Raw genomic sequence first — 60948 nt, 5'->3', positions numbered from 1 at the left:
TCGGGTCACCTGGGTGGCTCCGTTGGTTAAGTGTCAGACTTCGGCTCAGGTCATGATCTCACCATTGGTGAGTTCGAGCCCCACGTGGGAGCCTAGAGCCTGCTTCAGATTCTGTCTCCCTCTCCACCCCTCCCCTGCTTGCTCTCTCTCTCTCTCTCTCTCTCTCAAATATAAATAAAAACATTAAAAAATGTTCAAAAACCAAACATTCATATTTTACGATGTTAATATTCTGGGTATCTTATTTTAAATAATTTGATTGTATCATTTAGTGAATACCTGAGAGTGTCTCCTCTCCAAAAGAAGTATGTTCAATGTTGTGGAATTTTAGGTGATTTGCAGTTAAAGGCCTTCTTTGGTTGCATATTCTAAATGACGATAGCATTAAATACTCTTTTTTATTTTAAACAATTTTAGACCTAGGGACACCTCTGTGGCTCAGTCGGTTAAACATCCCAATCTTGACTTCGGCTCGGGTCATTATGTCACAGTGAGTTCGAGCCCCGAGTCAGGCTCTATGAGCTGATAGCGTGGAGCCTGCTTGGGATTCTCTCTCTCTTCTCTCTCAACCCCTCCTCTGCTCGTGTGCTCTCTCTCAAAATAAATAAACATTTTTTAAAAATTTTAGGTCCATAGAAAAGTTGCAAAAATAGTACAGAGAATTGAATATACCCTTTTATCCAGCTTTTCCAAATCACAGCCTATTACTGTTTATATATTTTTTTCTGAATCATTTGAGAGTAAATTGTAGATATGGAGCCTCTTGACCTCTATATACTTCAGTGTTTATTTCTTTTTTTTTTTTTTATTTCTTAATTAAGTGGAGTTTTTTTTTTTTGAGAGAGAGAGAGAGAGAGAGAAAAAACATGAGTGGGGGAGGGGCAGAGAGAGAGAGAGAGAATCCCAAGTAGGCTCTTCACCCTCAGCACAGAGCCCAATGGAGGGCTTGAACGCACAAACCGTGAGATCACGACCTGAGTTGAAACCAAGAGTTGGACGCTTAACTGCCTGAGCCACCCGGCCACCGCTGTAGTGTTTATTTCTTAAAAACAAGATAGTTTCATATAAAACCATACACAGTAAAACCTTGGTTTGTGAGCATACTGTGTTTCAGAAACATGCTTGGAATCCAAAGCATTTGTATCTCAAAGCGAATTTCAAGAACCATTGGCTCAGTTGTGACCATGTGACGTTCGGTGTCACGTGCTTTCTACTCATATGGCAAGACATCACTCGTTTATCAAGTTACAAATTAATAGAAAGGTTTGCTTGTCTTGCAGAACGCTCGCAAAACGAGCTACTCGCAATCCAAGGTTTTACTATAATTATAAAAACCAGAAAATTTACACTGATGTGATGCTAACATCTGATCTACAGATCTTACTCAAACCTGCAGTTGTCCTACTAATGTCCTTTGTGGCTGAAGAAAGAAAACTCTCCCTGGGTCTACTAAGGTCCAGTCCAAGATCTTCAGTTGTATATAGTTGCTAGGTCTCTTTTGCCTCCACTGATCTGGAACAATTTCTCAGTTTTGTCTTTCATGACCAAATAATTTGTAGGATGGCCTTCTTTTTTGTCGTTGTGTTGGTTTATCCCGATGTTTTTCCATTAGTTTCAGGCTATGCACTTTGCTTCAGGAATCTTACTGAGGTGCTTCCGGGTCCTTAGGGCGATGTAACAGGAGGCACATGATCTCCTTGTCCCATTACCGATGCGACTAAAGAAAAAGAGCTTCTCAGGTTAAGAAAATGGAGAACACTATTTATTCGACAGTTTCATCGGTTTAAAATTATACAAGTAAAAGAAACTGCGAACTCGCTAAACCCTTGTTAACAGGAGACCATTTCTGCCAGCAGCAATTATTCCTGATGGTAGGAATTCCTGATGGCAATAACTGTCCTTAACTGTCCTCAGCTAGAACCTGCATGTACCAGAGGATCCCAGGAGGAAGTGTATACTGCCTATCAGGGGAGGCATTCTGGAAGCCCTCCAGCCAAGTCCTCTACCTAATATAGCCTGCAAGCGAAGCTTCTAGAGGGCAGCAACTATGTCCTGTTGATCATTGTGTTCTCGGCACTCGGCACAGAAGCTGGCACAGAATAGATACTTAGCAAAAGATACAGAATAGATACTTAACCCCCCTTCTGACCTCTGTGCTAAGAAAAAAGGTTTCCCTTTTTTAAATTGGTAAATAGCTAACATAGTGACGTACTCCCAATAGGTGCTAAAAAACTGTTGGGTTGGAGAAAATGACTCTCGTGTGGTAATCTTCTCCTAAGACCTTATTTCCAGAATAAAGTTTGTTTTGGACTTCATAGATGCCTGGTTTTTAATACAAAAAAAAAAAAAAAAAAAAAAAAAGCATCATAGGGATATTGGTAACAGAAGTATCCCTTTGAGTTATCGGTTAATTTGGAAAAGACTTTAAAGAAATGCACTTGGCTTCTAGCCCAAGGTCAGCTTTATTACAATAACCATCCTCTGCATTGGTGGGGCTCTTATTCACAGGGAGGCACAGAACTGTGGCCTTTTCTGTTCCCTAACCTCCACGGATCTGTTTTTTGCTCTTTTTAACCTACAACCAGCATGTTGTATCTGCCCTCACATACCTGAAATTCTGGTGGTCGTTTGTGGTCCCCGGATTCTGTTGTGACTTGAGTCCTCTTTGAGCATGTAGAGCTCATCTGTCTGACGTTTAGGTATGACCTGGTCAGGCTGGGACGAGAGCCACATTTACCTGGTGACGTGCAGTGGCACGAACGAAACTTCTAGGGCCCAAGCGTATGTGAGACAGAGACAGAAGGAGATATTAGACCCAGTGCAAATTTGCCAGCTCTGATTCGGAAAAAGCAGTTTCGGATGTGGGGGGGGGGGGGGGGGGGGAAGCCATGTTCCATGCTGACAATGAGCCTCAAGAAATAAAAACTCTAGAATGATGGTTCCTAAACACTGCCCATTAGAATCGCCCCAACAGCACTCAAGACCTACTGCGTATCAGTATCTGGGGTAGGATCCAGGAATTCTTTTAAGCTCTCATTTGTCTAATTATAAGGGACCAAAACAGCCTTTGAAAAGCATTTATCTGGTGTTCAGCATCCATCACGGGCCCCTGGGGGAGTCAGGGCTCAGCCCCGCCTTCCACGGCTGGTTTGTGAGTTTTGCGCCAGTGACAACTTTCTTGCTTCTGAGCTCAGTTTCCTCATCCGTTAAAAGGATTCAAACGCTGGGCCTTGGGATCAGACATCCCCCCAGAAAAGGAAAGGGGTTTGCAAGAAGCTGGGATTCCACAGGTAGGGCTGGGGGTCTCAGGCAAGTAACGGCTTTCGCTATTGCTGCTTTGAGCCTCTGTTGTCCTTCAGGTGGACAAGCTGGAGATCTAAATAAAAGGAGAGGGAAGAAGTCATTGCTTATTCATGTTCTCTCTCTAGAACTTCAGAATGCAGTATTTTCCACATCAAAGACTCCCTGCCTGGAAGGAAGAAAAAACAATCCGCTGTGGGTTTAGCCACCAAAGTCCAGAGGAACTATTATTAGGTTTTCATGACAAAAATGGAACAGAGAACAAGTACCGAAGACTGTCCTGCCCTTCTCGAGTTTAACCCGCCTGCCTCACGAGAAAGTGACGCGGCTCGTTTAACACAGGCGCACCTTTACAGAGCTAGCAATCCGAGAATAAAATTCCTTCTAAAACATCACGACAGACTTTAAACCTCAAGATTCCCTCTGTGCCTGTGTTTGCTGCTCCTTTCACATCAGTATTCTGGTAACCCTTGACATTTGTGTGATGCTTTGAAATTTTAAACCATTTTTAGAGTTGGGAACTGGAAAACCAACTTTATGAGGTTAACAGGGCTGGTATCAGTTGCTGCATCTTGACATTGAAGAAGCCGTTTAGAGGAATTAACTGACCTTCCCCACATCAGACATCCCGGCTGGCCGAGCGGAGCTGGAGCCCAGATTTGAAGGGGGAGAGTAGGCCGGGTGAAGGGAAAAGCATGAACAGACAGTCGGGGAGCGGCATGTGGAAGGCATGTCTGGAGAAACCAAGGTCTGTGCGTGGAGGCAGAGGGCAAGCGATGGGCACGGAGACGCAGGAACAGACGCCTGAAGACGCGCAGGGCATTGGGTATTCCGGGGGGGCATCACAAATACCCTCAAGCTCCAGGGAGGGCAGGGCCCCGTGTTCTGCAGCATCAAGGGATAGACACAGCTGTTTACTGCGGGCACCTCTTGCTGTGGTTCCTTCCTTTAGGGCCGGGAGGTGTGAGCGGCTTCCATGTGCCAACTGAGAAGACCGAGGACACCTGTGTCCCCAGACTTCTAGGCACTGTCATAGAGAACTCCTGAAATTAGACTGCCCTTCAAGACACAAAGGAATTCTTTTTTTTTTCAATGTTTATTAATTAATTAATTTTTTTTTTCCAGAGAGGGAGAGAGGGAGAGCATACACACAAGTGGGGGAGGGGCAGAGAAAGAGGGAGACACAGAATCCCAAGCAGCTCCCAAGCTGTCAGCACAGAGCCCAACGCGGGGTTTGAACTCCTGAACCCTGAGATCGTGACCTGAGCTGAAGTCGGACGCCTAACCTACTGAGCCACCCAGGTGCCCCAAGACACAAAGGAATTATTAATGCACCCCAAAGGTGCATTAGGCAGTGGTGGAGGAGGTATTTGGGGACCTCCCTAGCGTCTCACAAATCATGAGTGATTTTCTACTGCCCTTGTTGTTGTGAGAGGTCTTCGAGAAGACATGACCTCCAGTTAACCCGGGAGCTGGACCCTGGCCATCAGGGGCTCCTCACTCCCTCCCCTGTCGCTGGAATGCGGGCTCCTCTTGCCTTTATCCACTCCCAGAGGATGCTCCAAGGACATAGCCTTGAGATAGTGCTGTGATATTGAGAACGCCTGCAGGTGTACGCGACTGAACCTAGTTAAAGCTTCTATATAAACTTGGAAACTTAGGTGGCAGGTGTGGGAATCTACTCTTCAGGCTGCTACCCAAGACACTCCTTAAATGTAAGTTCCCTTTGCTTATTAATGCTGCCAGCCACCAACCTGCAGTGGCCTGCCTCTGTCTTCTCTCTGTGTCCTTTGTTTGTTCTTTCGTTGGTGCGTTGGTGCGTCGGGCCAGTCTCAGATCACACGGGGGGAAGCTCTCTTTGCTATTTAGTTGCGGGGTCCCCACAGGACATACATTTTGCTGGGTTGGGGAAGGCATATCCAGTTTGGTTTCCCCTCGTTGATTTATCTAAAAGGAACATCCACAGATTAATCCCTTGTCTTAATCTAAGGCTCCAGTAACTTTTACCTACAGAAATCGAGACTTAGTTACAGCTCCTTAAGTGAGCCATCAGTATGAAGTTTCTCTTTTCGTTGTTATAGTCTGGCTTCTAATTTCCTTCACGTCTCCTGGGGATCCTCCGAAGGGAATTAACTTCCTTTATCTCCTATTGCTTAAGATTAACTATAGAACTCCACAAAGCAAGAGACCCCCCACTCCCACCCCACAAAATACACTTTTAGGCCAAAGAGGAAGATAATTGGCTGCACGAGGACCTCAAATCCTACATGTCTTACCTCTTGTCCCCCAACAACCTGCCCAAAGGAAGCAGCCACTTCTTCGTTAAGCAGACAGCTCCAGATCTGGTTGCCAGCCTCTCAACACCACACATGATAGAGACTGTGGAATGCAAACCTAAGAACAGGAAAAAGACTCTCAAAAGTACCTGAAAACGTCCAACAGCCGCCTTCCCCACAATGTGCTACCCGAGTACATTTCAGAGAATGATGGCCCGTCAATGGACGGAAGGGACCTCAGAGATCTTCAAGTTCAACCCCTTCGTTCTACAAATGAGGAAACTGAGAACCAGAGAATGGAGGCGATTTGCTCAGGGCCATGCCGCTGATGGACAGAGTGGGAGAAAGTATCCAAAGGTGAGATGAGAATTCTCTGAGGACTGGAATATAGTTTCAGGTATATTCCCGCTCCCCCTAGGCCTATGTTGTCTTTGTGAAGACAACTGCCTTCCAGCTCACACATGAACCCTAGATGTCTTGAGCTGCCTTCATTTCCTGGTCATATTCCTTTACTTCTAAGGAGAGAGTCACAACCTCTCTGTTGTGTTTAATATGTTTAATATTAATATCACAACTGTTTAATACAGCAGCCACTCGCCACGAGTGACTTCTAGAACTTGAAATGTAGCTGGTCCAAACTGAGACGTGCTAGATTTTTGGAGAATGCAAAAAGAATGTAAAACATTTCATTCATAATGTTTTAATTTTGATTACATGTAGAAATGATAATATTTGGGGCATTATCAAGATAGACAACATACACTTTTAAAATTAATTTCACTTACAAAAACTCAAAAAAACATTTAAGTAGGCTCCACACCCAACATGGGGCTCAAACTCACAACCCTGAGATCAAGTCACATGCCTTACCCACTGAGCCAGCCAGGCACCCGTAATTTTACATTTTAATGTGACTCCTAGAAAAGTTTAAGTTACATGTGTAGCTTGCATTCTGTTTCTATTGATGCTGTTCTAAAAGGTAAAAATCACAAATCTCAGATACATGGAAAGCGAACATGTATCAAGAAGTTTTGAAGACTCGATTAATGAAGGAACCAGTAAGATATTATGACCGGTACAAGGAACATGTGAGAAGCTAAGATATTTAGAGGCAAATTAACAACAATATATTCAAATACATTTGCTTGGTTAGATATGAAACTGATTAGTCCTACAGGCAAGCCACACTGGAATGTTAGATTTTCTAATAGCCACATTTTAAAAAAGAAATAAAAAGAAACAGGTGAAATTAATTTTTTTATCCTTTTTAAAACAATTTTTATACATTTTTTAAAATTTACGTCCAAGTTAGTTAGCATATAGTGCAACAATGATTTCAGGAGGAGATTCCTTAGTGCCCCTTCCCCATTTAGCCCATCCCCCCTCCCCAACCCCCTGCAGTAACCCTGTTTGTTCTCCATATTTCAAAGTCTCTTCTGCTTTGTCTCCCTCCCTGTTTTTATATTATTTTTGCTTCCCTTCCCTTGTGTTCATCTGTTCTGTGTCTTAAAGTCCTCATATGAGTGAAGTCATAGGATTTTTGTCTTTCTCAGACTAATTTCACTTAGCATAATACCCTCCAGTTCCATCCACGTAGTTGCAAATGGCAAGATTTCATTCTTTTTGATTGCCGAGTAATACTCCATTGTGTGTGTGTGTGTGTGTGTGTGTGTGTGTGTGTATCACATTGTCTTTATCCATTCATCCATCGATGGACATTTGGGCTCTTTCCATCCTTTGGCTATCGTTGATAGTGCTGCTATAAACATGGGGGTGCATGTGTCCCTTTGAAACAGCACACCTGTATCCTGTGGATAAATGCCTACTAGTGCAATTGCTTGGTCGTAAGGTAGTTCGATTTTTAGTTTTTCGAGGAAACTCCATACTGTTTTCCAGAGTGGCTGCACCGGCTGGCATTGCCACCCACAATGCAAAAGAGATCCTCTTACCCCGCATCCTCGCCAACATCTGTTGTTGCCTGAGTTGTTCATGTTAGCCGTTCTGAGAAACAGGTGAAATTAATTTTAATAATGTATCTTATCTCGCCCAATATACTCAAAATATTATCGCTTCAACATGTCATCAGCATAACATTCTTACTCAGATATGTTACAATTTTTTTTTCCATTCTAAGTCTCTGAAATCCAGTGTAGAGTTTTCACTAACAGCACATCTCAATTCAGACCAGCCACATTTTAGGAGCTCGATAGCCACACAGGGTTATTGTACAGGACGGCACAGTTCTAGATAATCCTCCGATGGTCTTCTACCCGCTATGATATGGAAAGGATGTGCCGTCCGCCTTTTCTGCCTCATTTCCAGGCGTTGGATGTTTTTTCTGACAGTCCCCAGGGCCTCCTGTGAATTAGGTGGGCTCTGGGGATGTTAGGAATGGAAGAGTTCGTGTCGTGGATCCGAATGTGGGCTGTGGGGCCAGAGCATCGGACCCGAGTCCTCACTGGGTGTTTGGTCGAATAAGCTGATGCACTTTGCAGCTCACACAGTGTCTGGAGCATAGGAAATGCCCCGCGGGTACCCTTTGCCTCTCCCCTCGCCCCCACCCCTCTTCACACCGCTGCAGAGAGGCAGGCTTCCCCACCCCCCCCAACCCCCTACCCCGCCCCAGGAGGCAGGGAGGAGCTCCGATGAGTCATCTGTACACACAGAATGGCAGTGACTCACCCCCAGGCGGGGCTAGACGCCGAGAAGCCTCATCAGAATCTTCCCACGCGTGTGGTCCTTCCTCACGCACAACGCACAACTCCCTGCAGCCTCCAGTGTGGCTCCGACACCAGCTTCCTCCTCCTCTTTCTTCCCGGAAAGGCTGAGAACGGGAAGAGCGGCTTCTGAACTCCCGGGGACAGACCCCGGCAGCAGCCAGAAGGCACAGCCGCGCCGACCGCTCCACGGGCGACCTGGAGGTGACACAGGGCCCTGGCCGAGCCCCGCAGAGCTCTCGCTTGGCCCCGTCGTAGAGCCGTGCGTTGGGTAAAGGAGGAAGTGAGGCCGCAGCCTCCAGTAAAAACACACGCGAGGAGGTTTTATCGTCAAGGCAGGCCTGACCTTCAGGCATTTCTGTCACCCCAGATGTTCACAGCCGGTGCCCGTTGGGCTCGGCGGGCGCCCCTGCTGGACCAGTTCAGGCGTATGCTGCTGGTTGGGATCGCACCCCGGGATGAAGGCGCCCCCGTTGGAGCCTCTCCAGGCACCTCCAGGTGCCATGAACTCTCCCTCCTCTTCTAGGCTTTCCCGCCTGCTACTTTCTCGCCAGGCATGCCTCCCTCCCTTTCCGACTCTCTTCTTGTCCCTGGTGGAGAACCAGATTAAGTGACAGACCAGCCGTGCACGCCTCTGTAGCCCGCCTGGCTCACGGCCCTTGGAAGCAGGAGCCCCCAAGACGACGTCACTCGGCCAGTGGGACTCCAGGGGGTGACTGAGCCCCCAAATGTGAGCCACCCGCTGGCGAGTGACTTGGGGGCCCTGGATTGAAGAGCTCAGCTGGATCAATCGGGTGGCTGTTTCTTTCTGGCAGTTGAACTGATTCTGTAAATTGTGGCCAGGCAGTGATAAAACAAAGACAAAGCAAAACGGAAAACGGTACTGGAAGTGTATCTGGAGTCTAGGCTTGAAGTCTGTGGGTCCTTTACAAGCTGACGAACGGGTGGAAGAAGCTGATGTGCAAAGAAAAAAGAGGAGACACAGAGAGGAGAAAAGAGAGAGGAGGGGAAGGAGGAGAAGGAGGGCTGGGGGGCCACTGAGCCTCTAGTCTTTCCAGCGTCCTGTTCGAGTTCAATAACCCGGGGCTCCCTAACTCACTTCCTGAGCTTGGGTTCCGTGAGATTCCTCAATCGTGACTGGAAAAGCTTCATTCTCACTTTAGCTAGTTTGAAGAGATGTCTGTTCCTTAAAGCCAAAAGAGCCTTGGCTAGAATATTGTCCTTTGAGACTCAGACTGAACATGCCCTCATGTGAGGATCACCCCCCGCCCCCCTGCACAGGCACAGCCCTGACACAGCCCCCAGCTGTCACGGCACTTGTCTCCCTCTCTCAGTTCCAGGCTTCTCCAAGGAGGGGGCTTGTCCTCGTTTCTTTGTACCCTCAGCACCCAGCACCCGTCTCGCGAAAGGTCTGTTGCCTCATACGTGATGGTTGACTGACCAAGAGTTTTCAAGCTCCAGTAAAAACGCCTTCCCTTTTCATGTATTTTCTAGCTTGTGAAACATGCTCATCCCCAGGCTTCTAGCTTATAGATGACCCGAACACCCTCGCCGTCTGCTTGTTGGAACGGTACGAACGTGGCACTGGCTGCCGGTGAGGGCTTTTGGGGGCTGCCCTCGCTTGACAGAAGTGAGCAGTGGAGAAGGTCAGTGACTTGCCTGACATTGAACGGTTGGTGACCTAGCTGGGGCTGTGAGTCAGGTCCCCTGACCCTGAGCTGGCATATTCCTGGACCCAGAGCCTGTATCCTTGCATTTACCTCCGCCTTTATGAATTAGGTTGCGTGATCCCCAAAATACCAAGGCAATCCTCAAAGAAGACTTTTGGTCCCACCTCTGAGAGCCCTCGCCTCACTCTAGGGACTGATCAGCGAATCTAGGGCAAGGTTTTAAAGGACATCGGCTCTCCGGAATTAGGGCAGCACTGTCCTCTCAAAGCTTTGCACCAGCCCTTGGCTCTCTGCTGCTCTCCCCGGGCCTGTATCCCCTCACAAAACCATGGGGCCGGGCCTCAGAACTCCACGGTGTCCTCATTCCCTAGAATTTCCCCTCAGCTCACGAAAGCATTCCCAGTGACTCTCCCCAACTCACAATTTCTTAGCACCGCCGCAGACGCTGAATGCAACATGCAGTCCCCAGAAGCAAACTTCCTTCCTTCCCTGCTTCTATTAGCCCCTTGTCCGCACAAAGCATTAACGTGTGGGATGTCTCCTCCTCAAAATGTTATCCTATGCTCCTAATAAGAGAACAATTCTCTGCAGAACTTTAAGTGGAATCCCCAAATTCTAAGTGTTCACAAAGAATGGATTTTTTCTATGTTTAAGATACTGTTTTTTAATAATTTTTTAACGTTTATTTATTATTGAGAGACAGAGAGATGCAGGGGAGGGGGCATAGAGAGAGGGGGCAGAGAGAGGGGGAGACACAGAGAAGCAGGCTCAGGCTCTAAGCTGTCAGCACAGAGCCTGACGTGGGGCTCGAACTCACGGACCGTGAGATCATGACCTGAGCCGAAATCGGTCGCCTAACCAACTGAGCCACCTAGGCGCCCCCACATATAAGATACTTAAAACTACTGGGACTATATATATATATATATATATATATATATATAACCAATATTATTCTGAGTACCTCCCAATAATGAATATGATAAAAATCATTTTTAGCATTTTGGTAACACTTAGAAAGCTATTGAGTTTGTCCAACAACATGGCTTATTCTCTTATTCTTCACTCAGTCCTGTGACGGGCCGGCAAGTGTCATTTTTGACAAATGCAAAATGTTTCTGGAAGCCCTGGATGAAGGGAGAAAAGATCCCCGAATTATGAGAAGAACTTTGTCACGCTCCACAAAAGCAACTACATTTACCTTTTGCAGTTGGCGTGAAATTCACGTAACATGGAATCAACCATTTTTAAACAAACAGCTCAGTGTTTGAAGCGAACAGCCCAGTGGCGTTGAGTGCATTTACAGTGATGTGCAAATACCACCTCTATGGAGTTCTGAAGCGTTTTCATCACCCCCAGAACAAATCGCAAGCCCATCAAGCCGTTGTCTCCGTTTCCCTTGGTAACCACCAACCTGCTTTTCGTCCCTGGGGATTTGCCTACTCTGGAAATCACGTGTATGTGGAATCCTAGAACACGTAGCCATTTCTGTCTGGCTTCTTCCACGTCGCATGATGTCTTCAAGGTCCATCCACATGTGGCATGTGTCAATGCTTCGCTCCTTTTAGGCTGAACGACATTCCATTGTGTGGATGCGCAGAGCCTGCGAAACTCAAGGGGGAGGGGACCCAGAACCCACCCACCTATGGGAGGAGTGTCCAAGAATGTGTGGCCATCCTTAAAACACCAAGATAAGTAAACTCCGATCCTTTTTTCCTCTTGTGCTTTTTTTTTTTTTTTTTTTGGTGGGAGAGGCTGCGCACAGATCGTTGAACTTAATCTCCAGGTGACTAAGTGGGTCTCCCCTGCCCAGCTAGTCATGGCTTCTGTGCATCGAGGGCCTCCTATAAGCCAGGCACCTGCATGATTTCCCCTAATGACCTCCCCTTGAAGTGCAGATTCTATTATGCCCATTTCACGGGAGAGACCCAGAGAGACGGAGGAACTTGTCCAGTGACCAGGTACCACCAAGCCCCTGACCTCCACCTTGCCATGCCGCTTCTAGACCTGCATTGTCTTCTTGGCTCCTGTCGTAGTCCAGTTGGGTTGCTACAATAAAATACTATATGCTGGGTAGCTTAGAAACAACAGAAGTTCATTTCTCACGGTTCTGGAAGCTGGAAGTCCTAGATCGGGGTGCCGGCATGATCGGGTGAGGGCCCTCTTCTGGGTGGCAGATTTCTCCTTGTGTCTTTATTCGGTGGAAGGGGCAAGGGAGCTCTGTAGGGTCTTTCACACTAATCCCACTTACGAGGGCTCCACCTTTGTGCCCTAAGCGCCTCCTAATACCATCACGTTGGGCAATAGGATTCAACATACGAGTCTGGGGGATGGGGGAGACACAAACATTCAGGCTATAGCGCCTCCTTCTCTTCCAGGTTGCATCGTCTTGGGTAGTGCTCTACCTGGATTACAAACCTCACCGGGTCCCTTTTTTGTATCCTCAGGTAACAGTCCAAAGCTCTCAGCCCGACCTCATTTCCTACCCCTTCCCACCCTGAGCGGTGCAATCCAACAATACTTAACTGTTTCTGGTCGACAGAGCATCCAGGGTTCCTTTGCACCTCTGTGCCTTTGCACATGCTGTTCCCTTTGATTGGAAGGCCCTCCTTGTTATTCTACTTGACAAACGCCTATCTGTCCTTAAAGCCTCAGCTCCTCTGTGAAAGCTTTCTGAGGCTCTCGTGTAGCCTTAAGAATTCATTTCCGTGGGTCCCAGAGTGGCCGTGGAACCTCTGTTACAGCCTGTGCTGGAAGGCAGAGACCCTGTCTTCCCTCTGTGCATCCCCAATACCCAGCACCACACTACCCCTTGGCTTCCAAAGTCTGCTCCCCAAATGAAGCTGTACCTTGTCCCCCCCCCCGGCCAGCCCTAGGCAGTTATCCAGATAACAAGGGGGGTCATGGGACCCAGGGTCGGATGAAGCAATTCTGAAAGGCAGAGCGTCTGAAAGGCAGTTGTGCAAGGCCTTGGCAGGGCATGGAGAGGCTAGAGTGTTCAAGTTCTCTTTTGCTGAGATGCCAGTTGTCCATAATTTTCTCCTTTTTCTGGTAAAAAGGAAACCGCCCCCCCAGAACTCTGTTCATCATTCTCTGGGCCACTCCTTCACCTCTGCCTCTACCTCTCCTGTACATATGCCACCTTCTCATTTTTCTGTTGCTGAGCGGAGGAGCAGGGGCCACTTCTGGAAGGTGACAGAAGGACAACGAGGAGCAGTTCTAGAGAGAGAAAGAAAATCTTACACATTTTTTTTTTTAAATCCCAGAGGGATTTTTTTGTTCTCTTGAATTCTGCCCCCTACACACAAGCACACTGAAGCCATGCCCCACTTTTTACTCCCTCCTGGTGTTTTTACCCTTCCTTGGGAAATTTCCCTGGGATGGGGCCATGGTCAAACGTTAGCGTTTCCTGTGCGTTAGCTATTGAGTGGATGCCAGAGAGAGTGGGTGTGTCCACAAGAGAACAAGTGAGCAGTAGCTGGGAAAAGAGGATGTGAAGAATGAATGGGAAGACAAAATTTGTTCCAGAAAAGCCTTCAGTGGCAGTCTCCTTACCAGGGTCCCTGCTCTCTGGTGTGGGGATACCGAGGCCCCCCAGTGCTGCAGCTGTGTCTGTCTAGTTGGGGGGGTGGGCGGTCAACATGCCTGCAGGAAATCCCGCTCCTCAAGCTTGTCTCAGATCAGGTAAAAACATTAGAAATTATGAAAAAAAAATTGCATTGCCATGACATTCATTAATTCATTGATCCTTCTATTTAGTCGACAAATATCGGTCGAACACTTTTCATACTCCAGGTGGTATGCTGGACCCTAAGTTTACATCGATGAACCTGCCCCATGTCGCTTCTAGGGGAAATAGATATCACCATACATCACACTACTTCCTGCCTGATTTCTGCCCTCCTGTCCTGAGTCTTAGTGCTGGAGAGCTTAGAAATACCTAGATCAGTGCATGTGCTTTATAGGTGAGGGAAGAAAGTTCCAGAGAGGTTATGTGATTTGCTCAAAGTCACTCAGGTGATCTTCAGTGGAAGCTGGGATTAGTACCAAGTCCTTTGAGGGCTTGCTCTGTGCTCTGGGGGTGACCTCAGGGGTGGAGAAAATCCGATATTTTTGCTAGCCTTTGAGATAACATGAATAGTGTAGCAAATATACTTCCATGATGTTGACTGTCACCCTTTAGACCCTCTGTGTGGTTTAGCAGCTTGGCCCGACTGGTTCCTGCACACAGTAGGTGTACAGGAATGGTGTGAGCCCTTGAGAAGCTGGCAAGATTGATGACGGTGACACTTAGCACTATATTGTCCCAAGGTCCTGGGCCTTCAGGATTGGAACACTCACCTGAATGGGTGCTCTGAAGCCAGAACTGGGCACAGATGAGGCACAGAGCTCCAGGATTGAGCCAGGATGCCCTGGGTTGGGCCTAAGAGATAGGTGACTTCAGAGTCTTCTACATTGATGGTGGTCAGGAGTCAGTGCAGAGAAAAGAAAGCCAGGTCTGGTATAAAGGACTTGGTTACAGGTTGAATTGTGTCCCCCACAAAAGATGTTGAGGCCCTAAGCCCCAGGATCTGCAAATGTGACCTTGCTTGGTAATAGGGACTTTTTTTCCCCCACTGCTTCTTCCCCTCCCCCCATCTTTATTGAGATCTAATTGATATATAACATCGTGTAAAGTTAAGGTGAACAATGTGTTGATGTGGTATGCTTATATAAGGCAAAATGAAGCAATAGAATCTTTTGGACCCTTAGGGGGACACTAACTTGGAAACAGGATCATCGAACACCTGACCAGGTTAAGGTGAGATCACTGAGGTGGGCCCTAATCCAACATGGCTGTGTTCTTATGAGAAGGGGAAATTTGGACATGGAGACAGACCCACACGCTGGGAGAATGCCATGTGAAGACGAAGGTACGGACTGAGACGATTCAGGTACAAGTCAAGAAACGCCGACGATTGCCAACAAACCACCAGTGTCAGGACGAAGGCCTGGAAGAACGCCTCTCTCAGAGGGCACCAACCCCATCTCAGATCTCCGGCCTCCCGAGCTGAGACAATCAAGCTGTGTTGTTGAGCCACCCAGGTTGTGGTGCTTTGTTAGCGAAGCCCAGCTCCAACCGGAAGTCAGCTTGACCGAGCGATCATAGTGGGACATGGGACTGTTGAGAAATGCTCAGAGAGGTGGAAAAGCTATCCGGGGTCTCCGGGGACTCGCACAAAAGTAAGAAACAGCACCGGGTAAGCCCATGATTCTGGCGAGGATCTCCTGCTGCTTCCAGACCTGAGGGAGAGGCATGGACCCTTGGGAAACCTGGCGTCCCTCACCATCTCCGCCCACAGGGGCCTTGAGCGTCTCTGAAAATCAGAAAGTGGCCTCCACTTTATTGGGGGCAGAATCAATTTAAATTGCTGTCAGCTTGTCTTCCAGCTGTCAGCGCAGGCCAGAACATCACATATTTTCCATCAATAATTCAACTGCCTCAGGAATAGAGGCTCCGGGGACTCCCCGGGGAGCTGACTCGGTCCATTCATTATTAAGCTGGCACTTACAGCCTTGTTCCTGAGTGCTGGAGAATCCTGCTCCAGGCTGGATGCCTTCCCCTTCACTCCTTTCCCCTCCCCACCTCTGCCTTTCATTTTCGTTTTCTTTGTCTGCTCTTTCTCTGAGGCTGCTTCCTGTCCTCTGGTGTGGATACCTTCCCGAGTTTGCGGTCTCCCACGTCTCTATCTTGCTGTCCAGCATGGGCAGAGATGCAAAAGTCTAAGGTGAAAGATGGCTTTAAGAATCTTTTAGTTCTCTGCCATGCTTAAAAAGCTTTTGCGTGTAGGAACACATATAGGTTTTCGTTCGTTTGTTGCTTATTTTTTATTTTTTTTTCCAGGGTGCTTGTGAATTGTGCAAACAGGGCATCTTGGCTAGAGAGCTGGGAGAAGGATCACAGTGTTCCTTCTGATGGCTGCTTTGCACCCACTAGTTGTCTGGAAGCTGCTGGCCTTGTGCGTGGTAGGAGAGGGGGAGCAGGTGGGTGGCTGTGCATTGCGTCGCGGCCACTAGAGAGACAGCACACAGGGACAGCACGTGTGACAGGGCCAGCGAGCAGCAGCGGTGGTGAGACAGTTTTTGGTGGCGTCTCAGGCAGTGGACAGGAATGAGTGGGATTTGGAGCACAAGAGAAGTAGCCTTGAACACCCCATGGTCGTTGCCACTAACTAACTATTTTGAGAGCACATATGGGCTCCTCGGAGTGACGGGGGGGAACTGAAGAGTAAGGATGACAGCAGGGTCTATGTGGTTGCAATCAAGGGGCTGGAGGCTCAGAGCGATTGTATTTTGACATTGATGTTAATCTAATTTGGAACTCATAGCCTATAGAAGCTTGCAACATAGGACTTATATACTAAAGACAGGGCAATGTAAAAAAACAATTGCTGGTCACTGTAAAATATTTATTATTCAGCGTTCTGGTGATCTGTAGCTGGGGAACAAAATGCCCCAATACTGAATGGTTTCAAACCACCATTTATTTTGCTCATGGTTTTGCAGGTGAGGAACGTGTGGAGGGCTTGGCTGAATGGTTTATCTCTGTTCTAGACGGAGGACCCACTACCCAAAGGACTTTGTACTCAAATGTCCGGCACATTTAACATTCCTTGGTCTCTTTCTTCCCAGGTAGTGTCGTATCCTCCAGGGCCTGTCATGCAGCCTGACATTCTCACAGCATGGTGGTCCCAGGAAGGCTGCATTTCTTTTTCTTTAAAAAAAAAATTTTTTTTTAATGCTTATTTATTTTTGAGAGAGAGGGAGGGAGAGAGAGTGTGGGGGAGGGGCAGAGAGACAGGGAGACGCAGAATCCGAAGCAGGCTCCAGGCTCTGAGGTGTCACCATAGAGCCCGACGCGGGGCTCGAACCCACGAACCATGAGATCATGACCTGAGCTGAAGTCGGACGGCCAACCGAGTGAGCCACCCGGGTGCCCCAGGAAGGCTGCATTTCTTACATGATGGCTAGCATCCGAGGAGGTGGCAAAAACATGACCATCCAAGGGCTGTAACAAGAACCAGCGTTGGGTCATTTCTACCATGTAACATTGATCGAAGGCTGTTTTATGCTGCAGTAACAGGGCCCCCCCAGATCCCAGTTGCTCAATACTGCTAAAGTTTATTTCTTACTCATGCAAAAAGTCCACGGCGGACACAGTCATTCTCCAGGACTGCTGTTCTCCATAGGATGGTTCATCTTTCCAGGGCACTTTGGTCTTTAAAAAAAAAATTTTTTTTTAAGTTTATTCATTTCGAGAGAAACAGAGAGAGCAAGCAGGGGGAGGGCAGAGAGAGAGGGAGAGAGAGAATCCCAAGCAAGTTCTGCACAGTCAGCACAGAGCCCAATGCAGAGCTTGAAGTCAGGAAGCACAAGATCATGACCTGAGCCAAAACCAAGAGTCGCTGTTTAACCAACTCAGCTACCCAGGCACCCCCAGGACGCTTTGGTCTTAAGGCACCCCTGTATCAGCATGTGCTTTCAAGATCACTGTAGGAAGACAAATTCACATGCTTCCATGCAAACGTGAGATGTGTCCTTTTCACTCACATTTCATTGGCCAAAGCGAGTTAAGTGGCCAAAACTTATTTCAAGGGGGCAACGAAGCACAATCCTCCCTGCCAGAAAGACAGGAGAACCTGGCATATGGGTAAGCAGCAGTGACGTCACTTCGTTCCTCCAGAGGGAGATGTGAGGATTGAATGAAATCGCATCATAACTGGGAACCACACAACCACACTGACAAGGGACTATTCGGAGGCTAGTTAGTACCACTCAACACTAAGTGACTAACTGTGGGGAAATAGGTTCTACTTACATAAATGGGTTAGGACAGAAAGCCGCCACCACGGGGCAAAAATGCCCAAATTTAGCTAGTGAAATTTTGTAATGAGATCATGAGTAACTTGTTATCACCTGCAGGAAATTACTTTCCATCTGATGCCAATGTACTATTGTACTGTGATCACAAACTCCACTTGCCCCCCAGACCCTTTGCTTCTTACAAGTTAATGATGACTGATTGTCTTCTCTACGTTCACCACGTGTGTAAGATCTTGAAAGCTCAACAAATACGGAGATGAAACCCCTGTTTGGGGCTTTTGTCTCCTCCCAGACATTAGCCTCTCTTGTATTCAATCCTGTGTCCTCTCCCTTGCTGGACAAGAGAGATCTCCAGACTGGTAGTCTGTGACAATTAATCCCTGCCCTCCAGCCTTAGGGAGACAACGTTACTGGTGAGTCATGAGTTACTACAGGTTTTGGAGTTTCCATGTTGTCTTAATTCAGTCCGGTTGCTATAATAAAATGCCATAGACTAGGTGGCTTATAAGCAACGGAAATGTCTTTTTCACCATTCTGGAGGCTGTAAGTCCAAGATCAAGGCATCAACAGATTCAGCGTCTGTTGAGCATTTGTCTCCTCAGAGACCCTTGTCTTCTCACTGTAACCTCTCAGGGCAGAAGGAGCAAGCAAGGTCTCTGGGGTCTCTTTCATAAGAGCACTAATCTCGCTTATGAGGGTTCCACCCTCATGAACCACTTACTTCCTGTGGCTCCACCTCCTAATACCATCACCGTGGGGGGTAGGATTTCGACATATAAATTTTGCAGTGACACCAACATCTCGAGACCTCACCACATGCTTATTCGTAAGGAGTTGAGACGCTTAAGTCTTTAATTTAAAAACACAGAAATTCTATGTGTGTGAAATGAATAGACACAATGACTTCAAACAACGCACAAAGTCCATTCCAATGTTTGTTTCGCTTCCCTATGTTTTCACCCCATGCGACTTCAACCCCCAAGACAAAACAATAGCCCAGACAGAGCACTGTGTTCTTTACTCTGAAAGGCCAGAAGATGCTCCTAAGAAGCCCCTTCCTTGTGTTTAGGTGGAGAGCCAGTGCAGAGGCTCTATCTTCAATTTTCCCTAGGACGGAGGCACATTCCAACCACCTCAAGCTCTTAGGGCGCAAGAGGGGTTGTTTTGGTTTAAATTATACATTTCCCACGCTGGTTCCCTTTGGAGAGATTTAAAACCCCTGACTAGTTTCCAGGCCTGCGTGACCTAATGGGGAGACAGCTGTGTACAATTTTAAAACGACTTCGGTGTTCTCAGGGAAGGCTACTTCATAATTAGCCAACCACTTGTTTTCCCTTAATCTGGGTAATTACCTTTTTTTGTAACTGAGGCAGGAGGGCTGGGAGCCAAACAAACCCAACAGGCGAAAGCAGCGTTAGGAGGAGAAGGGAAAATTAGCCAATCAGAGGGAGGCAGGGAGGTGGGCGGACCCAGCGCTGCCAGAGCCTTGGGGCTCCAGGGGAGGGACCAGGTTGGGGCAGGCTGGGAGCAGAGATGTTTGGAGTAGTGGGTTTTTCGGGGAAAGTGAGATTTAAAAACGACTTTAACGCTTTTAGTAAAAAGTTCTCCAGGAAATGTATGCTTCCCTGCTGTAGTACAGGGAAAATGCAGCCAATTATGCCGTCACTGATGGCCGACTCGTCCTAAGGATACCTACCGCAGCCTGCGATGATGCTCTCACTCGTGAGCCCCCTGGACTGGAAGCTCCACGAGCCAAGGTCTGAGTCGGCGTTTGCTTGGTGTGGTAATCCCAGAGCCTATCGTGGTGCCTGGCACATGGCAAGCTGTGAGTCTTGGCTGATTGAGGAATACACAAGTTTATTACAAACGAGAGTATTGGACCCTGCCCAAGGCTGTTACTCCGAAAACACGTCCTTATTGCCCAGTCCCTGAGTGTGGATGGTACAGGAGGCTGAGTATGACACTTTAGACCACTGGCTCGGAGCAGCCTCGAGCACTGCACCGGGGGTCCAAACCTGGCTTTGCTACTTACTAGCATGCAAGCTTCTAACCTCTCAGTGTCTTCACCTATAAAATGGGGGTGATCATAATGCCCATTGTACAGGGCTGTGGCAAGGATTAAATGAGTTCGCGCACACGAAGCCCTTAGAGCGAGCAGTGCCTTGTAAGTACCAATGAGTATAAAAATAAGAATTATGCGCTCCAGCCAGAAAACTGTTTGGGATAAATCTCTGATATGAGTTTGCGTTGCTTTTGCCCTCTCGAAAGAATTTAGCCTAAGCTTTAAACTTCAGCCATGTTTCTGGTTAATTGAGGTTTTGTTGGAGACTGTTGGTACCTAGGAGATACAGTTTGATGCAATCCATAGAAAACTGGTGTGCTTCATTATGCTTTTATTATATTTATGAAGCTTATTGAGGGTTCTTAATTATGACCTTTCCATTGGGAGTCCTTTTCTGGCTCCAAGAAGTGTGCTCACAGAATCCCACCAAGTTTTAAACCCTCAGTTATGGTCCTTTCTCTTTTTCTCTTACGGTGGTTTTACACGACATCACATGGCTAAGCTAGAGCTATGTTTGTCACAGTCTCCTTCCCTCTGTGGTTCCAGCTTAGACTTGGCCAAAGAGAAATTTGTATGAGATCTGGAAGGCAGAAGGGAAATAGTGACCAACATTCTCTGAAAACTGTGGTGTTTTAAACGCTGAAAGAGACCGAGCGGAGGTGCCGGAAGACTCGAGCTTGTCCTTGCCCTTCCTGACTCTACGATCCGCTCATTTTCCTGACTATTAGCTCTGCTGACCAATAGCAACTCACTCCCAGACGCAGGCAACAGCCTCCACGGTCTTCTCTAGTAGCCTTCTGTGCGTCGTCCTTCCCCCGCTGAAGTGCTTTTCTTCTCAGGTTCCCTGCAAGCTCCAACTTGTCCCTCGGTTGGATAAGGTCTTGCTCATTTAATAAACCCCTTGTTCTGTAGCACATATAGAAATTATGCTTGATTCTGCTTCCCTCATCGAACTCTGTTGCAGTTACTGTGGCTGGTCTCCAGGTCTGGCCTAGGGAACCACCTGGATCGTCACCCTTTTGTGAAGTCCCTCCACCTGGAGCCTGGATGGCTCCCTGGGTCTCTTATATCACCAGAATTCAGTGGAAATGGCACAGGCTTCCTCTGGCCCTATGACTCAAGGGGACAGTGACTGCTGCTTGCACACTCATGGGTGCCCCAAATCCCGAGCAAGGAAGTCAAGCTACCTGGCGGGAGAGGCCATGTGGAAAAGCCCTGAGGCTGAGACCCAGACCCCACTGCCCCTCCGAGCCCGGCCCCCCAGTCACTGTCACCAGAGAAGATGAGACAGGATGAGGGCAGGGGCATCTTGGACATTCCTGTTTCAGCTGACATCTGACTGTAGAGACAAGTGAGCCCAAGTAAGTCCAGAAGGAAAACTGACCAGCTAAACCCAGGCAATCCACAGAAGCAGGAGGAATAAGCAAATGGTTGTTTTTAAACCCTTTCTGTTGTGACGTAATTACAGGCTTACAGAAAAGATCTAAAAATAGTACCTCCCAAATCTATCCCTTTCACCCAGATGTTAACATTTCCTCCCACCCCACCACCCGGCCATTCTCAGTCGTTTGAGAGGAAGTCACAATATCTCTTCACCCCTACACGATTCAGTCGTATCTCCTAAGAACAAGAACACTATCTTCCTTAAACTTAGTATAATTATAATATCAAAAAGTCACATTTTAATAAATGCCATCATGTGATCTCCACACCTTGTTCATGTTTTGCCAGTTGCCCTCCAGACATCCATCCTTTTTAGCAAAAAAAAAATCCTGGTTTGCACACTGCATCCAGTTGTCCTTTCTCTGTAATCTCTTTTAACCTGGACCCATCCTGTTCCTCTCCCTTCTTTGTCTTTCATGACCTTGACACTTGCAAAGAATACTTACTGGCCATTTAGTTTGTAGAATGTCTGTCAATTTGGGTTTATGTGGTGTTTCCCCGTGATTACATTCAGGTTATACATTTTTTGGCAGAAATATGGGAGAAGGGATCAGGTGATGTGAAACTTGAATGGGGTTATGATGGTGTCTGAAAGTTTTGTCCATATAAAGTTACTATCGTTTTCTTTGTAATTAATAAGTATCTCACAGAGTGATATGTAGAGATCATGTGAATACCCTGTTTCTCATGACACTTTGATCCCCTCGCTTTAGTATCCATTGATGATTCAATTGATGAACCGTGATGGCTGACTTTTGATTTCATCCTTCCTTCTGCATTTATTAGTATTCTACTGAAAGAGATTTCCTTCTTCCTCATTTATTTATAAAAATCAGTTTTAACTAATTGTTTGATTCAATAGGTTACAATCTGTTACTATTATGAATTATTCTGATGCTTAAGTTGTCCTAGATGTGGCCTTTGGGGCTCTTAGGATCTTTGATATGTTCCCGTCATTCTTTGAGCACTTTCATACCGTTTTGACACAAGATGTTCCCGGTACATCTTGTACTGCCCCTGCCCCGGCCTTGGAATCAACCATTTTCCTAAGGAGCCCTCTTTCCTTTCAGAGGGAAAGTATTTAGAAACCAAAATCGGGGTTCCTGGGATGCCTATTGCTACAAGATTGTCCTTGCTTTTTGGCTTTCTTACTGGCCAGATCTAGGAAGTATATGTCTGTATACACATGCACACACACACATATACACCCACACTTTATTTTCTATCTCTCCCTTTGTATTAAAAACCATTGGTTCAAACCATAAGTTTATACTGATTTCTCTAATACCGATCCAACACGACAGAGCTTCACTTTAACTCTCTCCTTCTCCATATTTATGACTTCCTTTTCCAATAGTGAACAACCTCGTTCCTATGAACCATGATATATTGTTCTATTTTCTTAATCTTAGGATATACATAAAGTAGTTTCAAAATTGTTAACCCATACCTCTGCAGGAAAAGAAAAAAAAAAAAAGCAAAGTGAAATTACTGGCCTGAGTTCAATGTTTACAGATAATTTTCGTGTCTAGCTTCAGAATAGACGGCTCAAATACTTGGTTCAAACGTTACTCAAGATAGCTATGGTTGTTGTTTTCACCACTAAGTTTGGGGTGGTTTGTTTTGCAAGGGATTGTAGAATGACTTTGGAAATCAGCATTTATCACAGGTCCAATGTGAAGAAGAAATCAGGCAGGACCTAAGTGACATCAAGCGCTGCGGAAAGACGTTTCATCTGACCCTTGTAGAAATAGGCATTAAATTATTATCTTCGGCACGTCTTGGGTGAGTCTGGGAAGAGAAGTACTGGCCTTGGGCCTAATTATGAATGAGGTGAAATTCGTCTTAGACATCCTGTCTCTCTCCTCTCTCCATCATTCCCGTCTGATGGGAGTCTCGCCCTCCGGATACTCACTGCTCTCTGGCTGCCCTGAACATCCTGCTGTGGTTTCCCAACTTTGCTTTAGGTCTTCCTTTCAACCCTCCAATTAGTCTTTCTACTCTCAGCTGTGAATGACCTGTGAGCCCCTGAGAGGATAGCTGTCTAGTTAAACACATTCACAAGAGAGAGTGAGAATGTTAGCCAGCTAGTTACGTACCCTCTCTTAGGGTACATGTGTGCTGCGTTTATTAAACTCAGGCCCTGGGGAAGCATAGAAGGGAGAGGTCTTTGGACCAGACCTTTCCTATCCCGACCCCTGACTCCTGCCTACTTAAATCTGTGGACTAGAATTGTCCTGCTGGGAGGAACTGGAGGAAGGGTACCCAAAGTACGCTAGCTTGGAATCCATTACAGGTAATTTCCCACTTGAATGGTTTAATGCATAAATAAATACATTGCATTTCTATACCTATGTTACTGGACTAGTGGGTTTATGAGCAATTATATTCCGTAGCTCTCGATTCAATGGAACGTCTTTACCATCTACCACGTGAGCAATACATGAAGCAATGTATGGAAGAACTGGTCCATGGAAACTATTAAGACCCCCCCATGCATCACCGCTGCCACCATCCAGCCACGTCAGCTGGATATGCCATTTCACATATGCCATTTCATAGGGTGGGATAATATTGGTGACCGTTCAAATTAAGGAGCTTGAAGAGAACTCCTTCTTGAGCTACTGGCTTGCTCAAGGGCACGGAGCATTTCACATACTGACCCGCACAACGTCCGTCCAGAAGGTGGTAGGGTGGGCTTCGGGCGCAGCTAGAAGGATTGGTCACAGACTATGTAACCGTTTCTCAGAGGTTTCAGAAATTATTTAGGGTAGGACAACCTTTCAATAAGAACAGAGAGTTTCCATTACAATCAAGATGAAGATTCAGAGTCCCTTAACTGAAATTTTCAAAGAGACACAACATTAGTCTGTACTCCAGGCTGGCAAGGCAGGGCATGATTCCCGATACAATGCCATGTCGGGTGAGAAATTGTGCCTGCCCATCCGAATCGGTCTCTGCAGCTAATTTCCTAAGTGTCTCAAGGGCAGAGCACGCTAAGTGAGCATTATAAACTTGAGTGTTACAGAGAAATTTCCAGGGAGCTACAGCACAAGTTAATAAGCTGAGACTGAATTTGGAGGGATGATTAAAGTACCTTGGCTTGTCCGTCTTCTGTGGCAGAGCCGCTTCACTTGGGGTTCAGGGCTGGGCTTCAGAGCATCCCTGCACTCCCCAAACTTCATGGGGTTTTGTGTAACGTCCTCCTCGTGCATCTTAATGAGGACAGAGGCAGCAGCTTTCCCTGGATTCTCAAGGGGGCCCTTGACCCCTCAAAGGTTAAGAATCTTGATGGAGTTAAGCAATTCTGAGACCGGGTCTCCTGAGACAAGTACTGTAGGCAGCCTCCACCTGAGGGGTGATGCCTTATGGGTGTGTTCAGATATTAATAGCCCCCTGCCTCCACCCTAAATTGTGACAGGAAGTAGAGCCCCAGGATGGCTCAAACGTGCCATGACTACCTCTGCTTCCCTAGCAGGAGTCCCTTTCCTCCTCAAAAGAGAATATTCAAATACACGTAAAGATTGGCGAAGGAGCTGACTGCTGTATTTTGTTTTTAAGAGGGAATCAGTCCTCCCTGAAGTCGTGTTCGACATTTGTCACGCTGGGCTGAGGCAGGCTTGGGAAGCAATGCAGTGAAATGTATTCTGGAGAACAGTGAAAAACAAGAGGGTGAATTATGCGGTCTTTGTGACTGGATATGCCTGTGAGCTCAGTCTCCTCCTCTGCAAAATGAGGACGCTAGTAATGAGTTCTGACTGCATAGAGTTGTTGGTGAGGATTTCATGAGTTTATGCTCCGTCCAGCCCCAGAGCGGTGCTCAACAGGCAGTAGGCAACATAGGTGGCTGTGTTATTGTCTTCACCATCAGTTTGATCGACATAGTCAAATTCATCAGAGTCCGTTGATGGTCAGCACAGACCCAAATTTGGAATCCATTTAGGATTCAGCAGCTATGTAGAGACGAGTTCATCAGTTAAATAGTAGGTAGGTTCGATTAATTTGATTTCCGGAGGCATTTATGGCGGGGAGTGGATGGGCTTGTTTATCAGGGAAAGCCAGCTTCAGGCCTGAAGCGGTGAATGCCGCATTTCTGCCTGGCACAGGGCAAAGTTCCAGTTCATGCGATGGAGAAAAACAGTCTGATCTTAACGACCACCTCCCGAGGGCCATCCATATCGTAAGGACTCTACAGGTTTTATCACACTGATTCTTCACGATAATTCTTCAAGGTCAGCTGGATATGCCATTTCACATATGGGAAAATGGAGCCCCAGGCTGAGTAATTTTCTCAAGCTTGCTCAGCTGACTGGCATACACATTGACCGACTCCAAACACTCAGCTTCCTTCTGATTTCACAATTATCAACCAAAAGGAGAATCATTTTATGACGTCACCCGATTTTCCTATGTTAGCAATGCAGCTTCTTTCAGGAGACCTGGGGAAGGAAGACGGGACGGGAACCATCGATTTCTTCGTCAGTTCTCAAATTCAATGTGCTCTCTACTAGCCTCCCTTTCCCACACTCCGTGTTCTGTGCGCGCCTCCCCAATTCTTCCTCTTCTGCAGCCCTTGTCCCACTTAGCGTCATCACTGTCTTGCCTGTCTTCCCAAAGGCCAAGAAGCGATGTTTATCCTTCCTTTTAGTTCCTCCAGTTGCCTATAGGATAAAGTCTGAACGTCTGAACTCCTTATTGTGGCGTACAAGGCCATGGTCTGGAGTTTCCAGGATATTCACCCCAAAATGACCCACAGATTCCCCCTCCTCTGGGAACTGTTCCCTCTTCCATGCAGAGTTGGGCTGCCAGTCACCATATTTGCAAAAATGTGACCTTACCTCTTAGCCATAGTAGATTGGACCAGGGGTAGTCCCGTGACTGCAGCCGTACCAGTCAGAGTTCTGTCCCCAAGAAATTGGATTTGGAACCACAGAATTACTTTCTCTGTGCCTGAGTCTGTCTCATGTAAACTCTAGAGCTATGAGCCGGACAGGTGTTCTGTGACATGAACTGGATTGTGCAGAATTCTTGTCTGGAGGGAGAGAGAAGGAAAGAGATGCCCGTCTACAGAGAGAAGCAGAGAAAAAGATGGAGAGTGAACACTGCCTGGACTCACCCTGACCTTCTACCTCCAGGTTTTAGTTCTTCCTGGCATCCTGGTGTGCCCCTGCCTCTGGGTCGTGAGAGATTTTCTGTTGCTTTTCTTTTTTTTTAACGTTTTATTTATTTTTGAGACAGGGAGAGACAGAGCATGAACAGGGGAGGGTCAGAGAGAGGGAGACACAGAATCTGAAACAGGCTCCAGGCTCTGAGCTGTCAGCACAGAGCCCGATGCAGGGCTCGAACTCACAGACCGCGAGATCATGACCTGAGCTGAAGTCGGCCGCTCAACCGACTGAGCCACCCAGGCGCCCCTCCTGTTTCTTTATAGTAAAGTTTTCTCCTTAGCTTAAGCCAGCTTCGGTGGGTATTTACATGCTATTAAAGACCCAGCTAATCTGACCCCACCTTTCCTCCCCACATCTCTCACCAGTTCTTCCACCTTCCCTCTGTCCTTTCTGTGCTTTCTTCTTTTGCATCAGCCATGAAAGCATTCGATTCCTTACCGTTTGCTCCGCGTTCGTTACGCCGCCTTAGGTCATGCTCTTCCTTCTGCTTGGAATCCCCTTCCCTATCTTATTTGGCCTCAGATACTCTTACTCACCCTTTAAGGCTCTGTTCCTATGCTACTTCCCTCCTGAGGCTTTGCGCTAGTCCTTCCTGGGGTCTCAAGGCTTTGTTCATACCCTGTTCTGGAGCTTGCCCTCTTGACTTCGTGTTTATATGTCTGCCTCCCCATTAGACTGTAAGCTCCCTGCAGGCAGGATGCAGCCTTCCTCATTTTCTCAATCCTACTGTCTGTAGCTCAACCTGTAGAATTTCTTACATATGTTGGCCAAAGGAGGGTCTGTGGCTCAAAATTCTTGGCATAGACATGGTACATGGGTGGGGGGTAGAGATGCCTTCAGAAGGAGCCCCAAGATGGGACTATTGCAGAAAGGGAAAGATAGGGAGCCTCAAGGAATCAAACCTGTACTCCTTCATTCTGGACTTCCCTCAAAGCACCCCATAGGCTCTGGCTTGACCTTGCTTCCTTTCTGGTCAGTAACTTAACATGGCCCCAGAATATTAGGGCCCCATGGCTGACCTTGGGCACCCCAAAACTTGGCAATGAATGAACATTTGACATTGTTTCTGTTCCCTCCTTTCAGATCCTCTCTCAGGCACCTGATAGGCCCACATTTCCTTCTGGCTATCCTTTCCCTTCCTCTTCTCTCCTCCCCCCTCCACTGCTATCTCCCACCTCTACCCCGGACATGCCACTCTATCAGAATTCTTTCAGGACCCGTATCTTTGACATTTCACTTTATGAACTAATGAGAATTTATTATTTACTGTGCCAGGCAGTGAGCTACGTGCTCCCGGAGAGTTTGAGCCGGAAGGGGGACATTGTGTACCCGGCTCTGGTGTCCGATTCCCTGGGCTTGGATTCTGCTAGGAATAGGATTACTAATGGTTTCTAGGGGGCCCTGGGTGGTTGAGTTGGTTGGGTGTCTGGCTTTGGCTCAGGTTATGATTTTGTGGTCCATGAGTTCGAGCCCCACACCGGGCTCTATGCTGACAGCTCAGAACCTGGAGCGTGCTTCGGATTCCGTGCCTCCCTCTCTATCTGCCCCTCCTCCGCTCACGCTCTCTCTATCCCTCTCTCAAAAATAAATAAAAACATTAAAAATTTTTTAAATAAATAAACAGTGGTTTCTACCTCAGGGTACTGTTATAAAATTTAATGCACGTGAGGCATTCAGAAGAGCACCAAGCATACAGAAAGTGCTCAATAAGTTCTTATTTGTGGGTAAAGATAACATTCCTCCAACTTGAAGACACATGGGCATCCTAAGGAAGCTAAATGATACGGTGACCCTTCAAACCGATATTGTTAAATATCTGTTCAAACTTTATTTAGGCAGTGGTTTGCAAACTTTTGCACACACCAGAATCATCTGGAGGGCTTTAAAGACAGCTGGGCCTCACCCTCAAAGTGTCTGATTCAGTAGGTCTTGTACTGCCTACGGTTTACATTTCTTTTTTATTTTATTTTTAAGTTTCTAGTTATTTTATTGTTGTAAGAACACTTAACATGAGATGAGATCTTCCCTCTCAACAAAGTTTTAAGTGTAGAATACAGTATTATTTTAGCATCATAGTATAACGTATTATACATTTTTAAATTTTTTATGTTTATTTATTTATTTTGAGAGAGAGAGAGAGAGAGAGAGAGCGCACAAGCAGGGGAGGAGCAGAGAGAGAGAGGGAGAGAGAGAATCCCAGGCAGGCTCCCCGCAAGAGTCAGATGCTTGACCAACCGACCGAGCCACCCAGACGCCCCATATTATATGTTAATTATAGGCACAGTGTTGTAGAGCAGATCTCTAGAGCTTATGCATCTTGCATGTGGAGACTTTATGCCCATTGATTAGCAACTCCCCATTTCCCCCTCTTCCCTGCCCCTGGTAAATAACCACAATTCTACTCTCATTCTATGAGTTTGACCATTTCAGATACCTCATATAAGTGGAATGATGCAATATTTGTCTTTCTATGACTACTGACTTTCTATGACCACTGTCATTTCTCCATTGTATGTTCTTGGTGTTCTTGTTAAAGATTAGTTGACCGTATATGTGTGGATACGTGTGATATATGTGTAATTTCTGGCTTCTCTATTCTGTCCCATTGGTCTACATGTTTTTATGCCAGTCCATACTTTTTGGTTATTGTGACATTGTAACATATTTTGAAGTCAGGAAGTGTGATACTTTCAGCTTTGTTCTTTGTGTGTTAAGATTGTTTTGGCAATTCTTGGTCTTTTGTGGTTCCATATGAATTTTAGTATTTGTTTATTTTTGTAAAAAATGCCATTGGGATTTTGATAGGGATTGCATTGAATCTGTAGATTGCTTAGGATAGTATGGACATTTTAACAATAGTAAGTCTTCTAGTCTATGAACAGAGGATGTCTTTCTTGTATCTTCTTTAATGTCTTTCATTAGTGTTTTATAGTTTTCAAAATAGAAGTCTTTTACCTCCTTTGTTAAGTTTATTCCTAAGTATTTTTTTCCTTTTTAGTGCTATTATAAATGGAATTATTTTATTAATTTCCTTTTTCAGATAGTTCATTTTTAGTGTATAGAAATGCAACTGATTTTTGTATCTTGGTTTTGTGTCCTGCAACTTTATTGAATTCATTTATTCTAACGTGTGTGTGTGTGGTCTTTAGGGTTTTCTATATATCATATCATGTCATCTGCTAATAGACATTTTCATTTCCTATTTGCATATCTTTTATTTCTTTTTCTTGCCTAATTGCTCTGGCTAAAACTTCTAGTACTATACTGAATAGAAGTAGCAAAGAGCCAGCCTCATTGCTTTGTTTCCTGGTCTTAGAGAAAAAGCTTTCAGTTTTTCACCATTGAGTATGATATTAGCTCTGATGAATACAGATGCAAAAATCCTCAGTAAAATACCAGCAAAGTGCATTTAACAGCACGTTAAAAAGATCATGCACCATACCTAAGTTGGATTTATTTCTGGGCTGCGGCAATGGTTCAATATGCGAAAATCAATTAATATGATACTTCACATTAACGAATGAAGGCTCAAAATCACATCATGATCTCAACAGATGCAGAAACAGTATTTGAATTATGTCCTTTTATGATAAAAACTCCCAAGAAACTGAGCATAGAAGGAAATTGCCTGAAAATAACAAAAGTTATATAGGATTTGCATTTGTAACAAGTTACCAGATGATGCTGATTTGCTGGTCCGGGGACGAAACTTCAAGAACCACTTTTTTAGGGCTAAAACTAACAACACACGTAACAACAGTTGGTGAGGATACGGAAAGAGGAGCCCTCTTACACTGCTGGTGGGAATGCAAACTGGTGCAGCCTCTCTGGAAAACCATATGGAGGTTCTTCAAAAAGTTAAAAATGGAACTACCTATGACCTAGCAATGGCACTACTAGATATTTATCCAAAGGATACAAAAATACTGATTCAAGGGTCACGTGCACCCGGATGTTTCTAGCAGCACTATCAACAATAGTCAAATTATGGAAAGAGCCCGAATGTCCATCAACTGGTGAATGGATAAAGAAGATGTGGTGTACATGTGCACACACGCGCGCACACACACACACACACACACACACACACACACACTGGAATATTACTCAGCCATCAAAGAGAATGAAATCTTGCCATTTGCAATGATGTGGATGAAACTAGAGTATATTATGCTAAGTGAAATAAGTCATTCAGAGAAAGACAAATACCACATGATTTCACTCATATGTAGAATTTAAGAAACAAAACAGACGTACATAGGGGAAGGGGAGGAAAACTAAAATAAGATACAAACAGAGAGGGAGGCAAACCATAAAAGACTCTTAATTGGAGAGAACAAACTAAACTGCCGGAGGGGAGGTGGGGGGATGGGCTAAATTGGTGACAGGCATTAAGAAGGGAACTTGTGATGAGCGCTGAGTGTTACATGTAAGTGATGAATCACTAAATTCTAGTCCTGAAACCAATACTACATAATATGTTAACTAACTTGAATTTAAATAAAATCGTGGAAGAAGAAGAAAAAAAGAACCACGTATTTACAGCCAGGGTTCACAACCTTGGTTGTACATCAGAGCACTCAGAGAACTTTTTTTTTTATTTGAAGTTTATTTATTTATTTTGAGAGTGAGAGCACAAGCAGGGGCAGGCAGAGAGAGGGGAGATCCCAAGCAGTCTCTGTGCTGACAGCACAGAGCCCAACGTGGGGCTCGAACCCACGAGCTGAGCTGTGAGATCATGACGTGAGCCGAAGGCAGATGCTTAACTGACTGAGCCACCCAGATGCCTCGAGAACCACTCAGAGAACTTTTAAAAACAACCGATTTCTGAGCTGTATCCTCTGGAAATAAGTGAAGAGCAATCAAGTAAGGCCAAAGGCTATTTATTTGGAGTTTGCCCTAGCAGGAGAATCAAACACTACCATCCTGTGCATTTGGTAGAGACTCAAAGGCAGGCTCTCTGGGCTCAGACCTAGTTTGCAGCGACACGGCTAAACGCACCAAGAAGGTTCAGATTGTGGGTAAATGCGGGACCCGTTATGGTGCCTCCCTCCGGAAAATGAAATAAGCCAGCATGCCAAGTACACTTGCTCCTTCTGTGGCAAAACCAAAATGAAAAGACAAGCTGTGGGGATCTGGCATTGTGGTTTCTGCATGAAAACCGTAACAGGTGGTGCCTGGACCTATATCGCCTTTTCTGCTGTCACAGTCAAGTCGGCCATCAGAAGACTGAAGGCGTTGAAAGACCAGTAGAAGCTTCACCATGTGAAACATTGCTAGCCTATAATAAACCGGTTAATTTAAATAACAAAATTCAAAAGAGAGAGAGAGGGAGAGACCCAAAGTCAGGCAGAAGAGTGGAGAAAAAAGGCTTTTAGGTATGCCGTATTCGGGGTTGTTGAAATGGGAAAGCTGGAAGGGGGCTGACCAGAAGTGGGGCATGCAGTGTGATTGGTTAGGGGTGCATATTTGACTTTCCCTGGTTGATTTTCAGTTGGAAGCAGGGCCCAAAATTAGGAAAGCTGGCAGATATTAGGTACTGAGTGTTTGGGGCCAGTTGCTACAAAGGCTGTGTTGGTTTCCCGGGCTGGTTGCTGCAGATAGCGGGTCAGAATTCTATTGTCATATAAAGTCTGGCTGTTGTCCATTTGTATATTCAGTCTCTCAACCTAAACCAGTTGAATCGGAATTGCTGAGAGCAGGCTTAATTAAACACACACACACACACACACACACACACACACACACACTTTTTAAACTCTCCAAATGATTCCCATGAGAGTCAAGGTTAAGAAGCATGATTTCAAGAGAGAGCCTAAGTGCTCTGCAGGGTAGGGGTGGAGAGTGAGGAAGGACGGTGGTATTGCTTTTCCTTTCCTCCCTTCTCCCCAGGAACAAATTCCCTGGGTGAAGTGATTTGTGTGCTAACAACAGGTTAGTGATTGTCTTTGAACCTGGAGGCACTCTAGATGATGGATCCCCACCCCCAGGGCAGGAACTTACTGAAAATATGACAGCTAACAGTATTTGCCCTTTGTTTTACCATCTCTCATAGATTGGCTTCCACTGAAATTAGAATAAAAACCAAACTCACCGGGACCTACATTGCCCCTGCCAGTTCTCTGGGCCCATCTCCTGCCCCTGTTCCCTCGGTCTCCACACTCCCCCTTTACCATCCCCAGGTCAGCCTGTTCCTGCCACAGGGTGTGGTCCTCTCCATGACCATTCTCTCCTCTTAGAGAAGCCTCCCCCAAGGCCTTTTGCTGGGGTACTTCTCACCTCTCTCAGTCCCTTTTAGTCCTGTTTCTCTATTTGCTTTGTAGCACTTACCTATCTGAAATTAATCAGAAATTAATCAGTGTGTATGTTTATTGCCTCTCTCTCCCCAAAGATCTCTCCCCTAAGGCAGAGATCTTGTCTGTCAACAAGACACAGCTGTATTCTTAGTGCTCGAAACATAATAGGTGCTCAGTAAACGTTTGTTGAGTGAATTAAGGGGGCCAGGTCTTTGCTGGCCAGCCTTCTGTCGTTTACGAACTGTGACTTTGGGCAAATTTTCCCATCTATACGAGGGAGAAGTGATACCTTCCTAGGCTTTCTTGCAGAGCTGCTGTCCTGGTCCAATCAAATTTCAGTAGATTTAAGCAGAAATGTGCTCTTCAGTGCGGGAGATGCTATCATTACGTCTGCGTTTCAAAAGGACCTTCACCCAACATGATGGCTTACATGTCCGAGAGTAAGTCTGGTGAATGTAGGGATGTTTTGAGAGAATCGGGCACTTCCGGGTCCTCAAATGCTGCCACCCTAATCATCTCTGTGCCCAGAGCCAGTGAATGGGCTACCTTCCAACAGAGTCTGTATCACCCGTGACAAGGGTGCTGTAATTTTGGGGGGGGGGGAGTCACTTGGGTGAAATCAGTTGAACCAAGAGTGAGGGTGTGGCAGCCAAGTGTGTTCCCCTCTGTCCCGCTGGGAGAACCCGTGGGGGTGCTTAGGTGGGACAGCCTCCAGCTGTCCACCTGTGTCTCCCGCATGGCATTCGTGCCGAGACCACACTTGGACGGGGCTGCTCCCAGCCAGTGACTGAGCATGACAGAGATTCTGGAGTTGGACAGTGCCTGCCCCATGGGCCATCTTTGCTCGGGAGCTGCTCACTGCCTGGCCAAGACTTTCTCAGAGCTGCACTGCAGTCTGAGGTTATTGTGTCTCGTATCCCTCCCTCTCGCTCTCCTGTCTCAGATGTCAGACCTGCACTGTGGTCTGAAACCTCTCCCTGCTTACACCTGATTTCTCCCCTTTATCCTTTAGAAGCGGTTCCCGTAACATATTGCTGGTGCATCTGATCCCATTTTGGTGTCTGCTTCTGAGGAGACTCACCCTGACACAGAAGAGTTGGAAACAACCCTTTATTTCTCCCTGTAGCCGTTCCCTCCTGGTTTTGATTTAGGCCCTGTAACAGCTTGCAAGGTATAAAAGTTTAATAAAGGAATCATCGATTAGGAACCGCCCTGCCCCACCCTGTCTCTTCCTCCTTTAATGGGGTCTACAGCAGGCTTCACTGGTGGGAGTAAATACTACTCTTCCCGTTCAGGGCCGAGGGAGGTGGCCCAAGGGCTGCTGGTAGAGAAGGGTCATGCAAATCACGGAAATGCATGCTTTGGGAAGTCCCCTCTTTTAGAATCCCCGGTGGACATATGCATCATTGCCCTCAAGGCCAGCTCATCCTAGGATGGAAGCAGAACTTGGCAGAGAGGATTGGAAATAAAGGCAAAGTTGCCAAGTAGAACTAATCGATGACAGGGTGCAGGCAGAAGGCTAGGAGGAGGAAGCAGCAGTGCCTGGTGGACATTATGCAGGGACCGTTCCCACTTGTCAACTGAAAGTATTCAGTAAGCACCGAAGTGCAGAAAATACTGCTTGAAGGGGTTGTCCAGAGCAAGTGAGAGAGGGGATCAACAGGACGTTCTGGTAGGGGTCGTGGGGAGCTTCTAGCCCAGTGGATTTCAAACAGGTCCCTGGAGTTACCGCTGGGATTTCCTGGCAGGATGAGTGGGGGTCCCTGCGGATATGGGTTCCCTTGTCTTCCCATCCTTCAACCCAAACGGCTCCAACTGCAAAGGTTCTGCCTCTGAAAACCGAGTCTGAAACTGCTAATGTAGTGTCCCCTCAGAAAAATGGACGCCCAGAGAAGTCGCGTGACTGATCCAAGGTCACATAGCAAGCTAACAGCAAAGGTGGATGGGATTAGAACCCAGGGCCCTTCACTTTAGTCCTGTTCTCTTTCTGCTTCATAATGCCACCCCCGCAAGGAATCTGTAATTTCTGTGTCAGCTTAGTGGCTATGTCAGCTTGGACACAATCTGTCAAACTTATTGGCCAATACACCGAGCAGATGGTCAGGCTGGGGTTGGGTAGATGTGTCAGTTTGCTGTTTAGAGAAAAAAAAACCAAAGCGATCTCCCTGCTTTTTCCTCAAGTTGTCACTTAGGCGTATGTTACTTCTCCTGACTCGCGGATACTTCAATCCGTCATCGGACAAACGTTCCACTGCCTTGGCGGCGTCGAGTGGTGGGAACAGCATGGACTCGGGAGCCAGACAGATCTGGGGTGGAGCGCTGACTCCCACACCAGGGCCTTCTCAGATAAGTTCACGTGATCTTTTGGAGCCTCAGTTTCTGCATGTGTGTGATACGGAGAGCCTATGTTACAGGCTGCTTTGAGGATTAGAAATGATAGAAGTGAAGCACCTAGCCAGTGCCCAGCACATCGTAGGTGCTCCCTAACTGGTAGAGTGTAATAGAAGGGTGGGAACGCTTGTCCTTATGACCCTGAAGGAGGCAGCGTAGAGGGGGACGCAATGTATGTGGCAGTGAGGAGACAATGAGCTGCTAAGATGAGGGAGAAACAAATGTGATCAGTGGTTTAGGGGAGGAGGGACTTGCCTTGAAATTTTAAGGGATGGATGGTGGTTGGGGAGGTGGAGGTTACATGAGGAGGGGATACTAACATGAGCAAAGAGGCAGAGGGGGAAAAATCAGAGCCATGGAGTTATGGGGAGCAGACTCTGGTAAATCACCGGAGTGTCGGGAGAAACCAAAGAAACCCACGTCATTGCTCCAACGGGGAGGAAGATGCTGTGCAGTGTAAGATGGTAAATTCTAGAAACAGTCCATTGTTCTTGATGTGCACTCTGAGATGGTTAAGAGCTGAGGAAGGAGTAAACCCCAGGCTTTCTCATTTTTGTATCTCTGGGCCTTTGCCCCAACCCCTAAGAGGTGAGGAAACCGAGAGCCAAAGGCCTCTAGTGACTTCCCCAAAGTCACGCGGCTGGGAGTGGCAGAGTTGGACCCGTACCATCTGACTCCCCAGACCCGTCGTTCCTTCCAGTTGCACATTTCTTTGGTTTCTCTGTAGCGTGAAATGCGGGACTGGGCAGATAGATAAGAAATACTTGGGGGAAAAGCAATAAATCTTGACTGCAGCTCAGATGAATAGCAGATGCTACAACAGTGCTCTTCACCACTAAGTGCGCATTGAACCCCTCCAGGGAGCTTAAAAAAAAAAAAAAAAAAGGAATGTGGAAATCAGGCTCCAATGCACCGCTTGCATCAGTATCTCAGGCAGGGCCTGGGCATCCGTGGGTTCTAGTGTGCGGCCAGGACTGTGAGTCATCGAGCTGAACTTGTGATACACCTGGTCCAACCTACGTTGGCGTTTCTCAGAAGGGCTCCTGAATGGCGCGCCATCTGTATAATCCACACGCCCTTCTGCAGTCCTCTCACGGGCAGGCCGCGATCTCCCTCCCTCTCTCTTCTCCCGCCATATTGCCTCTTGATTTGGTCTTCGTACTCATGGTGGTGACAAATTAAACCTCCCGGAACAATCAAAGGAGACCTGATGGTGGGTGAGCCATCTGGAGATCCTTTTTGGTTAGCTTGGACTTTGGGGAGGCTGAGGGGAAGAAAGTGGGAAATGACTCATCCTCCAGACGAAACATAAAAATGGTACTTATTCAAGAAGGGTTGTGGTACTTGGGCTGTAACTTTTCCTCCTGTTTCTCAGTGATTCCAGATGGTCCGTTTTCTCTTCTGCACCCCCGTGGCCATGCTCGCCGCCATATGTAGGAGGCACGGACTCTTTGGGCCACTCCTGTTTCAGTTTACAAAGTGAATCTGGTTTAACAATGCATGTCTGTAAAATGCTTTATGAGGACCCGAGAGAGAATTTGCACGGTGGTATCTTTTACAGTATTCTCTCTTTCATAGATGGGAACAGTAGAAGGAGTCAGTCCATCACAAACCTTTATTGAACATTTGTTTTGCCTAAAATGGAGCTAGTGTTACAGTCCTGCCCCGGTCCCCTGCCTGGGTCAGGGTGCTCATCCCACAGCTGCTCTATGCTTGGTGGTTGCAGGTGGCTCTCAGTTGTCACCCTCTCTGGCGTAGCGTCCTTGGCCAACAGGCACCTCCTCACCCAGGAAGTGGCACCCCTCAGGCTGGCCCATCCATGGCTGATAGTCGGGAGTACAAGATGCCAACCCCTTGACTCAAATGGGTGTGCTTTAAGCCCCTCGCAATCATGGCTATCATTGACCTGAGCCATATCCTTGCTTAGCCTTTTTTCCTTCTGTGTCCTTCCTTCCCTTCGGGCACCGCCTCAAAAAAATCACGGACTCTGAGGTCCTTCTTCAAAATACCTGCTAGGACACTGACCAGAGACAGAAAGTTTGCTAGGTGTCGTGGGAGCTGCAAAGATGTTTACGATATGATTCTTATTTGTGAGATGCTTCTGGGTCCATTGCAGAGGCAAAGCATTAACACACAAAAAGTTAATGGGGAAAGAAGTAAATACCAAGGAAGACACTTTGGGACAAGTCACAGGCACTACACAATATTTAGGTGAAATGTAGAGGTAGAATGGTTTCAAGGATGGTGGCAGAGACCCAAAGAAGCATCTGAGAGGAGGAAATAGCATGAACGACTTTATAAAGGCAAGAAAAAAACACAGTGTGGGACGCAGAGCTGTGGTGCAGGGTTCTAAACCTTAGGCTGCCTCGGGACTACCTGGAGGGAGTGGCAAAACACAGGTCAGCAGCCCCACACGGTTTCTGACCGGTAGGTGTGTGTTTGGGGTGAAGTAATTGGCATTTCTCCCAAGCCCCCAGGGGATGCTGCTGCTGGTCCGGGGTCCACACTTTGAGAACCACGGCTGTAGTGGGCTAAGATTTGAGGGACCAGGAATTGTTATTTTCTGGCATTTCTGGCAGGGACCCTCCTGCCACCACTCAGATTTCAGAGGAGACAGGGTAGACACTTAAAGATCATGGCGTCAGATTCTTGTCCTCTGATTTTTAAGGAGGCATTCTTAAATCCCAGCAGAGAAGCAATAACCTTAAAAGCCTTGGCTTAAGAGTGCAAGGGCCAGGGCTTGAGGGAGAAAAGGGTCCTCGATTTCCAGATTTCCAAAGCTTGGCTCTAAGTAGGAGAAGCTGCAGTTTCCCAGACTGAGATCCTAGGGTTCAGGATAAACCAAGGTGCGGCAAACAAGGGCCTGTCTCCTGTTTTTGTAAATGTTTCTCGGAACACAGCCGTTCCTGTTCACTTACACATTGCAGGGACTGCCGTCCTGCCACAATGGCAGAGCTGAGTAGTTGCCACAGAGAGGGAGTGTTCCACAAAACCAGTATTTCACATCCGGCCCTTAGAAAAAGTATGCCACCCTCTGCTACAAACCACAGAGTCAGGAACACGGGGTGGGGGGGGGGGGGAGGGGGGCGTGGGGGGGGTTGATGAAGAGCAGTTTCCCCATTTCTGAGAAGGGAGATGGATGTCTTACCGGCTGATGGGAAAGGAGGTCGTTAAGGTGACGATGAATTGGTCACTTAGCCCAGAAATAAGGGTACGCACAAAGTTACGTTCAGAAGAATAAACTTGCATTTCTGCACTTCTGAGTCATCTGTGAAACTCCTATCTGCTAGGGGTAATTGAGCAGAGTCAGAATGGGAAGGGTGGAAGGTACACGTGGTCACACTGGGCGGCGGGCCGGGGCGGGGGTTGGGGGGGGGCGCTTTTACACTCGGGAGGCAGGGAGTGGGTCTGGCCCTCCTGAGCACCGCCCCTATTGCACCGCAGGGTCTCTAACTGTGAGGAGGTGTAGAATCAGGAACAGTAATCGTTCCCAAAGTCCTCCGGAGGCCACGCCTCATGCTTATCAAGCTGTCCTCTGACACTTCAGCTCATCTGAACCCCACCGCTCCTCTGGAGGTGTGGCCCTCACTCCACCTTAGAGACGAGGCGCCTGAAGCCCTGAGAGCCCCAGTGACCTGTCTTGGGGCTTGGTGTGTGGGCTTCTCACCCCTCCTCGGGGCTCCCTCGTCATACTGTCCAAGAAAGGGGGAGGCTGACCACCGCCCCCCCCCCCCCCAAGGATGGCTGAACTGGGTCACAGGAGAGGAGAGAGGAAAGCTGTGGAGGACGGTTCTATATGTAATAAAGGGAATACACTCATTCGCTCACTCACACTTTCATTTTCTAGTTCCAGAGGACATATTCCTCCCCGACTTCTGAGAAGAAATACATTTCGGTTCTCCCTGCCCCTCAAAGCCCTTAAGTCCTTAAAAGCCGTTCTCCGGTCACACTTGTTCAGGAAAGCAGCGCAGTGGAAGGAAGGAAAGCAATAAGGATTTACAGTCAGATAACTTTGGATTTCAGGCCCAGTCTTGTCACTTAAGAGCCAGGTGACCTGGGATAAGTCATTTAACCTTTCCGGACCTCAGGTTGCCCTTCTATAAACCAGGGGTCATAAGCTCCGCCTCCAGACGTTCCATGGGTAGCAGGTGTATATGAGGGAGGGTTGTCTGCTGAGGGACCAGGTGCCATCGGCATCGCTCTATTGCCCCAGGAAGCCTTGCTGTGCTAACAGGACCGCTGTCTGACGTGGCAATTAACGTGGCTTGATTAAGTCATACGCTTCATCAGAGGGAGGGGCAGCTTGCAGACAACAACAGATAACCGGGGAAGAGGGATCTCGGGGGTCCAGATTCTTCCATCAGCCATAGAAAGGCGTGCCCGGGCCCAGGCACGTTTGGTCTGTGTTCCCATGAAGAGACCCCTCCTTCCACGAGTTTCCCTTCCTGTAGAGTAATCTTAGGAAAGTAGCTTTCTTTCTTTTTTTTTTTTTTTTTAGGGTTTATTTATTTATTTTGAGAGAGAGTGCAAGTGGGGGAGGGGCAGAGAAAGAAAGAATCGGAAGCAGGCTCTGCGCTGACAGCTCAGACTGATGCAGGGCTTGAGCCCACAAACCTCGAGATCATGACCTGAGCCGGAGTCGGACGCTTAACCGACTGAGGCACCGAGGCGCCCCAGGAAATAGCTTCATCAGTGGGCAATGCCTAGACAGCTTGGACCAGTAGTCTGGGTGCAGGGGGAGGGGGGCAGCGGAGGGGAGGAGGCAGTGCACAGAGAATACGTTTTCCTGGCCTAAGAAGCCACAGTAGGCTCCGGGCTAGCCCTTCCCTATTGTCTGGGCCGGGAGACCCTAGGAAGAGGAAGTGACTCTGTGATTCTGTCACTGCATTAGAACCGCACATGCCTGCATCTCGAACACTTGGGACTGGATCCCAGACTGTCTCTCCAAGGAGGAGCGGAGAGACAGGCTGTCTAATACCAAGTAAAAAAGAAGCTCAGGGATGCTGGAAACATTCACAAAGCAGAGTTGGTTCTTAGCAGAACCACGGGTTTCATTTTGGGATCAAATAAACATCTCCCTCCCTGACAAGTGAGTTGAACTAGAAGTCCTTTCTTTCGACTTGTGCGATAGAGTGACGAGTCTGGTGAGATCCAGCGACTACAGGCTGGTTCGCAGAAGGATTTTTATTTGCTTCTCAGTCTCCGTACGCAGCAGAGGGTCTGTGCGGTCGGTGGGCACCGTGACGTACCTCTGACAATTCTCCAGGAGGAGGGAGCACCAGTGGCTGAGTAAGGCCCGGGCCACAGTCTCTGTGCCCAGCACCCACAGTCCTGTGGTGAGTTAAGGCAAACGACCGTATCCACTCTGGAATAAAATAACTAAACAGCGAGATCCAAGCCTTGTTCCGAAAGGAACGATTTATTTAAAAATAAACCTTTGCCTGGGAAGAGAAGCAAAGGCAACCAGCTCACATTCCCGGTGCCGACGTCTCGATAGAAGCCGGTGTCCAAGTGGAGGCTGTGAGGTACGGGATGGGCTGCCCAGGAAGGTGGTGGGTCTCCTCTCCCAGCAGCCATCAGGATAGGGTCAAAGCCTCACCAGCCTGCGATGATTAAGTATGGTTCTGTCTAACAGGCCAATGAACCAAACGCCTGGTCAGTGACCCTGCCTCCCCCCTCCACCCCCCCCCCCATTTCTGCCATTACAAATTATGCGGCCATTAACATCCTTGTACATCAGCCTTGGGTGTGTTCGCTTCTCTCGGGGTAGATTCCCAGGAGTGGAATTGCTGAGTCGAAACTTCAAATCTTTCATTGTAATAGATGTTGTCACACAGCTTTCTCAAACGTCCATAACCATTTGCAGCTCCAGCAACAATGCAGGAGACTCCCCGTGGCTCTTCATCACCGCCAACAAACCCGTTCCATCTGCAGTCGCCCGCCCCCCCGGCCACCCCATCCGCAGTTCCGCTGCCCGTGGTTTCTGTTACCCGAGATCAACCGCCCTCTGAAGGCAGATGACACTTCTGCTGCTGGAAGGTCAGAAGGTCAGCAGTGGACTAACGCTACGTCACTGCGCGTGTGTCACTCACGCCACTTCGTCTCATCACGCCGGTATTTTATCATCTCCCATCATCACAAGAAGGGTGAGTACAGAACAATAAGGCGTTTTGAGAGACCACATTCACATAACTTCTCTGACAGCATATTTTTACAATTGCTCTATTTTATTGTTAGTTAACTGCTGTTTATTGTCGATCTCTTACTGTGCCTAATTTAGAAATCGAGCGGTATCATAAGAATGAGCGTATAGGTAAAAACATGGTGTAGACAGGGTTCGACACTTTACACAGTTTCAGGCATCCGCTGGGGGTCTAAATTGTTTCCAGGCTGCTAGATATAAAGTAAGTTCAATCTGCGGTTTCTCTGGTGAGCGTGTGTATCCTTTTGGAAGTTTGTTGCTTTTGAGATCTGCTCTTTTCTGAGTTGTCCCTTCCCCCCACTTTCCCCCCTTTCTGGGGGCTTATCAGTTAGAAAGCGTTCTTTGCACATTGTAAATATTTCACAGTGAGGACTTACGTTCTTCAGCTTGAGAAAATTATTTTCTGTTCATTGAAAAAAATTTCTTTCGACTCTATTTTCTGTGGTCACCTTGGAACGCTCATCGATGAGCCGGAAGTCCAGAGGGCAGGCCGTCAGGAAGAGCGAGGACACGGTGGAACCACAGCACGAGCCGGGCTTCCCCCCCACCCTCTGCCAGGGACAGAGCGGAACCTCTGCCCTTGGTGGTGCGGTGTGCAGGTTGCCTGTGGTCGTGGGGCCGAACACACACCTGGCCCGGGGGTCAGAGCAGCTGAAGGAGGATGCAGGGGAAGTGGGGCAGGTGCAGAGCCAGCAGATAATTTGAGCTGCAAATTGGTTGCCAATTCACTGTCCCCCCCCCCCCCAAGTCTTGGCTTAAGAATCTCTCTTGTGGCCAAAATGTACAGCAAAGGAAATTCTGGGAAATATGGTTCAGCCTAGCCTGTGGACACATTAGAAGGCCACAACTTCCTTTGAAATCTAATTTAAGGGGCGCCTGGGTGGCTCAGTCGGTTAACGGTCTGACTTTGGCTCAGGTCATGATCTCATGGTTTATGGGTTGGAGCCCTGCATCGGGCTCTGTGCTGACAGCTCAGAGGCGGCTTCGGATCCTCTGTCCCCCTCTCTCTGCACCTCCCCCGTGTGCTCTCTCTCTCTCTCTCAAAAATAAATAAATGTTAAAAAAAAAAAAAAGAAATTTAACACTCATAATCTATCTAATGCTCCTATAACACACACATAGCTATGCACCAACTTCTCTTCTAAACATTTTATGTATATTAACTCATTTCATTTTTAGAATGCCCCTATAGGTAGCTGTTATTAATGACCCTATTTTACAGAGGGCGAAACCAAGAACAGAAAGGTTAAGTAAACTGCCTAACGTCACACAGCTGGTAAACGGCAAAACTGGGCTTTAAACCCAGATAGTCTGACTCCGGGGTCTGTGTGTTCTACCATTCCACTCTGCAAAGATCGTGTTGCCCTCTGGCCAAATGGGTAATTACGAGTGAAACACTGGTGAGGTGTAGAACTTTATTTTGGGAATTGTTTCTTTGGTTGTGTTTTTATTTTGGACTCTCCCAATGGAAATGCTCCGTCGAATTTTTTTGCGCTGAGGAATCTGTTCCAGTAAATAGCGGGTCAAGATTCAGACAGACTGCTCAGAGAATCTGCATTCTGCTCTCACTTGATTCCTCTGTTTTAGCATCATGAGTGCACGCCCGGCCCTCAGAAGGATGAGGTGGGCTCTCTCTGGAGGAAGTGTGGGTGCTCCCTCCGTGCTCCTCCTGTCTCTCTGCGGGCTCTGGGCTCCTGAAGGCTGAGTCCCAGAGAGTGTGTCTGCAGCCTGCGCCGTATAGACATGAGCTAAGAAAGTCTGCTTTGCCCCCAGCACCATTCCCCTGGCTCATAGGCGGGAGCCCAGGGTGCCTCCATGTCTTGGAAAAGCCTGGGGTCTTTAACAGTGAACATTAGTCCTGTCTCAGCCACCGGGAAGTCACAGAAATGTCAGGCCACCTTCCCTGTCCCTTTAACCTTGGAGTAGTTGGGCCACCAGAAAGGGTGAGGGAAGCAGGCTTATCCCCCAGCACTTGTAACCCTGCCCTCCCGCTCAGAAGCCCCTCGGCCACGCCTTCTGCCAAGGACCTGGGTGAGTAGGGTCACGCAGCCTCCTCAGCTCCTTCCAGGAGCCGGGGCCAGCGTGCACCTGCTCAGGCACACAGCCTTCCCACCTGCACTTCTGGGTCCTGCCACCTGTGGCTGTGGTGGACAGTGCAAGATTAACAGACACTGATCCCCAAGAGTGAAACCTACGGTGGATGGAGCCCGGGGGGGGGGGGGGGAGAACTGCAACTGCACAGCTGGATCCTTGCCTGCCCCGGGAGCCCCCGGGCACATGGGGAAGGCCAGCTGAGACATGACCGTGGGTCCCATCTCGAGCATGCATCAGAATTCCCTGGGAGGGTTAGTATACCACACCGCGACCCCGGGGCTTCTGACTCAGTGGGCCTGAGAATACAAGTTCCCGGCCGATGCAGCTACCACTGCTGGGAAGCCCCCTCCCCCTCCCCCTGCTTGGAGGGCCACTGCTTTACTGAGCGTCGCCTTCTCCTCCGGGGCACGTCACCATTCCAGTACTGACAAATCATTGCTGTCCACCGGCCAGGGAGCAGCCTGGAGGCTGTCTTTCCTGCCCAGCCCCCTCACTGAGTTGGTCAGCATCAGCAAAACCACCTGGACGCTCGAAGCCAGACAGCCCAGGAGGCCCCGGCCCTCTGGCTGTTGATCCTGACGGTCTACACAAAGTGTTCACTGTGGCGTGAACTTGCTGACAAGCACCACCCTGTGTTTGGGGGATGAACCAAACCTTCATCATGTTAGACCCGTGGATTCCTGGCTCTGAAAGCTGACACGAAAGCTCCCCCTGCGCCCTCAGCCAACCCACCCCTCGGCCATCCTCCCCAGCCGGGCCGGAGGTCTACCAGCTGCCTCCTGTGCCGGAGCCCCCCACACCCTGCACAGTAGAGCTGTGACTAAGTGTGCCCCGCCGCTTTCCCAGCATGATCCTCCTTGGCCCTGAACAGCTTGTGCCCTGACCTAGTATTTAAAGCAGAGACACGTGCACAGTCTGGCAGAGGAGGGTGGCTCAGGTCTGCGTCCGGGGACGGCAGCACATCAGAGCATGCGTGGAAGCTCGGAGGCAGCCCTGCTTGACATGAGTCCCCTTCTCAAAGCCTCCATGGAGGCGTAATGAGTTCTCCGTTCCTGGCTTGCAGTCAGGGTCGCGATTTTCCTATTGTTCTCTCCCCTCCCCAGCCCATCTTCCCATCACCATGAGCTTCAGGTGATGAGTGAGGTATTTGCATACAGGAAGAGCTCCCCACAACCCCGTTGGTGTTTAAACCCAACCTTCCGGCCCAGGGGTCTTAACCTGAGCCCTGAACCCAAGTGTGGATTAAAGGGTGGGTAGGTCATCAGGTGCTGAGGTATCTATCTATAAAGTGCCCCAGACAGCATGAGAATAAATCAGAAAGATGGTATCTTCTAATTAAGGTTTTCACAGGCAATACTTGGCTAGTGGAAACACTTGAATTGCCCTTGCTGTCAGCCTCAAACAAAGAGAACGTCCCTCACTGGAGGTCTTTCTGTTGAGCATTTTTGCATGGTGCTCAGCCAGCGGGCAGCTGCTCGCTGTTCACAGTCAATAGAATTTTCCATGGGGTTGTACTGACTACCAGAAATTAGTCCTTTATTTAACTTTTAAAGAGGTTCCAGAAGTATAGAAAACTGCATGGATGTGATAACTTCTAATCTCAAACAAAGAGGAACATGAGTTTTATGAATATAAAGTTTGTTTTTCTCTGCTGCCAGCAATAACTACTCAACAAGTATTTGTTAAAAAATTAATTTGAAAGGGATGCGAAGTTATCGCTTGCAACACATCTCAGTCTGACCCCGTGCAAATGCTTGAAAGTGTTGTGTTCACGTATAGTTTTCTGGGTGAGTATTCATAGCTTTTGTTGCATTTTCAAAAGAGCTTTGAACGACCCAATTAACTGGAACAGAGGAGGACCCACTGGCTAAGAGGAAGCTCCCAACTCCTCACCTCTCTTCCCCACCCCCTTCCCTCTGCCCAACTCTCTTCATTCTTGGCTTTTCCTTGTCATCTGATGTGTGACGAGCCTGGAGCCATGTGTTTCACTAATCACCATCATCCTCTGGATTAAAATAAGCTGGAAGGGTTTTAGGATCCAAGTAAAATAATAAATATAAACAGGCTCTACAAAATTATACAGAAGCGAGGAGTTAAAGAAAAGTTAGGAGTTGACAGTATTGTGAATGTAGTGAATGGCAGATACCCCATCCCTTGACCACTCTGTCCACAGGCTGTTTACTTACTGTTGTAAGTGCTGAAGTGCGAGGATGATATTAGTTAATGTGTGTTGGTAAATTTCCTATGTCAGTTACTCCCTGTACCAACTCCCCCCCTGTTGAGCTAAGTAGCTTTATCCCCACTTTACAGACAGGAAACTTAGGCCTGGAGAGTTTATGTAATGTGTCCAAGTTACACAGAGACAGGTTTGAACTGGAGGCATTCTCACTTTGGTCCCCAACTTTTAACCACTATTGAGCGACTGCTGCCAGCGACAGATAAGAATTGACTTCTGGAATCTTCACAACAAATCTATGAAATGAATAAATACACTGTCATTATGCATATTTTATGAAAGTCACAACCGAGCTGGAGATTGCCAGTGTCTCTTGCCACAAGGCCACAGAACTGGTAAATATGGAGGCTCAGGTTTACGCCAGACAGTCCTACCGTAGGGTTCACACACTTAACCTTCGCACTGAAACGATAGGTTTAAGGACCCGCATTAAGTCAGCCTCCAAACAACCAGGGGAGGGCCATTCATTAAAGGTGATTTCTGTCCTTAGAGGCTTTGGGTGATTTTTTTTTTTAAGATTCAAAAACTCATCAGTGGTGAGTAATTTCACCAGCCTTCTCACACCCTCTGTGACCGCGCATTGGTTGCAACAGATATTCACTGTATACCTATTGCAGAAAGTACTGGATGTGAGGCTGGGGGGGGGGGGGGGTGGCTGCAAAGACGAACAGGAGTGGTCTGTGCCCTCTGGGAGTGCCTGTCGAGTCTGGCAGACAGACACATATCAGGAAAGCACCACAGAAAACAGACTGATGAGATGCCCTGACGACAGGACGGGGGACATTGGGGACAATCCTGTAGCATTTGCTGGCCGTGGGGTTCCCTGGTGAGTCAGGCGTTGGGGGGCAGGTGTGGCCGGCATGAGGGTTTTAAGCGGTGCTACAGCCTGGGGAGAGATGCAGGGCTGAGATATTACTCGGCCCACTAGCTCCTCTGCTGGTTCCAAACTGTAAGAAAGAGGATGAGTTAATCTGTGAATCCAGCCAGCTGGTCACATACCACAGGCAGCTCTTTGCTTTCCCTGCCCACGCGTTCACTGCCCAATGCATGGGCAAATTTCAGAATCTTGGGGATCTGTGTGGTCATACAGGCACAGACCCCTCTCTCAACAGCTCCGGCCCTGTCTTGGGGGCATAGAGCCTTTGGGATCCGCCCCCCCTGCCCATTTCCCAACTGATAATCAACTGTAGCTGACGACCCAGCATTACATAAGAGGATTATGAAACTCTAACTGGGGGGTAGGTGATGTGCGTATATAAATAGACACAAACCTCATTATTGTGCTACTTTAAGACTTAGAGACATCTAGTGGCCGAAAATTATATCTGCAGGGCTAGCTTCTGCAAGGGACTTCTAAAAAGTCCTAATTTGTGAATTTTTTGTACATACCCAAATTGGAAGACCTTGCATTAAACTCCTTTGAAAGAAAAGGAAGGTACAGTATTCTTTCATAAAAAGTACTGTACCGCCTTTCATAAAACGTACCGCCTGCTTTAAGCCTGTTCTTCCCAAAGTTTTAAATGTACATGATTGTGTACAGTTTGTGAAAGAGAAAATGAGGATCTAATGACGCTAGCATCCTCTAGATCCTCACCTGTCACAAAGCTCAACTTCTTTGATGTGATGAGGTTTTGTACCAATGTCCTAATTATTACCAATTAGCCTTCCAGTTGAACCTACATAGCATGAGCAACTATTAAACCAAATATTTAGGAGAATACATCATGAGAAAGCTTCCCCACGATGGAGACTAGAAGTTTCTCTGGCTGGAGGGGAAATAACGCTGCAAGGGAAACACTTTAAGGGTGGGCATTGCTGGGTCTCAGAGAGACCACAGACTGAGACCTGGGGAGACACCGTAGAGTGTCAGAGTGAAAGCAGCAATGGGACTTGTGTCATGCTCCCCTGGCTGGCAGAGCACGGAGGAAGTGGCAGGACTAGAGAAAAAGTGTCAGTAACACAGGACCTGACGGATGGGGCTTGGGCAGCCTCCCAGAGTTTCCTACACCCCAGAATAATTCAAAATCAACATAGAAGTATGTGGATAGCATGAAAGTAGGAGGGCTCACCAAAACTCTTGAATTGCTCACTGAGAATAGCGTGGGGCATGGGGTGTCCTGGCAGTTGCCTGTGTGGCCACGTGACATGTCATCCACCAGTGCCTCCACACCAGGGAAGCTCCCCATTCCTTAGATATGAAACTGGGGGGAGTAAATGGAAGAGCAAGCCCCAAACTAGGTGACCCTAAATTTTGCCACCCCAGTAGAATGGAGATGCAAAATAGAAATTAAACTGAGCTACAGGAAACGATGAAAATATTTTTTTTTGATATCTGTATTTGTGGACTGAGCTGTATGTTACGTATTGACTGCATATTTGTAGAACAAAATAGGGCTTTTAGATATGACTATAGGATATTTGGAAGAAAACTATTACACACACACACACACACACACACACACACACACACACACACGTCAGGATCCCAGCTGGAAGCAGCACACTCAAATTGAGTAACTTACAAAGTTATGGGTAGAATTCCCAGAAACCAATGGATCATGCGGTACCCTGGGGTTAACCAAAGCAGGAAACTTTACCACCGCCACACTTGAAGGGAGTAGAGGGGGAGACGTGGAGGGGACGGCTGCATGGACAGGGCATCTAAACAGGAGCTGGCATTAATACGGGGCATTGATACGGGGAAAGAGTTTGGGGCATATACCTTGATCTCACACTCCCACTCCCTAATCTCTGCCAGTGCACTTCCATTGGAAAACCCAGGTGGAAGCCAAGTGCAAGGAGATCATCAATAGCATCCACGTCGGTCAACCTCCCCAGGCACAGAGTAGAAAGGAAAAAGGGATAAAGTGGAGTTAGTGGGGCAAATAGGAGATACCCAACATTAATGGCTTTGTTCAAACCTCATTACATAAAATATCTATGTCTCACCCCACCCCCTCCCTCCCCACTTTCTCTCCCTCCCCTCTTCTCTCTCTCTCTCTCTGTCATACACACATTTCTAGCCATTCATTCATTTGTTGCTCATTGTGTTTCAGTGTATAACCAGATTTTTTTTCTGATTACAAAAGTAATATGTATTCATTTTTAAAAATACATAAAGGTATAAAGAAGAAAAACTCATCCTAATTGCGTCACACAGATATTGACCTCTGTTAATGCTTTCATCTAATATCTCTTTATACATCTTTTCTTTTCTTCTTTTTTTTTTTTACGGTCACTGGGTTTTTATATTATTTTCTATGTTTTAAAAAAATGTATTGAAAATTTTTTAAAATTCCAGTATAATTAATGCATAGTGTTGCACTAGGTTCAGGTATTTAATGCAGTGATTAAGCAATTATATATGTTATTCACTCCTCATCACAATATCTCTATAGGTAAGAGGCTATTTGTTTTATTTCTTTTTTCTTTGTTCATTTGTTTTGTTTCTTAAATTGCACATAAGTGAAATCCTACGGTATTTGTCTTTCTCTGGCTGCCTTACTTCACGTAGCATTATAACTCTCTAGATCTGTCCATGTCGTTGCAGATGGCAAGATTTCATTATTTTCCATGGCTGGGTATTATTCCATTGTGTGTGTGTATATATACCACATCTTCTTTATCTGTCCCTCGATAAATGGACACTTGGGCTGCTTCCGTTATTTGGCTGTTGTAGATCATGTAAGCATAAGGGTGCATATGTCTTTTCAAATTAGTTCTTTTATATTGTTTGGGTAGATACCCAGTAGTGGAATTACTGGATCATATGGTAATTCTATTTTTAACTTTTTAAAAAATATTTATTTTGAGAGAGAGAGACAAAATGTGAGCAGGGGAGGGTAAGAGAGAGAGACACACACACAGAATCTGAAGCAGGCTCCAGGCTCTGAGCCATCAGCACAGAGCCCGATGCGGGGCTCGACCTCGAGAACGGTGAGATCATGACCTGAGCTGAAGTCGGACGCTTAACCGACTGAGCCACCCAGGTGCCCCTTGGCTTTTAACTTTCTAAGGAACATTTATACTGTCTTCCACAGTGGCTATACCAGTTTGCATTCCCACCAACAGTGCATGAGAGTTCCTTTAGGTCTACATCCTCACCGGCACTTGTTTCTTGTGGTTTTGATTTTAGCCATTCTGACAGCTGGGAGGTGATATCTCATTGTGGTTTTCATTTGTATTTTCCTGACGGTGAGTGATGCTGAGCATCTTCTTATGTCCTTTATACGTCTTTCCTATACATGTCTGTGTAAATAAGAGATGAATCTTACCATGCAGAGATATTTATAGATTATTTTCCCACTCAATAATTTGCATAACTCTTTACATTTCAATACGGATATGTGTCATCATTTTATTTATTTATTTATTTTATTTATTTATATGTCATCATTTTAAATAGGTGCATAGTTTTATATACTATTTATAAATAAACTATAATAAGTTAGCCACTTTTTGGAGGGGCATGGAGGTTGTTTCTAATTTTTTTTGCGATTATAAGCAATGCTGTGATAAACATGCTTGTGTGTTGGGGTCTTTGGGTTGCTTGGGTAGTTATTCCCCCAGGACAGTGGTTCTCCAAGTGTGTTCCATGGAGCCCATGGGAATGCCTGAGGGGCTCCTGCAGGGGTGAGGTAAAGGCCAAGTATCAGGGCTGCAGCCCCTAACCCTGCTTCAGCAGTCACAGGCTTACTTCTCTCTGCTCTTTTTGGTGTGAAGAAAGAGATCCACCACTCAATGCAGCTGGAAACCCAGTGCTTTAGGATATAGTCAAAGAAAAAGAAAATTGTTAGGCCAGGGTATGCATGTTAAAGATCTGATACATACTGCCAAATGACTTCTCCCCTAAAAGGGCATCCTAACACGTTCCTACAAAAGCATGTATGCCTATATTCCCCTACAGCAACACTTCTCAGTTATAAGGCTCTAAAGGCAAAAATATCACTCTTTTAATTCGTATTTCTTTGATTAGTAGCTGTATTAGTTTTCTACTGCTGCTGTAACAAATTACCACTTGTTGGCTTAAAAGAACACAGATTTATTATCTTACACGTCTGGAACTCAGAAATCCAACATGGGTCTGGTCAACATGCTGCAGGGCTGTGTTCCTTTCTGGGAGCTCCGGTAGAGAATCTACTTCCTTGTCTTATCCAGCTTCTAGAAGCCACCTGCATCATTGGCTTGCGGGCCCCTCCTCCATCTTCAAAGCCATCACTTTTGTTGATGGACAATTTATCGTTCTTTCATAAATTATCTCTGTGTCCTTTACTCATTTTGCTGAAATAATATTTGTATTTTTCTATCTGATTGGTAAAATAAATTTTAGAGTATAACCATGTTGCCTATTACATATGTTGCAATTTTTTTCCCCACATTTCTGGGTTTTTTTTAATTAAAATTTTTAATGCTTGTTTATTTTGCGAGAGAGAGAGAGCGCACGAACAAGGGAGGGGCAGAGAAAGAGGGAGAGAGAGAGAATCCCAAGCAGGGCTTGATGCAGGGCTCGAACTCCCAAACCATGAGATCATGACCTGAGCTGAAATCAAGAGCTGAATGCTTAACTGACTGAGCCATCCAGACGCCCCACCATGTTTCTGGTTTTTAAACTTTCCTTAGGCTGTGTTATTAGTTTTCTCAGGCTGCCATAACGTAAGACCATAGACTGGGTGCCTTAAAAAGCAGAAATTTATTTTCTGAGAGTTTTGGAGGTTAGAAGTCCAAGATCAGGGTGCCAGCACGGTCAATTTCCCGTGACAGCTTTCTTCCTGGCTTGCAAACAGCCACCTTCTTGCTGTGTCCTCACATGACAGGGAGGAAGCAAGCTCTCTGGTGTCTCTTCTTATGGGCACTAATTCTATCATGAGGACTCACCTTCATGACCTCATTCAACCCTGACTACCTCCCCAAAGCCCCATCTCCAGATGCCATCACACTGAGAGTTAGGGCTTCGACATATGACTTTTGTGGGGGTGCAAACATTTGGTCCATAGCAGGAAGATTTTGGACTTTCATGCGGTCACATCTATCCATCATATTCCTGAGGCTTTTTGGCTTTAGGGGCGTGTTTAGCTTAGGAAGGCCTCTCCCACCAGGGATCCATAAACATGTTATATACGCTTGCTTCTTAAACTTTTAGAGATTTGCCTTATTTTACATGCAAATTTTGATCATTCTGGAATCTACTTTGGGGTAAGGTCTGACTCTGTTTTTTGCCCACTTAAAGTCCTTCGGTTAACATTTTATCCTTTGAATCCAGTTTCAAAATAGTCTCTAAGCACTTAAGCCTTTAACCAGAGACTGGAGTTCTGGATTTGCCATTATGCGAAGATTGGCCTGTTGAAATTTGTTTCTCCTCCCCTTTCTGTGCTAGTTGAAGAAAAACTATTTTTTGTCTCTCTGGAAAATCGATTCATTAGGTAAAAGAGCAAAAACTAAAGCCAACTTTTTTTTAAGGAAACAATGAGTTTCCTTAATATTTCAAGCTTGAACAGCATTCTGTGTATAGTCATTTACGATCAGCTCATTTGAACGTATACTTAACGGCTTTCACATTCTTTTGAATCCTAAAGTTATTTGATCTTCGAAACCCATGGCAAAAACCTATCTGTGGAAGAAACCTATCTAGATATTTGGACTTTAAAACACTTGGACTTCATCTGATAGGGCCACTCAGTGTCCTGCACAAGGCTGGCATGAAATGTCTGTGCCTGGGAGTGAAGGTTTGGGGCAAAGCTTCATACAGCAGAAGAGTGAGTTCTAAATGTTGTAAAACAGACTCAACGATTAATAGCTACATGCAATACTGGTATATCACACATTAATAATTGTCGTTATAAAACAGTAACACTGTAATAATATAACAAGTACAAGTGTAAAATAATCTTAATGATTAAATATTCAACGGGATTAAAAGTTCCATTGAATCCAAAGTCTTTCGTATGCCCTACCCTGTGCCTTTGCCCTGGGTTTCGGGGGACTAAAAAGTGTGCATGGCCACAAAACAAATATTTGTGATGAAAGCAGTTTGAGAGACAATACAAATTGGTGACTTAATACGTAAATTTATGGGTTGTGTATATGTTGTGATGCCAGCATGATACATTTTAATTAACACTATAAAAGCAATTATTAGTATTTCACGGTCAGACCTTGAAAAGGAGCAGTTTCCGAGCCACAAGTGTGTTGAATTTGGAAGATTGGTTTTTAAATCAGTTGTTCCAAAGTCAGGAATCATGTCACTATAAAAATAAGATTCTAAGTAAAGGTGAGAGCCAGGCTAACTAGAGGCGTTTTTTGTTTGGCTAAAATTATATGCGGTTTCCATGAGAGGGAGTTGAAATTGTATACATTTGTTACGAGAAATACTTTCTTGATATGACACTGGCACTTACAAGAGAAAAGCAATACTACTAAATAAGACCTGGTTGATTTATCTAGAAGGATAGTTCTTAAGGAAGCTGAACGGTTAGTACGAAGAACAGGCCTGTTTTGGAAATTTCAGAAAGGTTTGGGGACCTTTTCAAGAAGCTAGAGGTGGATGGTGTGGGCCTGAATGATGTCACATTCGTTCCCCTCCTTGTCTTTAACACAACGTGTTGCCTCACGGTTCAGGCCATATTTATAGTTGTGTTTTAATTGATAAATGGGATGCCAAGAAGCCAGGAGGGCAGGGAGTTAATGACGAAGAGGGCACGGCATTTGTGAGATGACCTTTGGCAGAGAAGACTCCATGAACTGGCCCCAAGGCCACTATGGGGAATCCTGCTGAAGAGGCCTAAACGTCCTCAAATCACAACAGTGCTCTCTGCTGCCATGTGTCCCTCCCCTAACTGTGATCCTGGCGCCAAAGGTTGCCAGAATTAGGACTGAGACTCTTGCTGCCCTGTGGGAGGGGAGATTTAAATCACTAGGGAGAGAGTTTTGGGGACTGATGATAATTAAGGACGCAAAAACAACAAAGTCAATTATTAATTCAAGAGGAACCCATAAGTCAAGTGGGGAAGGGCATTGCCGTATATGCTGCATGGCTCAGCTGTCAGTAAGACGTTCCCAATCATAAAAGATGAACACTTTTCCTTCTTCTTGCTCCCACTGTTTGGTTCCCAGCAGCAGGTGGGTTGGGGGAGACGTCCAGGGTGGCGTTCGCCCCCATTAAGTTTCAGCAGCACCTCACGGAGAGCCTCCCATCAGGTTTCCACTGCACTCCAGTGAGCAGATTCCCAGCGAATCGTGCCAGCAGCACAGTGGTTGGCTTCTCAGCCTTGGCCTGCCAGCCCCGCCTCAGCGAGGGGTGTTCCTTCCTCCAGTAGCCTTGCTCATCTCTAGGGCTTTCTTTACAGTTCTCTTTCTCCTCTAAGATAACCTTATGTTGTGTTAATAGTTCCTATATTATACTTCCTTATATTATATTCTTATATTACGCTTTCCCTCTACAAATGGCGGCATGGTTTCCATCTCCTGGACCTTGATGAATTCAGCATGGAATACTTATCTAACCAAAATTGATGCAATTATTTGGGGAGGAGGGGAAATTGCAAAGTGTGTGTGTGTGTGTGTGTGTGTGTGTGTGTGTGCGCGCGCGCGTGCGGGAGCACGTGCACGCACATGTGCGAGAGAGAGAGAGAGAGAGAGAGAGAGAGAGAGAGAGAGAGAGAGAGAGAGAGAGAGAGAGAGAGAGAGAGGAGAGAGAGAGAAACAGAGAAAAGAACTGAACCCTTATCTTCCATAGTAGGAAGTGGATAAATAAGATCTAAAACTGATCAGGAAATGGAGTGAGAGAAATCACTGTTTTTTATGATGATAAGTCTTGTATTGGACTCTTTATGATCGTAGATAACTTTGATAGGAATGAAAACTGATAAAAAGAAAATCACTGGGGCTGACACAAATAAAAAGGGAAGGAAGGAAAGGGCATTATGAAGTTTGTAGAATATCAAAAGACGTGTCATTGGGGTAATTTATTATTTTAGTTAAACTCAGAATATGTGATCAAACTAATTGGCTGGCCTAATTAATTAATACATATATTTTTATTTTTAAGCAATCCCTACACCGAACTTGGGGCTTGAACTCACAAACCTGAGATCAAGAATCGCACACTCTGATTGCGCCAGCCGGGCGCCCCCGGCCAAACTAATTTAATGTGATGGGAAAACAGGCTCATTTTCTCCTACATTGCTTTTTCCCTGGAAAGAAAAGCAAAGAGATTGAGGAAATGCATGCCTCTGGGTACATGGCGCTCCAAGATGGTGTGTAGAAGAGCCCACGGAGGTCTGTCTCTATTATGGGAAGGGGTGGGGACTCCAAATAATTGACTAGGATTATTTTCATCTTCAAAGGAAAACCTTATCTGCTGCCCTCTGAGGCTCTCTCCACGGCCTCCCTAGGGATCGCCCCTCATAGTCAGAGAAACAGCAGCTTAAATGGATTTCCACTGTTAATGAGCTGGCATGCGCGGAAACACCTCTTTTTCCCCCCATTGGCACAAATGCACATGATCATCTGAAATACAGCGTGGTGTTCATGAATTAGCAAACCACGGAAAGCCGTGAATATTTGTAGTTTAGAGAACAAGTCTGGGTAGCTAAACAGAAATGCCAGTATCTCCTGGGCCAGGTTGATAGGCTGGACGGATCTTGCTCAGAATCTTGAATTGGAGCGGAGGGGAGGTCGGTAGGACAGCAGTTGGGTGGCAATTTTGGTGCTACCGACAGAGCCAGAGGGTTGCTAGTGTTGAAAGGGAATGTAGTGACTCTCTCAGGAGACTAACGACAAATAAATACAAAATAGGTAATAGATAGCTAGGAAAACGTACGGCGGCCATCGCTCTAACACATTTACGAAAAGGAACGCGCGAGTCTAACACTCTTCCTTGTCCCTTGGTTTCCGTCTCTCTAACATGGGAATGTAAACACCAGTGTTTCCGTGAGAATTAGGGAAATTTGTGGGCAAGAGCACTAGCACAATGTCTGGTTTGCAGCAGGCATTAAATAACTGGGCGTTACTGGCGTGCCTGGGTGGCTCAGTCCATTGAGCGTGTGACTCTTGGTTTCAGCTCAGGTCATGATCTCACAGCACGTGAGTTCAAGGCCTGTGTCAGACTCTGTGCTGGCAGCTCGGAGCCTGTTTGGGATTCTCTCTCTCTCTCTCTCTCTCTCTGCCCCTCCCCTGCTTGTGTGCACTCTCCCTCTCTCAAAAATAAACAAACATTAAAAAAAAAAAAAAAAAACTGGTCATACTGATACATTCATTATTTTTAATAATGTTATTACTGTTTTTGTTATTATCATTAATATTTGAAGGCAGAGATGGCACCCTAAAGGTTTTTAGGAGCCAGCCCAGGAAGGTAAATCAGGCAGTTGGGCTTTATGGGGACTGTGGCAAAATGGAGTGTGCACATCCTTCCCAGCAGAGCAGCCCCCAGGCAGTTCCAGCAAGTTCCTGTGATAGAAAAATGCCAGACCCCTCCTCCTCCTCCTCCTCCTCCTCCTCCTCCTCCTCCTCCTCCTCCTCCTCCTCATTCTTATCCTTGCTTCAGGAAAAGCTGGAAATCAAGATTTCCGTGTGAAATCCTCCAATTTTAAATACTGAGGATTAAACCAATCCTGTCTGTGGAGAGGATTGGGCCCACAAGCCTTGCACACAACACTTTAGAGAGATAAGTGTCCCCCAGCTAGGAGATCCTACTCCCTCTTTGGGATCCTCAGGCCGTCAGTGTTCCTTTGCGTTTCCCCCAGTGTCCTCCCTGTCACATCACACACTGCTTCCTCTGGTAAGCTGGCAACCTGGGTTCTGTCCGTGTTCCTGAAGGCTGGAGTGAAGCAAGTTCTTGCCAAGGGTCCTCCCTGGCCCTGTTGGTCCCAGGATCATCCAAGAGACCTTAATTGAAGCCCTTACCTCCCCATTTTGGGCCTTTCCCCCCCTCCCGGGACCCTCCAAGAGCATGGCTAAGACAGTTATTCACACTAAAGTGTTAATGACTTAACAGCTCCCACCTTACAATGGGTATCTACGTTTTCAAAGAGAACACTCATAAAGGAAATAGAGTTAGTTACTAATACCAGGATGTCAGGGCTCTTGGCACCTTGGCTTTTCAGATCACACCAGGGGAGCAAAATGAAACTCTGTCTTTGGGGGAGGCCAGCCAGGTGCCAGCTTCTTTGGGGGCCTGGTTTAAAAGTCTCCAGGGACCCAGAAGGAGAAGATACTTGGACGTCTTCCCTGCCGTTGAGTAGCCAGTTGACTTTTGTTTAACATCCGTTGTCAAGTCAGGGATAGTTCAGCGTCTGCTAGATATTGGTGAAACAACTCACCGAATCACTGCCAGGTGGTCTGGAATGATCAAGTATTACTTTTGGGTAAAAAAGAATTAGCAAGCTGTTTGCTGTAAGCTCAGGTCGTTGGTTTTCTCCATTCGGCCAAGGGATTTTTCTCTGGCTTCTAAAAGCAGGCCTTGCAATTCAAGCGTGTGGTCACCAGGTGGTGGAAGTGTGCCATGACCGTGGAGTCTAAGTGGTGTTGGGGGGGGGGGGGGCGGTGGAGCTGAGCTCACCTTCAAACTAGGGACGGCTCTGCCTGCCTTTCCTTTCAGCCGTTTCCAACCTGGAGTTCGTCAAAAGGTGTCCGCCCTTCTGGCAATTTCTGGCTCTAAAGGTCTACGTTGTAACCCAAAGCATTCTGGCCGAAAACCGTCACCTTCGGTCCATCCCTGAGAAAGTGAAGAGTTCCTGCCCTTGGAAAAAGTGTCACAACCTCAGGACCCGCCTCTGCGGTCAGTTCATCTTTGTCTTCAGTCACTTTATATTTTCCTCGCCCCCTCTTTTTGCAGGGGAGCCCTTACCCTCTCATTACATTCCAAGGAAGGAGGGCGGCCTCTGCTTGCAGTCGGCCTGAAGGCTTTCCTCATTTGTAGAGGCAGGGGGACGACCTGGAGCCACCTGTCCAGGCGGGAGGCCATGAGCCTCCCTCCTCCAGTGCCGATGGAGGCAGGACAGGCCGAACGTTTCCACCTTGCTTCCACCACCGTGTCTGATGAGTTGACCAGGACCTCCTTTTGGAAACGTTCCTCCCTGGGAACGACTCTCCGTGGGCTCTCCACGCCCTTCAACTGCTTTCCCTTCTCCTCCAAGTCCAAGACGGTCTCATCATTCATGGTAGCTGTGTTCCATAAAGCTGCCGGGAATACAGAACTGTAGCACCTGGGGAAGTTCAAGTGTAGGTCTCTGCCAGCCCCTGGTCATAGCAGTTTCATCAACTGGCCAATAAATAACTTTGTTTTATGTGTTATTCTGTTCAGAGGCCCCTTATTTAAGATACTGATTTACACGTGACCTGTTATTTTACACTGATTTATATTATATGTAATATACTGATTAACACCGAACTCAGGGCCAACAGCACTGTAACTCGTGCCTGAACGAAGCTCGTCTAAAACAAGTATTTTCTCCAGAAGGCACATCGCCATCTTCTTGTGCTTGGGATCACTAGACAGCCCTTCGGCGCCACCCTTGAGGGCTATTTAAGCAGCACGATCACAAACAAAAAGCACAAAAGGGTGAAAAAAGTGGCACTAAGTAGACTCAGAAAGGACACGTGTGGACGGGATGAGAACAGAAAACAAGAAAGCACGGATTTGCCTGGTGTGACCTCAGCTGGGAACATGTGCATCAGGGGACTCAAATTTTCTCTTACCTGCACCGTGTTTGGGAATGACCCCAAAGTGTCACACGTATTGATTCTGGGGTCACCAATAGCAGATAGGCAAATCTGCAGATACAGAATTGGTAAATACTAAGGACCAACTGCACAAACGTGCCCAATGCTCAGACGCTGGCCCTAGGCGCTTTTCTCTTTCTCTCTTCTCCTGGCCAGAACTCGGACATCAGCAATTTGTATCTCTGGGCAGAGACCTTCAAAACATGCCTCTAAAGCCCTGACCTCTCTCTAGACCAGCAGTTCTCAAAGTAGGATTCCGGGATCCTTGAGGAGGGAGGAGACCCTTCCTTTTTTGCAGCTAAACACCTGCACGAATCCGGATTCCCTTCATATACTTAAGCTTAAACAGTTTGTCACAACAATTGAATGTAGAAGCAGATCTGAGAGGCCAGCCGTCTTCTTGTAAGCTGGACACTAAAGAGATTTGCAAAAATACGAAGCAATTGCTACGATTATTCTTTTTTTTTTCTTTTGGGTTAGGTAAATATGGTAATGTTATTTATGTTAAGGTGGCATGGGTTTGTCATTGTTACTTTTAAACAAATCACTAAATATTTTATATGTCCCAGTTCTCACTTGTAATACAATGAACCCTGATAGATAAAACCCACTGACTCAAAAGTTCTTCAGGCCCTCAATCATTTTTAGGCGTGTGAAGGAATCCTGAGACCGAACGTTTGAGAAACGCTCCTGTGGACTCATAATCCCTTTTTCCATAGTGTTCCCGATATTTCTACGCGGACGTGCCGTCAGCACCTTAACTCGGCTGGACTGAGAGCGTAGTCGTCCGTGCTACTGACCCTGACATCTCAGTTTCCACCATCCTCATTTTCTCAGCCATCTCGCTCAAAATCCCGGTCTCTTCTACCTTCTCCCCTCCGTGCGTCTCCTACAGCTTTCACTCAGGAATGTCTGCAGAACCCATGTCTTCCTGTCCATCCCCACCAGCAACGGAGTCCTTTACCTACAGGATCAAGTGCAGACTGTTATATCTGAATCGCGGTGAACGCTTGCAGCAAGGTCCTTGCTATTCCTCTGACCAGACTTCGTTCTTCCCTTGAGGAGAGCATGATGGCAAAGGAGGGTGGCGAGGAGGTGGGGGCGGGCTGCTTCGTTGCACGGGCCAAAGAGTTCTGCATCTGTTTCCGTTCCGCGAGGACAGACCTTTGCAGGTGTAGCAAGCAGGGCTCTTTTCTGCCCACAAACTTCACGCAACTACGGGATTCAGCCTCTCCTCTTCTTTTTCCCTGCGATTGGTTCTACCTCTCGGGGCCCGTGCAGTAGCGTGACATTGGTGGCGAAGGGCAAAGTCTTGTTGGTTTGATGTGTCTGCGGCTGGTCTCTGTTGTGATGTGTGTGGGGGGGATGGGGGGGTCCCCCCACTGCGGTCTCTAGTCCCAGCTCTCTGGGAGGCCTTTGCTCCCAGAAAGGCCCCGGCGCTGGCCAAATGCACATCGAGTGCTCCTCCCCTAGAAGTGAGTTCCTGATGATTTTCCTACTAATAATAACAATAGCTCATGTTTCTGGCGCTCTTACTATGAACTAGTCTCCATACTGGTTCTATCTCATTTAATCATCACTGGAGATCCAGGAGATAAGTACTCACGTTATCTCCCCGTGACAGACAAGGCTCTGAAAACCTAAGTAATTTACCTACATTAACAGTGAAGTAGCAGAGCTGAACTTGATGCACAGATCTGTTTGAGTGCAGCGTTCACACCCTTAGCCCCTCGCCGGGAAACGCTTCCTCCTCTGGAAGGCCCTGGAATGTTCTTTGTCTCCACTTTGCTTAGATGATTCTTGTGTCCCCGTGCTGGTCAGGGGTTAAGGTTAAATCGTGTGCGTGCTCTGCTGTACTGCAGCCAACTGTTTATTCCCTCAGGCAGGAGAGAGAGGAACCAGACCCAGGCCTGGCCCTCCAGAAGCTACACGAAGCTACACTGAACATTTTGCTCTGAAAGCTTCAGGACTGCCAGGGTGGATGCTGTGGAACTATTGAAAGCAAAAAGTACCACCATTATTGCTGAAGGCCATGAAGTCTATCAGGCCTAGCTAAGAGCCATGCAGAAGGGTTGTGCAGACTCTGATCTGAGGCCTCTGAGGAGTCCCTGAGCCTTTCCCAGAGAGGGGACCTCAGTCGTCCAAAAGTACAGAGGCAGAAATAGATCCTGGAAGAGGGAAAGAGGCAAGAGGGAGGGAAAGGCGGGCAGTGCGGGTCCCAGACAAGATGCCTGACGGTCCCTGTGAAAGGGCTCCACGGTGTTGCCTCACAAAGCCTCGCTCTGTGCTTAAAAATGTCATCCCACTGGGAATCCTGTCTCTCACTGTTTTGTGTCAACTTCACCCGAAGGTCACCTGTTGTCAGAGGGAGCCCAGGTGGAAAGCAAAGTGGGAAGGACTGTGGTAGGCTCATTTCATTCTGGTTTAGCTGGTTTTTCTTTAAGTCAATAAACAGAGCTAGAGTTCCGACTGATCTCCAAATGGCAGCGAAATGTAGCCCGTCATCCCCGGGT

General features: G+C 47.0%; 1 protein-coding gene and 1 pseudogene across 1 annotated transcript; one reads left to right on the top strand and one right to left on the bottom strand.

Moving 5' to 3' along the window:
- Positions 1-16469: 16469 nt before the first annotated feature.
- LOC122210597 lies at positions 16470-24546 on the bottom strand. The gene is made up of 5 exons (XM_042923358.1): positions 24429-24546; positions 19523-19893; positions 17136-17221; positions 16964-17011; positions 16470-16717 (listed from the first exon to the last, which is right to left on the bottom strand). Exons 1-5 carry the CDS (start codon positions 24544-24546, stop codon positions 16570-16572), a joined length of 771 nt encoding a protein of 256 aa, XP_042779292.1. The 3' UTR covers positions 16470-16569.
- An 867-nt stretch (positions 24547-25413) lies between these two features.
- Positions 25414-31752, top strand: LOC122210596 (annotated as a pseudogene).
- The last annotated feature ends 29196 nt before the right edge of the window (positions 31753-60948 follow it).

The sequence above is a fragment of the Panthera leo genome, chromosome F2 (assembly GCF_018350215.1).
Source record: "Panthera leo isolate Ple1 chromosome F2, P.leo_Ple1_pat1.1, whole genome shotgun sequence".
Taxonomy (NCBI): domain Eukaryota; kingdom Metazoa; phylum Chordata; class Mammalia; order Carnivora; family Felidae; genus Panthera; species Panthera leo.
Note: the sequence above shows the minus strand (reverse complement) of the source record. Positions and strands in the feature narration are given on the sequence as shown.

Excerpts from the sequence above, each read along its gene's own strand:
- LOC122210597 (XM_042923358.1), bottom strand. The coding sequence starts at position 24,546 with ATGCACGAGGAGGACGTTACACAAAACCCCATGAAGTTTGGGGAGTGC. Across the intron at positions 17,222-19,522 it reads GAGCATCATCGCAGGCTGCG|ACCAAAGTGCCCTGGAAAGA; the intron begins GTAGGTATCCTT and ends TTTTTTTTAAAG. Across the intron at positions 16,718-16,963 it reads CCTCGGATGCTAGCCATCAT|AAAAAGAAATGCAGCCTTCC; the intron begins GTAAGAAATGCA and ends TTTTTTTTAAAG.